Raw genomic sequence first — 54,514 nt, 5'->3', positions numbered from 1 at the left:
TCTTCTCTGCTGTGGAGCATCTCCTCTGATTTTTGAGTCCCCTGCCTTGTTCCTCACTCTTTTTGATTCCTTCTCCTCTTTCCATTCAACATTTTATACTCTTTCTAAAATACATTTCCACAGAGGTGCCACCAGCTTGGCTCCTGGGCTCAGCTGTGTCCTAGTGAGGGTCTGCAGTGCAGCTCTCTCCAGCTGGCTGTGTCCATTGTGGGGTGGCCCCTGACCTCTTCCCACAGGGGCCACCCCTGCAGCCTCTCTCTGCCCTGCTACAAAACCTTGCCACCCATTTACAGTATAAAGTGACTTCATAAATTACACAAAATTAACTTCCACTCATATACTTTTTGTTCCTCGTCCCTTCTCTCTAGAGATGGACTAAGGTTATGCAGTGGAGGAATGACTGCAAGTGAGGTGCTGTGTGACACTTGCTAGAGAAAATGACAAGCAGATAGTGCTAGAAATAGGCTGAAGAAAAAGACAGTCTTATGATTTGTGCAGTTGTCATAAATGGGTCGTTTAGGTTATTCAAAGAATCACCAGCAAATGTGGCAGCAAAAGCAGGTTTAATATTAAAGTGAAAGCACAACAGGGTTCGTTGGCAAGGCCCACTCTACTACTTAAAGGACGCAGAAAAAAATTGGACCGAAACCTAAAAAATCAATCTATCTAAACCTAAAATCAACCAAAAATTATCTATGCAGAGGCTGGGCATGGAAAAGGGTAAGGACAGAAATGCTGAAGGATAAAAGGAGCAAGGGGACCCTCCCAGTGAGTCACAAGTTTGAGGGTAGACCTGCTTGTTAAACTTAGACCTGAACTTGACCAGCGGCTTAAGCCTAAAGGTTTTAACAGCACTTCAACTTAATAGCACTCAACAGAGAGCTCAATTTAAACAACTTAGCAAAATATTCCTAGAAAATTTTCTAGAGCACAAGAGTAAGTCACTTACAGATCTAAAGTACTAAAGAAGCTCTGAATGCAACATTCACAGTCCATTTACTACAGCATATTCTCACCTGCACACACACACAGACCTACAGGAGTATGTACAAGGTATATCCCTGTGAAAATTCCCCTCGAATTCAGCCAAATACTCACATCAGATGCCTCTGCACCTTCTCCAAGGCCACAGGGTTGAGCCACTGGGAGTGGGGGTTTCAGCCCAGGCTCCGTCATGGGCGCTCAGTGGCAGCACTTTAACTACAGCAAATTTGAGAGCTAGCTGGCCCTAAGTGTTGTCCCACTGAGGAGAAGATTGCTGGCTGCAGCCCCCTGCAGTCCAGGAGTGCACAAAGGGTCTCACTCTCAGGACCACTGCTTATAGGGTCCCATGAGAAATGGGTTTAGTCATAGTAATTTTCCATCCTGACCACAGGTCAGGTGGGTAATGTTCTTTGAAGATTTGAGAACAAAAATGGTATTCTATTTGGGTTGTTATTCAGGAAAGAAAAATAAGTTTCCAAGGCTGTTTGTTAAGAAACAGCCGCTCTTTAGCCAGCTCCCGAGTTCCTGGGAGCAGATGATGTTTCTGATAAGCTCCAGAAGAGCTGAGCACAGGTGCTGCTCATCAAGGCCAAGGCATAACGAGCATTTCTGAGATCATGGTGTGGCCTGAGGAGAAGGGTGGGGTGCATTGCACCACCACAGCAGTAAAACTGCACTCTGGAGAAAGAGATTTAATCCCAATCTTTGCCATAAAATTACTAAACAGTACTTAGCAGTTATTTAAAACAACAACCAAGTTCTCTAAGGCAGGGAGATATTTTTCCTCCTACACAGTGACTCACAGCGAACAAATTAACTGAATAAATACACAATCAAATCTTTAGCCACAGAGGTGGGTACCTAGAACAAGCCAGGTATTCTTGGTATGACAGGAGATAATGAGGAGCATGGCATAATCCTGAAAGGATCTACACAAAGTGAGCTCAGACAATTGTCAGCTGAGGTCTACCTGGAGTTTTAAGCACAGATTGAAAATGCACACACTGCTGAGCTGGCCCCTCCACAGCTCTGCACCACACTGCATCAAAGCTGACAGACTCCATAGACCTGAGGTGGCTCTTCACAAGCTCTGAACTAGTGTCTGCATCCTCAGCATCATTAATTTGTGACCCAGATGAATCATCCATACATCATTAACAACTGCACATCCAAGGAAGTCCAGTTTGTTCCCATATCCAGGTCCCTTTCTCCAGAACCTTCATTTTTCTATGCTCTCTCTGCTGCACAAAATCCACATACACACACCCCTCCATGCCCTAACTTGAGGCCAAATTTTCTACTACTACATATAAATTGGCAACTAAAAGCTACTTGTTCAACCTTGTGCACACCTTCTCTCAGACAAGACTGTGAATTTAAAGTTCAGGATTAGGTAGCTCACTCTTGCTGTGGAGAATTTGCTTAAGGTTTCCATTATGTTCTTTAAAAGATGTAACACAATTAAAGCATTCTCCATTTTGCAAGTCAGCAGCCAGGACATCTTCAAAATGTTAAATGATTTGTTTAAATTAAAGCACTTGTTCTATGCTTGAGTTTAATGCTTTATACCAAAATCAGTATCAATACAATGCAAGTCAGGTCAGAGAATTTAAACAACTGGAGAATCTTAGTTCTGCTTTTCAAGACTTCAGACTATTTAGTAATCACTTTCTTCTAAGGAGGAAATAGTATGTTTAGTATCTATATAATCTACACTAGCACCAAGGAAAAACAGATCACTCTCCAATCTCTGCAACTGGAACAAGCCCTGTCTATTTCAAGCAGGAATAGCTTGCTTGAGGATGTTAGGAGGATTTCCCAAATTTTCAATTACTGAAATAAGATCACATATTGCCTCCTAAAGTATGGTGTTATTTACATTACTTTCAAATGCAAATGACAATGCCTCTTCCCGAAAATTGGTTCCAGATCTGAAATCACTTACCACTTTCCAGTGAACAAAAACAAGCATGCTTTTCTGTAAATCTAGTTGTTTGTTCATTCAAATCTAGCTCTGGGTTAATGAGTTCAGGACAGTTTCCCACACACAGATACTAACATTCAGATACTCATACCTGATAAAAGCCGTCATTTTTCAGCAAGTTTCAAACCAATTCCACCAGCCACATTCACAGCAAAACTGCAACGAACACATGGCAGCACTCTATTTCCCCCTGCTGTCTACTTTTTTTCCACCAGGGTAGCCTTGCTTCATGTCACCATGTGCTAACCAGCTTAACCTGCTGGACATGTAGGATGTCCATTATTTTTCTACATGCCAAGATTACTGTACATGTGCTGCAGTAAATTCATAAAGAAACTCAATTTGTACCAGTTTTTGTGTGGCAGACGTGGTGCCTCAGCAACAGTCATGTCTGCTTTTCCCTCTACAGCTGCTTTGCTGACTCACCTGCTTGTGGGTAGAGCAGCTTCATTTGGCTGTGCAGCACCAGTGCACACATATATATATATAGCCTTTACTTCTCCTTCCGTGGAGCACTATGCAACTTCCAGAGGATGAAATATGGGAGGAGGGTTTGCATGTGCTGCTTTGGGCCCAGGAGGCAGAATTAGAGTACAGCAAGTGAATGTGTGCAAACTGTCAAGTCAATAACCTATGAAGAAATTTTTGGTTTTGTTTCACTTCCAGAAGCTGATGTTCTATACTTTTCTCCATAAATAAGCAAAACTCCTATGAATTCTTTAAAGATCAGGCCATGTCAAGCACCAATAACTGTATAAGATGTTATTTGAAAAAGAGTTACTGGCAGTAAAACACTGTAAAATAACCTACATGAATTTTAGTAAAAATGTTGAGATTTTAAGCTGTAAGTTGTGAAAATAAGAGCTGTCTTAAGCTTTTTGAAATACTACTTTTTTTGGAGCAGCTTTTTAAAATTACATCAGTCACTAAAAGGGAAGACACAGCTCTGCCAGATGGATCAGTATTCCACACACAAAACCACAAGAACCATGAAAATTATACAATACAAATGCAAAACAGTAAGTAGCATGTGTATGCTATTTTAATTTTCACTTTTCTTTGAGGTTTCTTTCACCTTTCACTGTTTGTATTACTTCTGCTACTTTAGATCTGCAGTAAAGAACTGCAGTTCTGTACACTGCTTCTTGTAAGCTCAATAATTCTTTTCTTGACTTAATAATCTGTTTAATCAATGGAGACATTATCAAAACAAAAAAACAACAAAAAAACCCCAAAACAAAACAATCCATTGAATCAACTGCAGAACTTTTTTCAGAATACACTGAACTGAAAAAAAAATAGCATATTTACGAGGTTAAATATAACTAATTAAATACCTCCTTATTTTTCAGTTACGTTCATTTGTAAATTTGACCTATTAGGTATATTGCCTTTATTCATCAGATGGCATTTACAAATTCCAATAGCATAACCATTAATATGATACATTCCAATACAGCTGTCAGCTTCTCTCTCTCTGACCTCACCTTCTCTCTCATGTAAAAGGTGATGAAAATACCTGGAATATCTTCTCATCCCCTAAGAAATGTAAGAACTGCCCTCCTAAACAGCAAACTAAACCGCCCAGTGACATCAGTATTTGGATGGGATTGCTCTGGACAGCAAAACCTAGGAAACTGTTGGAGTTCTCATTCCTGTCTTTGTGGGTGTTGCACATAGAGAAACAAAAAAGCAGAAGTATGATATGGATAAAAAAGAAATGAACTTGCAAAAAGGAAATCATAAGAGTGCAACAACAACAACAACAAACTCCTCAAATACTGCAAGGTGCAATTTTGGGGAATTAATTCTTAAAAATAGTGAAGTATACTGAATTGTGGAGTGCAAAACCAGATTTGAGCTGGTGCTGGAGAACACTAACCTGGGGCCAATGTTGGACCAGCTGTGGTAAAAACAGGTATATCCAGTGCTGAATAAATGAGTCACAGATGTAGGGAATGTACTGGATTTATCTGTAGAACCAGGAGAATCAGTTCTTGCATGTCAGTTCTTCATATGCTATTGTTCTAACTTCCTTACGATACTCCTATAAGACCATGAGGCTGAGGGATTTCGACAAATACCTCAGGAGAAGTTGTGTGTAAATGATTGTTACGGAGTGGCTCATAATGAAAATCCTAACCCTCAAAACTGGCAGTAAAAATTTCTGCCATATCATTCTGTAAATACAGTTAATACTTTCTTAAAAGGGCTATGGAGATCCTCACCAAAAAAACCCTTCTCTCCCTGAGTTTAATTTTCTGTGGTGGCTTACATATTTACTATTCTGGGTACAGATGGCAGACCTATGATGAATTTTAGAATTCAGTCAATATTGCAGTATTCTGCCCTTTAAATCTGGCTGTTGTGTGAGACAATTCTCAGAGGCTAACCTTTAAGACTAAGAGAAAAAGAAAGTGCTCCCTGGAGAAAATGGGTATTGGATAGTGTCTCTTCAGTTTTGTCCAAGTGGAGTTTGAGATAGCTGCTCTTCCTCCAAGAATTGATCCATTTCAGACATTGTAGAATCTCTGCAGTAAGATAGGTTCTGTCTCTGGAAAAAGCAGGTGGATCTCATCAACAAAAACCAGTGTATTTCTACATGTTCAGAAGAAGAATACACAACTTTTGTACTTACAGAAAATGTTACAGAGAGAATTTGCTCCCACTGTCATGGAATAAATAATAAGCCAATTAAAAGAAGTGAAATTACGTATTGTGGGGAGCTTGGCAAAATGCCCAGCTCTGCTGGATAGATGTGAGATTCATAAACATCTCTTTCATCAAACCAATATTATCCCCCCAAAATGACAAGAAGAGGCAGCTCATATGTCAATTGAGATGTCAGAAGAAGAGATTTTGATCAAGGATTAAAAAAACCATTAATCTACTCTACAACAGTGCTGATACTCTCTGATGTTTTTGCTGCCAAAATCCCAAAGTGAAGTAATCAATAACTAAATCAAGTAATCAATCTCTCCAAATCATATTATATGGGAAGAAAACTTATTTTCAGTTACTGGACACTACAACAGTCTAGAAGATGAAGTGAAGGGAAAAGGCTGTACTCAACTGAAACTGCTGAAACTGCAGGGGAAATCTAGGTCAGCAAAATTCAATTACAAGAGCTGTGTAAGCAATTGAAAAAAAACACACTAATATTCATTAGAGGAAAAAAAGCCTTACTTTAACTTTCAAAAATAAATTTAAATTTGAAAGCTTAAATAGTCACAAAATATATGTGTGAATGTGATTACTCACACTTTAAATTCTAAATGGGAAATGTGTGGGTAAGCTGCACAAGTGACAATTACAATGCAGAAACCATACTACTTAGGCACTGAATTAATGCTGTAATTTGAACCATGGGTATCCATAACAAATTGTTCATAAAATATGCACACAGGGAAAACGTTACCAAATAAATTTACAAACTCAGGCAATAAAGTTATTGTGAGGATTTTTCTGAGCATTTTGTCAACGGAAGAATGACAATAATGTACTGAATAAATTATCCTCCAGAAATAGCCTCTTATTTTGTGATTACTGAGTAGATTGGCAAGAGTAACAAAAACTTTAATGGAACTGAGTATTAACATTTCATTGTACAATTTATTTAAATGGAAGAATTTAAGGATTTTAAAATTGCTGCAACTTGCAAGTCTATCTCATTTTACATAGTTGATTTGGACATATTATTACCACTGTGGGACAGCCCTACCCTAAATACAGCTCTAGGGAGAGAAGAATTGTATACCCTGTAAGGAAGGGGATGTTTTTTCTGTTTTGAAAACCACTTAAATGCTATTATCACTATTGGAATAGATTTTCTCACAGGTCAGTTGAGGTAAGATATTGTGTGAAATCTGAATGTGGGCCACCCTATCAGCAACTGGCAGAAACAGATAACAGACTTCAGACTAAAGCAAACCAATACATTTAGTTTTGCAAATATATTTACTGGCAGCTCCATTTTAATATGCAGAGCATAACTTGAAATATTTTGGGGTAATACCCCAAGATTTGGGGGGTGCATTTAAGTGGATTGTTACTTTTTTTCATTTACATTATTTTATAAATATTTATTCTCAAACCAAACAATGCTAGGTATCCATTCCCCATCTATCTGATGCATCATGCACATATCCAACACACACAGATTCTAAAAATAAGCATTACTAGCTGTTAGTCTGTGGAACATTTTAAACTGAAGTGTTCTCCATCAGCTGAGATCTTAATATTGCTTGGGTATAAAAAACAACTCTAGATTTCTGCTAGAAATTGCACATATTTGGCTAAAAATAATGTCTTCAGGAACCAATGCAAAGAGGAGTCTGAATCCCACTGTATCAAACACATTGTGCTATATCTGTAAAAATATCTTGCTAAATACCATGGAAAGAGGCAGGATCAAAACTAGAGCAGATTTAACGGGCTATTTATTTTGTTTCTAGAATAGGCCAGTGATTTTACTGCCTGTAAAAACTACAACCAGGTTCCATTCAGAAAGGAATATCTAAAACATTCTTGCACAGCTGCATTCCTATGAACAGCTGTTTCAGTTCCAAGAGATTAAAAGGATTACATTTGGGAGCATGCATTTTCTCCCTTTGGGGCATTCAATGTAGCACTCCTGTGAATGAGTCATGTAGGTTCTAATAATATAGCTCAAGCCTAAGCTGTAACACCTTACATGAGTCAGGTTTTGGGGTCTCATACAGATTTTCCTGTTCCTGTAAGCAGCTTCTCCTTTTACTCCTCTCATGTAATATAACCCTGAGTTTGCAGCTCAAACGCAGTATTGATTGTGGGTTTCCACAAGCCAGGCCCATCAGCTATCTAACTTAATACTTCTATTGCACAGTCCTATGTTCTCATGCCATTTTACTTTAACTGGTAGTTTACAAATGTGATAAATTACATCTAAATATATTAGGAAATCTAATTAGCAACACTCATATATTCATTTGAGGGGTGGATCTATCCAACCTAGTGAAGGCAAGATATAAGACAATGAAGAACCATTGAGATTTAGAAGCTAAGGGCTTTGAGCCAGTTTTGGACTGCTTACTGCTAAAAGAAATTACTTCCGAATCTTCATAATAAGGTGATCATGCCTCTTCCTAAAACACGTAAGATCCTTAACTCCTTTCAGCTAAATCAAATAGAAAATTTTCTCCAAGTTTGCCATGTACAAGAAGAACAATGAAGTATATAACAAATGGAAGCTTAAAAGTCAACTGAAAATAATTATAAACACAGATCTCCTTGTGTGAGTGCTCTCTCTGAGTTTATTTCTTTCAATTTAAATTGATTGTGCACAGACAATACAACTGAATTCAATCATTATAATCCCATAATACAATGATGTAAAAGGTAATAGCTATAGATTAAAAGCATCTGAAAAGATGTTCTAGAAGACAGCTGTGTGATGGAGGTACACATCCTGCAGATACACCAAGACAGAGGACTGGAAAGAAAAGCAAAAGATTCTGCCATCATGTGGCTGGAGGTAAGAGTCAAAACAAGCAAGATTGATACGGGCACAAACTGCCAGCAGGACAAGGAAGCAGCAAGATCATGGAAGAAACAGACACGGCCTATTGATGTTCATATATTAACTCTCAATACAGGTGGAGCACTCAGTTATCATAAAAAAATTACTCCTACTGTACAATTACTGCCTAAAACATGGCCCCACAGCTCTGGTCTGTAATTCAGATGGAGGCCTGAGAAAGATAGAAACCATTATCATGAATCAAACAGCTACCTAAGCATCCTCCTACGATTTACGCGTTTTCATTGTGCAGATGGTTTGACAGTTCCATGTTCATGAGTCTCTGTGGTACTTGCTGTCTGGTTACCTTGGGACCTACTGCAGAACCATCCTAAGCTTGTCCTAAACCACTGGCTACAAAAAGAACAGCAACATTCCCAACACCATTTTATTTCCGGCTCTCAGATCCCTGAGTGCACTGAGACCTTAATTGCCCTGATCAGCCTCAACTAGGAACTCCTTCCAAGCCTTCCACTTATGGGCCTGGGAGCCTCACTGCAGCTCAGACCCACACCTTCAGTCTCTGGTTAAGCTATATGGGAGGTGAGCCCCTCTCCAGGGCTGTCACAGCTGTCCCTCTGCTTGGCCTTGAACTCTATTCATCCTGGCCTGTGGACTGATTCCACAGTTTGACCTCGCATCTGCCTTGTGTGAACTTCCCTGGTGATCACTGGGCTGTATCTGCGTATTCCTTCTCATACTGGCTTTACTATTTTCCTGAAAGAGATATAAAACAGGCAAATTCAGGCAACATCTATTTTGCCCATTAATGCCTATAAAGTGCTTTATTTTCATTTCCATTGTCTGGTCTCTCACCCTTATATATATCACTTCATTTAAAATGACAAGCACTCATTGAACCTGTAGAATAATACTACTGTTTAATGAAAAGTATGTGATTGAATGTGCTTTTGAGTTGTAACTCTTTTCCTAGATTCTCCTGGTCAAGAATGATACCAGTTACTTTGAAGCTTGAATGAGATTCAGAATAGTTGTTATGAATGACTGTATGTGCTACAACTAAAGGGGAAAAGGGAAGGTTGTGGTTGCTGATACTTTTATGTTTATTTTTAACAATTCAAAGTAGTCAAAAAGGCACACTAAAAGTTACTACCTTTCTATAAAGCAAAAAAAAGTTATCCCTCATATAATTGCCCAAGTCTGCATGGTGCCTATTGAAGAAGAATTCAGACCATGAGGGGGAAGCACACTGAAACAAGCATGGGAATTACAGCCTTCTGCTTTCTCATGCAAAAGCCTCACATGTTCAAACAACCTATTTGTCATTGCTGAAAGGATACAGCTTTTTTTCTGCTATGGTAATGGGAAAAAGGAATGGCACACTCAGTAGCTGCAAACTTGCTGGCACGTGAGTGCAGGATTTTCCACTGACAAGTCCTCTGTGCTGCTGCTGAATGGGGTATAGACCCTGTGGTCATGCCATAAACACTGCATTCCTCCATGATCCTCCTGGGTGCTGTGTCATGGGAATTATGTCCTTTGTTATCAATACAGGCTGTTCTTGTAACCCTTGTTTAGCTGCTTCTTCCAGTGATTTCTTGCACGTGCACATTTCCATCCCCACAGCATTCCTGGAAATTTTTGTATTTCATTCCACAGAGACTGGCCTGGCTGGATTGCTATGGATGTAGTTTGGGGGAAGAGATGGTGTCCTAAAAGAGATGTTCTGCTGCATCCCTGGGAGGCTTTGCATGCGTGAAGTTTTCCACATTCCCAAAGTGGTTTTGGTTCAGAAGTCTCAGCTTTACACCTCTTGGGTAGCACCCAGAAATATAAACCTGCAGGGAGCCTCACAATGTGCCTGGTACTCTGTTCTGCCACCATATCCTCCAGACTAGGACTGCCTGAGGGAGATGCCCACTACCGCCGCAGAAGAGGTTGAGCACGTCTGCACATGGGTCCAGGACAATTCCCGTTGTGATGTGGGATGCTGCTCTCCCTGCTGAAGTATTCCCTTGCTCAGCAGGTGTTTTCTTCAGCAAGATGGTGTCTCTGAAGATGATAGTGCTGCATTTCCTGATGTTTCTTCTGGACATAGTCAAGGATGAGGAAGAGGATGAAGGCATAACTGTATATTTGTGTGTGTTTGAAGTGAACTGGGCCCATTCAGCAGTAGCCTTGTGAAACCATCCCCAGGCTGACACTCAGGTAGTGCTGCAGCCCTGTCTGTGGGGTAGTGCATGTCCCTAGAGCTGGACAGAAACCCCCACCTGCATGAGGGAAATGTTACACTTTGCTGTAGGGCAGTAAGTAGAGATGTGATCCCTCTGAACAGGGTGGCTTCTACACTCAGGTTGAAATTGGGGTGAGGGGCATTTATGATGACAGCAAGGGGATGTTAAAGTCCTCACGATAGAAATGGTTTCCAGACACAGGCAGGCTGCCTGGCACTGCTGTCCCTGTACACTCCAGCTCATGGCCAGACACTCAGGTCAGGCAGAATCAGTGGCTGTCCTGGGCTGCTCACCACATCCTGAGCTGCTGGTACCTCCAGAGAGTTGTCCTGGGGCAACTGAGTGGTCACACCCTCAGGCTGAACCTTGGCTCTGTCGCTGTGACCAGCTTTAGCCCTGTCCTGTGCAATAAGAATCAGACCAACTCCACATACACCTGGACTTTGCCTCTTGGTAGGGAAGTGGCTCCTCTTCCAGTGGAATTAAAAGGAGAAACTGCTGGCTCTTAATGTCGACTGGGTCTAATTTTTCCTGGCACAGATTGCATGGTTTCACTACAAAGAAAACCTAACTATTGTAGCAATTTTAACAATACACAAATGATCACACTTTTATTAATTTCTCAGCCATTGCCAACAACATTTCAGAACTCCTACTGAAATCATTATTCCTCCTTCAAGGGGAAGTAAATCACCTGAGACTGCCTTTTCATCATTGTGCAGAACACCTTAATCACACCTGAAATTCCTCTCAATAAACAGTGCTAGGATGTTAGTCCTCACCCATTGGCTTTGCAGTAGTATTTCCTCCATTTTGTTTTGTAAGGGCTTAGGAATCAAAACTGGCAAAAAATTTTTTCTAGAACTGCATTTTTTCAAAAACTACGTTTTTTCTAAAACTGCATTTTTAACAGCATTTTAGAAGGACTACTCCTTTTGTGATAGCAACACTTGATTGCTCAGAGTAACTCAAACAACACATCAGAAGCTGAACCCGTCTTGCAATGTCTGATGAACTGAAGAAATGCCTCTTCTAAAGCAGACTCAAGGTTGCTGTGTTCAGAGGCATTTGCACAGCCACTGTGGATAAGGAAGCAACTTTCAATGGAATTAGAATTTCTCTCAAGAGCTGACTGATTCTTCATCAAATAGTATAAACACAGACAGGCCTTTGAGCAAATTCCTTCAGATGAAGTGTTTTTGGTGGCTCCTTTAACAAAATAAAAGAAATAAATAATTTTTCATTTTCCATGTAAATGTTACTCTGAGATTCAAATTAATTTCCCATTGTTCTTTTCTAGAAATGTATTTTTGTGAGAAAAATCAGTTTCTAATGTTACAGGGTAAGAACAGGAAAAATATTTCCTTTTTTCAGACTTAAAAATACAAGTATTAAATACCCAGGTTAGTCATGTATTTAACTATCTGTCTATGCTACAGATTAAAATAGCAGCCTGTTTTGTTCTCAAATCTCTTACAGGCTTGTCTTGGTCAAGAGCATATAATTTTAAAAGTGTGATTGCAGGCAAGGCTATAAAATGAACACTCCAGGAGTTGTGACACTCTTGCAGCTCTCTTATGAGATCAGAAGAGAAGAGCTTAGCTACTTTCCTGACAAAAAAATTCTTCTCTGAACATGTGCATGAACTCTGGTGCCATTATCTGGTCCTGTGATAGGCTTAGTCATCTCTGTGGAACCAAAAATGGCTTGTGGCTAAACAAGCACCCTTAGCTGTCCCCCGCTGAGGGGTTTCCAGCCACTGGGAGCTGGCAGAAGGGGGTTTTACCCCTCGCATGCCGACACAAAGAAGCCTGGAGGTCAATGCCGAAACCCCTCTGGAAGGCGGCACTCAGTGCCCAGCACACAATGAAAACGGGGCTGAGCTCCTCACCCAAAAGGGGCTGTATCTTCCTGTCGCTGTTAAACAGGCACGCAGGCCAAGGCAAAGAAGAAAGAGAGGGGACTCTCCGTATGTGTTCCACACAGGTTTATTCCGGAAAAATGACAGGGACAAAGAGACCCATTGGTAGGAGGGTCCAGGGGTCTTATAGTGGGTACGGAATAGGTGGGGAAAGGGATCTCAGCCAATGGGATAGAGACAGGTAGGCGGGGTTGACAGGAAGGGAACCAATGGGAACAACACATAGGCGGGACTCAGGGAAGGATCCAATGGGGCGTCGAGGAACAAGGAACTTTCTAGAACTGATACATATTAAAGCTGGGAAATGAATATACATGACTTCATGCATAAAACACAGAGGAGAAAACATTAACCTATCAGGGGAAAACATGCAAATATCAGAACAAAGGAATCATGTGTTCTCGAAGTTACATGCCAAACGTGGGTTGCTGACCACCATGGCTGGTTGTCTGTGTTCTCCTCAGGAGACAGAGCAGCTGGAGCCACTTGCACTGCCAGACCCTGCCTGCCAGAACTGTACAGGGAAAGCTGCAATAGGAAGTACCAGTTCTTTCCTGGAAGCAGATTTGTCTCGTCCACCTTTCTTGTGATTTAAGGCTGTAACGGAAGTCATTTTTGGAAGTGGAAATGTTAGGCTGGGGTACGAGTCCAAGACCTTTTCGTGCTCAAGACTGTGAAGACCATAAAATGATTTTTTAAAGTTTGGAGTTGTTCAGCCAAATAAGTAAAACCCATGATTATGTCAGTGGTATATTTAAGAGACAACCCTATGGCTGAATGAAGGGGGCTAAGGAGTCAGACCACGTTGACAGCGTGTTTGGCTGGAAGTGACTACTGGAAAAGAGAAATGGAAACTTGTTTTTTTAAATGAAGCTTTTTATTCAATTGTTTAATAATAACTTAACTGTGCAGACAAAAGGAGGGACACACCAGATGTCTAGAATTTTTACATTTGTATGGCTTGGGGAATAAACTTTTTCAGGAAGACGAAAACTTTGATTCTTAATAGAATTAAATTTCATACTGATCCAAGCCAGGATAGGAACAAAGTAGGAAACACATAATTGCAATATTCACAGAATAGGTTCTTCTTCATTAAGTCAGTTGTGGATGCTTGATCTTCTTTGTCTCCTCACTGTAAATGAAATGAGAGAATACTTAGCTTTCAGAGGTCTCTGAACAAACCATAGCATCTCTAAAATATGTACATGCTAAATCACATTTTATCTGGCAGCTAAGATTGCTTTATATTTGTGGACACATCAAAGTGGGATGGGGAGTTTTTTACTTTTCTTTCCTTCCATAGCAACAGTGGACAGAAATAGACACTACAAAGACACAATGCAAAATTGCTGGTTTGGTTTGGGTGTACAGTGAAGTTAGTGCATTTCAGTGGGTTCGTGCAAACTCTGTGTGCTTGTTCTTGTTCCATGGCAAATACAAGGCTGCATGGCACAGCTGAGCTTCCTTTCCCACCAACACAAGCTGCACCATTGCTGTAGGCTACACTCACATACAGGCATGCCTTTATTCCAGCTGGTACACACTATCTCTCAAGCCTGTGGTCACTTAATTGTTTTGTTGTGGCCTTAGCTCTTAATTAACTGGGACTGAAGAAAATGTGTTCTAGCTGGATAGGTTCCAGGAATCCTGACCATGGAAATGCTGCCTCTCTTCTTGCCGTGGGGCTGGGTGACCTTGCCCACCATAGATCTGTCTCGCCCTCTGAACTGTGTGATTAAAAACTGCATCTTTTCCAGAGAAATGATATACTGAAATGCTGCATTACAATTTATTCTGTTTCTACTGTGCTAGTAACACTAGCAGTATCTTTAAATTGATTACCCTTTATTGGCATGTGCTTTGGACTGGCACATATCTGAGAGGGAAGGTGAACTGTGAATCACCTGGCTAACACCAGTTTTCCTGAGTGTGGCCCCATCTGCATAAATGAATAAATGTTGTCAGTGTAGAGCTGACCCATTATGTCAAAAGCAAGGAAGGAAGTGATGACCCTCGTGGAGAGCAACTCTTCAGTGTTTCTCCTGAGTGAATAGGAAGGTTGATTTGACACAGACTATTTCCCTTGCCATTCTCCTTGTTCTCAGACTTACCAGCAGTAAAGGTGGCTTGGAAACCAGAAGCTGTATGGGCACCATCTGTGATGAACTCTACGAGCATAAGATTACTAGAAGCAACTATGTCATTGGGTATCTTTGATCCACAGGTCTTGTCCATTAGAACTGGAGAAGACTTGCTGGATCCATCATAAACTTTAACATAGTCACCCTGACAGCCTCTAGTTTTCTGCAGCTGAAAGGCTTGAAAGTGCAGGGAAACCTGGAAGGAAAAAGAAAATCAGCTTTTAATATATAAGTATACTTCTTTCAGGGAATGTCCCTTCAAACAGACAGAATCTAAACTGTAGCCAAGCATGGACTAACAGACTGGAACTGCTTACCCAGCTTTGCCTCTCTTCCCCTGAGGTTGCAGGATTCAGATCTAATCACTGAATGCTCCCATGCTCAGGGTGCTTTGTCATGATTTTGCAAACCTCAAGCCCAACATATGGCAGTTTTTCAAAATCACAACTCTGCATTGTCTTTGCCTATACCTGGCTTAAGCACTTGAGAAGTAGAGACTAGTCTGAAATTTCTCTCATGGAGAAGATCCCATCTGGCAACTGCTGTACAGACAAAGCAAAAGATGCTTAACACAGAAAGAAGTTCAGCCATATTTCAAGATCACTATTAACCTGATTACCTTTCTGGATCGGGTTCGGAGGAGCCAGACACAGTTGGTATTATCTGAATAATTCTTTGGGTGGTTGGCAGATGTCAGTGACCCAGAAGGTCCATCAAGAATAGTGCTACAGCGACCTGGGGAAAAAATGCTTGCTTCAGCATCAGGATTGCAGAAGCTTTCAGTCATTCACAACTACAATCTCTTCAGAATGGACTGATCTCTGTTTTCTGATCTGTCAGCATTCATTTCAGAGTACTGGTACATCTTGACTAATATGAGGAATCATGTTGTCCTAATTTTCACATAATGCATCAAAGAGGAAAGTAAAGTAGTGCTTTGAAAAGTGTGACTTTTATTGATTACATCTGCCATTTAGCAAGAGATCTCTTTCTCCACCTCTATAAAGAGTGTGAGAGGTTTCAGTTCACTGCAGTTGGTGCCACTGTTTTCCACTGAGAAGGGAAAGTTAAGCGATGTCAGAAGAGTCAAGCACAAATATGATGCCTCTGCAATGCTTAAATTCTAAGCTTAGGAGGAGCACTTGCGGTGCAAGAGGTAATACTTTATTCATCAGTTTTTTTCTCTTTGATTGAATAAATTTCTGTGATTGTATACAAAAATTTCTTCTAGCAGAGGTTAAATATAAAGAGTTTAAACATACAAACTTAGAGTTAAACATGCAAACTTAGAATGACAAACTTATGAAAACTGAACAAGGCAACATGAAACTGTTCTAGTTCAAAGGAGCATACAACTGTTTTGGTTTGGCTCAGGTCTTAAATATCAGCTGCCATGAGGAATGGTGATGTCTGGCTCTTTTGGTATTTATAATTGTCTGCTAAACTGCAAGAAACCAAATAATTCCATTGACGTTTACAATGTGGCAAGCAGTTAGCCCAGTTGCACAGCAGCCACTTATGTTAGTAGCAAATGCGCCTGATTTAATTTAGAGGCCATTTCCATTTTCTCACTAATCACAAAGTGCCTCCAGCTTCACCTTTGCATTTCCTCCCAGAGTAACCCTGGTGGGTACCAGGAATTTATGAGAACAGGCTCACAGTCTGATGAAAAACTGCTGTCTCTGCAACGTGCCCAAATCCGAGTTGAAGATAGTGGGGTGCCTTTGAGATACTTACTGCAGTTGTAAAGTTTGTTGATTTTGGCCACATCCAAGTTGCTCATCCCCTGTCTCTGTCCAATATGTACTGATCCATCAGGAATGGGTACAATAGTTGCTTTCCCAGTGGTATTGGTGAATGTGTATCTGTAAAAACCCATGAGAAATTATGTTCTCTAAGCACCATAACTTCTTTCAGGATTCAATGGCATGCTTTGGAGGGAGAACAAGAACTGTACATAAGCTGTTGCTGTGACTAATAGTGCTCTTTAAATAGGTCTCATTGAGATGTCCAGCAGTAAGCAGAGTCAATGTCCAGATGCCCTTCTTTGATCCCAAGCCCAGCAGTGAAGTGGTCCCTAATAGGAAGCTAAGGGATAGTGAGTGTATCCCAGTCCTAGGGAGCAGCTTGTCTGAACTGACTCATGGTGCTTTTCTCAGAAGGTGAACGGGGGAAACCGGTAGTTAGGAGAGAGTTATGATAGAAACTAATTCTAATGTAAGATTTGAGTTCTGAAAATAGTAATGCCATGCTGCTACTTACGGGCCATAGTGCATTACTGAGGAGTAGTCATAGGGAAGACCCAGGTTATTGGAGTTTTCGAATTTCTTGAAGTCTGGTCTGTCAGCTGTAATATATGATATTGTACTTAGAGTATGCTTCCTACCTACTCCCTTCAGGGAAGAAAGGAGAATTGGGAGCAGTAGGACATGTCTACACCACTTCCTACATTGAGGAGTTCAAAGTACTTACCAGGACTGATGTACTCCCACATGATCTTTACATGTTTATCTCTGTCACTTCGAGAGTGTTCATGCAAAAAGCCCAGAGCATGCTCCAGTTCATGCTGAATTACTCCTTTCCACATGCAGCCTCCTTTCATCACAGAGACAGTCTGTCCACCTCCTACTCTCCCATAATTGGACCAGCAGCTGAGAGAGGCATTGGACAACAACAGAAGACTTATGGAATTTTTATTGGTAGGCAGGCAAAGAGGCAGAGCAGAGAATCTTGCTTCACACCTCTTGTGGGAATGGAAGGATTCGTCATTCTCCACTATGATAGTCAGAGTGTACAGAGGCAAAAGTGACCATGGCTTATAAAAGAATGAAGAGTGTGATCATTGCTAAATCTTTCTGGAAGACTTTCATTAGCACAGAGGCTCCCGAATTCTGACTTTACCATTACTTTAACTCCCTTGAAATAACTTTTTTTTTTTCAAAATGCTAAACACTGTATCAGAGATGGAGCTAGGATGAATAACACTTTCAAGCTAACAAATGTTGAACAATTTTCTCATAGGCTCTAATTCTGAGCTTGATGGGCAACAGTGTGATTCAAAGAACTGTTTATTTCATAAGTTAAAATCAGTTTACTTGTGTAAATAGGACCTAGAGTAATCAATGTATGTTGTGCTCAAGTATGCATTATACCACACAGAAAATGTGAGTTTAGATATTCTTTCCACCTTAATGGTGCTTTTCCATGATTTGCATTACAGTGAGCTCCTGATGTACCTGATGAGCCCTTGCACTAATAAGGTATCCAAGGAGGATACCTTGGTGCTGTGATAAAACAAAAGCCTCTCTGAGGTCACACAGAATCAGTGTAGGAAAGGATTGAAAAACAGTGTAGAAATAACTTGTTAATTTATCATTCAACTCACCCATCAGCAGATCTAATACTGAGGTAGTCACGTTCTGCCTTGCGCTTCACAAAATTAATACAAGTAAGTGCTTCAAACTCTGCCATGGCATCATGAATCCCTTTTACATGACTCTCCTCTGGGGAAGAAAGGGTTAATTTAACATTAGCCTAGGTTCTTTCTTGTTTTTTTGCTCAGTACTGAATTTTGTTTAAGATTTTAACAACCTGGCATGAGATCCCCTTTATCCAGGTATTTGTCCAAATGTATTCAGGTGCCTCTTTTTTCAACTTAATTATAGTGGTGATTTTTGATGTATCTCCTTATTAGACACTTCGAGACAACTATAGGAAGCTGTTTTGCTGATGAAAAGCAGACCATTGAAGCCCCACTGTAACAGGCATAACCCTTATAAAGGCAGGTATTCTGACAGACACCATTAGAGGGAATGGTTATTGTAGTCTCCAAGAGACCAGTCCCAAAACATTATGGATGCAAAACTTCTCAATTAAATTTGATCTTTTTCTGGTTCAGGTAACTTAAAATTTATCTGTGCTTGCACAGCACAAGTAAAACCTTAGAATTGATTTATTCAACTGTTTGTGTGCTCACTAGATGTAAGTTTCTCTCTGAAGTGTATTGGATAAAATCCATTTTAAAAAAATTTTGAAATTTAAACCCACCATAAGTAGGATCCAACACATAGGGAATACGAACAATCCCATCACTGGACTGGGGCCAGTTGCAATGGCGACAGTTGATGGCACTGCGACTCCTTCGGGGAACTATGTCACCTTCCTGCAGGAACTGAGAGCTGTCTGGGGAGAGAGAAAGGGTGGAAACATCTGAACCATAGATTGCTGGACACTTGCTAAGCACACTTGGAAAAACAAGCAGTCACAAGAGTAAGAATGATGTTTTACTTTGGTACTATTTAAACATCCATCATGTGACACTGAATGAATGGCATCAAATATCTCCCCAGGAAGGTGCTGGGAAAAAGCAAGAGGTGCCAATAAGGAAACCCAAGAAGGTGGGCAAACCAAAAAGAAGAGTGTTGTCAGAAGAAAACTGTAGGAATATTTGGTGTCTCTTTGTAAAGACTACTTCAAGTAAAGCTACTTGAATGTGTCTCTTTGTAAAGACTACTTCAAGTAAAGCTACTTGAATGACTCTTGGAGGAGAAAATGTGAGAAAGACAAGCTGATAGATCAGGGAATGTTTGGAAGGATGAGGGAAGAGGAAGTCTTGAGCAGGGAGCATGGAACTGACTGCAGTTTATCTAGGAGTCTGTACTGCAAAGCCATATGATGACTGAATGCAAGCGATGGATGCTTCATTCAAGAAAAAGGCAGTTAAATAACAAAGCATCCAAATAGCCACATTTTCTCTTTATGTCCAAAGAATGACAAAGATATTGAAAACTAAAGCTGAAGGCACTGTCTGAATAGTTTTCAGTTGCCTCCACACCTTCAGTACTGACAGAATAGTTTTGAGATGCTATCAGGCAGACCACGCAATAATCCCAGTGGTATCTCTTACACGGTGGTGCCTAAGATGGGAAAACCATTTGCACAGATTGTGGTAAGACATTGTACCTCCCACATCGCCCCCAAAGAGCAACAAAGACAGGCCCCTTATAGACAGGGATTTGGTGGCATTACCTTTGTTAACTTTCAGAATTTTGTCAAAAATATCTTCGTCCTCCTCATCAGTCTCTGTAGGCAAAGGAGATTCTATGCAGAAATACAAGAGTATCACTTTCTCATTCCCAGGGAAAATATGAGTCCTGATTTTTAATCTGATGATGCAGGATTTTTCCAGTGATGCACGTAAAACGTACAGAGCCTATTTAGGGACTGGAGGGATGTTCACTCATGTAGGTGTTTGTTCAGTGACACAATCTTGAGAACCTCCCAGCTGTGGTTATTTTGGCATTAATCTAGTCCCAAGAGCCATTCTCCTTCAATTATTCCATTGTCTCCCCTTTTTTTTTCCCTAGCCATCATAGTTTAAGTCTCAGATGGCAGAGTTTTACTTCCCTATGCACAACTCTCACTCAAATCCCCAACATAAGATACCAGAAGCAAAAATGGATGGAGAGCAGTCCTGCTACTTCTTACTGGACATGATGACCTCTTGAAAAACCCTCGAAACCAATGAAACTGGTATTCCTGTTCCATTGGTCAGACTGATGTCCCCAGCTAAGCCCAGCATCAGTGACTCCTAGGCCTAGCAAGCAAAACCAGCCAACTCTGCGTATTTTGCAACAAGTCTTGACATCAATAAAAAGCAGAAACACAGGACCTCTGTACTTCTTCGAACCTTTGGAAGTGACTTAATTCAGAACATTACTTAAGCAGAGCTATTTTTAGCAAAAGTACCAGCTGAGGCCAAGGCCAAGCAATTAGCAAAAACCAAGAGACTTTGCTTTGCATGAAACACTGTGGTGAGTGCATTCATTTAAAATTCCTCATAAAGGTTAATTTGTGTTAAGCATGTGCTGTTTTCTGGAGTAACTGAGTAGATAACAATTAGTATATCCTCTCAAATGCATACTTGCAGATGGAGTAATACATACCATATATATCCTCTTGTGTAGTAACCTGCAAGAACAATACATTAGTATTATCTCACAATTTATAATATAACATTAAATTAAATAATATAACAAATAAATTATCAACAGCATCCAGGCTACCACTAGAATTATCTTTCACCAATGCAGCTTTTATCTACTTTGCCATGTGTAAAGAAGTACCATGGGGTGGTAGATGTTCTTCTTTGGTACCTTGGCAAATAGGGATATCATAAAGGGAAATGCAATCTCAAGTGTGGAATAAGTTTCAGATACACTCTGAGGCGCTGTTGAGTGAAGAAGACTGTGCTGCACAGATGTGGCTACAGGTGGAGTACAAGAGTCCTGACCTTACTTTCCACAATGATGAACCCACAGTGATCAGAAGAGCTGAATTAGCTTTCCTTACCTCAGTAGGTTCTGTTGCTGCAAAAAAAAAAAAAAAAAAGAGAGACAAGCAAAAGGGACAAATTAGATTCTGAATGCAACTTCACAGTGTTCAGTAGGATGGACCTCCTCAGCTGTGGGAATGCCTTTGGCAGATCCCTTTGCATGGAGGGGAATGGAGCGCACTAGCTGATGCACAGGCAGAGAAATTAAAAAGATACTTAGTCAAACAGCTATGAAAATTCCTAGTAGATTGTGCTGAGAGACAGAATCCTGGTCATTTACCATCTAAGAATCAGCAAAGCATTTTATCAGCTTCAGTGTGGAAAAAGAAACACAAAAGAAACCAGTGACAAAAAAATGCTTTGTCCCCAGACTTCTCTGCAACAGGTGCAGGCTAACCAGTTCAACAATATCCTCTGGTTTCACAGTGTCAAAGAATAAAGTTATAACATGGGGTGGAGGCTATAATTTAGCATGAGGAAAATAATCTCAGCTTCAGTATGTAACTGACAGCAGCTTGGTATCGTTCTGGGTCCTAAGGTGCCTTTCTACTGTGATGCCCTCTGATTTTTACCAAATATTGGATTCTAGACACAAACCAGATGTGAAAATCTGACCTGATGTATAAATTTCTATCTTCACTGTTATAATATCAAAAAACTTTAAAAACTGGAAGGACCTCCAGAGGTCATCAGTTTGTCTGCTTTCCCTAAGGCAGAAAGAGTTTTATCTAAATTATTCCTGCCCATAGTTTGTTTGACCTGTTCTTAAGTATGATGGATATGTTGCAAGCCTATCTGGCAATCTCTTCCAGTTTCCTAATAATTGCAGTCTTCCTTGTCAAGGTATGAAACAATTTTGTTTTTCCTATTCAACACTGAAACAGAGAACACTCATGTAAACAGTTATTATTTCCAAGCCCACCTATGCCCCAATTTTTGACCATATTCTTTTTCAATAAAATACATGCCAAGCTCTATCACACCTTGCAGCACCTTTCCCTTTTCATAGTTATTGCTCAAACACAGACTCTATCTAGCACCTGCAACAGAATTGCTTTTATTGAGCCAAAAATATTTCAGTCTGTGTTTTCAGACTGTTACTTCAGTTATATGGCAGTGGAAGTCCACTGTAATGATGGTGGTTTATTACAGAAAAGTTCAGTCAGTTCCCACCAGCTGCATCAGAGAGATCCATGGCATCTAAACACATTCTGCAGGGAGGCACATTTTTGAGATGGGTTGACCAGATTCAGAATTTATGCACCCAAGAGGCACTAGATTAATTGAGTAGTCAAAGTCAGTGGAAATTAGGCTCCAGATTCCTAGGCACATAAAGCCTGCAACTTCTTTTTAAAACCGAAATGAGACACCAGAGAAGGCATCTGCCATCTCCTTGGTGAAATGAACATCTGGTGTGACAGGGCTTTCAAAATTATACAGCTCATTTTTCCCTTCACTGTAGATGCTGAAGGATGTCTCAAAAGGCACAAAAAGCAGTACCAATGATAAATTAAAACTCATTGTATGCATTTGTCCCAATAAACCTGCAACTTTGAGTCTGAGTACCTCGAACTTGAGCAAGCATGCCCCTTGGTCCCTTCTAAATTTACTGAGCAGTAATTTTACAACATCCCTTTTTTCCATGCCATAAATGACATTTCAATAGAAGAATTTGTCAATTTTCTTTTGTCACTTGCTTTGACTATGTCAAGCAAATTTTTCCAAGGTGTCATCTTCTTACACACATCACACCCAGCGTGTTAGTTTCCTGCTGTAAAGTCTGCCTACAGTTTTCTTTCCATTGACCTCTGAAGATCTGCAATTTTCTCCTCATATTTTGCAAGTTAACAAAAGCTGTTCAGCTGAGCCTGTTCCAAAGCAGAACAAAGCAGAGCTTTCTTTGATGCCTGACATCCCTTTCTCTTACAGCTGCAACGAGGTAGGCAAGGAGGCAAATGATTAGCAGTCTTATTATAACATTCAACTTAATGAAAAGGTATCAAGATGTCTAATTAAAATTTTATTTTCAAGCCTGTGAAAGCACATCTGAATTAACCTAATAAACCATACCCCAAAAGTCTGTGTAAAGCACATCTTTGTGAAAACACATCTGCACTCAGCTCAATAACAAGTTATGAAACATAGCCTTTTTCAAAAGGCCTGTGTCAGTGCTTTCATATGCTCTAAAAACAAGTAAAAACCATCTATGTAATAAACAGTCAAGAAATAACAGTTGTTTTTAAAATACAGTATAAATCCTACTTACTTGCTGTGCTGTTTTCATAGTTCTCCTGCAAAACCAACAGGTAAAAGGCATTATTCTTCCATAGCTAACAAATGCAGCAACAATAGCATCAAAATAAGGATGAAAGGAGGAACTAAATTATTAGATTGCCCTTATTTATTATTATATTACTAATATATTCTTGCACGAAATTTATCAAAGTGGGCCTTCACGGCTTCAGTCCCAGAAGAACAGATCAGCTAGAAGATGGAGCACAGCTGTATGGAGCTGCTCTCACCTGGATAGGGAAGCCCAGAGTAGCGTGAAGCAGAAATGCAGCGAAGACCAGGAACCTCTTGAGATCCATTGTGCAGTGGGGACAGACCACCAGTGCAAGTCCTCACCTCTGCCCGCCCAGGAGCGCTGCCGCTAGATATACCAGCAGAGCCTGCTCTGCCTGGCCTGAGAACTCCTGCCCCAGCCAATGGGAATCTCAGCAGGAAGCGAACTTCTTTTGCTGCCTCAACAGCCAGTTTAGCCTCTGGGCATCTCCCGGTGCTGCGCTATCGCTGTCACCACCATCTGTAGCATCCCCAGGCCTCCCGCGGTCCTTCGGGCTGCTCTCTAGAGCTGGCTCAGCCTCGTGCTTCTGCTGCCATGCACTTCCTCTGCTTCTTGCAGGATCTTTCCTGAAATGTTCAGAGGAAGCCCTTGTTCCTGGATAGCTTTCCAGAGTACTGGATTGTTAGGATTTCAGAGGGTAGGTGACTTTTTCCTTTATGTCACTGAGATTATGGGAGGCCGTGACAGTATTGTGCTGCTTTGAAATGTACAACACATGGTTACTCAGTGAGCTTATGACTGTGTCTTCCCTGAGAGGACACCCTTCGTCTTCTCACCTTATGGTTCTATATATAGAGATTTTTAGTTTTTCCTCTGTGTTTCTTGATGTTTCACCACATCAGGAGCGTCTCCTGTGTTCCATTATTTCTGGCAGGCTGACAGTAATAGGTGTCCCTACGAGTTTTGTGACCAGCAATCAGAGAGGGGGAAAGAGAGCAGCAGCATAAGCAGCACTTACTCATTTTGAGAATGATTAACAGATTTGCTTTGCAGGGGTGCACTTGTCCAGAAATGGATGTAGGAAGCAATGAGCAGATCTAGCTAGGAATGCTTGTAGGAGGCAAACCAAAAACCACTGAGCCTCCTATCACAGCAACCTCTTCTCACAGCAAAGCTCTGCTTAGTGAACCATTTGCTAAAGCTGCTGTAGCTGGGAAAGCGTCTGGTCTCTGATACACTTTTGCTTTGTGTCAGAGCGCGTTTTCCATGCATGGAAAAGGAAACTGAATCATAAAATGCACTGGTTCTGTCTCTAAAACATGCTAGTGCTCAGATACCCTCAGAGTGAGTTTTAAACACACTCACACTGTTATTCCTTATTTCTGTATTGAATAAAATGTTCTAGAAATTCTCCATGTTGGTGAATGAATCAAGAAGCAGCAGGAAGCTTTCCATCTATTTGTCTCGAAATCATACCCAGTCAAGAGTAGGAGTTAGATGGAAATGCGATCTGAATTGTGTTGGAGGGGGTTACTCTTTATTTTAGTGATGGAATATTCGCAGTGCACACTGCTGACTAATTTAAGAAAGTCTGGATTGGCGAAGTCAAGGGATAAACTTTTGTCACCCCCACAGGGAGGCAGCACAGGGGGATATTACTTTTCCTTTTCTATCTCTGCACACTGGCTGGAGGAATGTATGCCCTAGGCATGGGTTAGTACACAGCAGGGTAGCAGATGGACCTTGTGACCATGAAAGAGCATCAAGCAGCCATTGTCCGCATGCTAATCCTGCTGTGTGTCCTTTGTGCACATAAATGTTCTCAATAAGCAGTGCTAAGTGTCTGTTTTTAATATTTATGTTTCAGAGGCATGAAAATCTTCCTTGTGCTGAAGCAAAGCTGTGCAGCTCTGGTCTGCAGTGGGACAATGGTTCTCCATGTTTCTCACTCAACACAAGGACAAAACAAAAGTCCATGATGCCAGATACCGTGGCATGCCAAAACCATACCAAAAACACACTGCAAAATGGGGCTTGCACATAACCTGCTTCCATTAGAGTTATGGGGGGAAAAAAGGAAAAATCAGACCACTCTCAGGGAAAACGAGTCCAGGAGAAAAAGGAAAGATGAGAAGTAGTGAGGGCATAAAATAAACAACTTTAAAAGCAAGTTAGGAAGGTTGGTAACCTTAGCATCTTTGTAGCATGTTTTTGGGAAAATACTACTCCTGGATGACTGATTATCTGCATGTGCTCAGGAAAGAGTGAGGGAACTGGGCTGGCAAAAATGATGCAGCATGTTTTATCCTAAACATGTGACTATGCTGGCATACTAAACAGTCCATGAAATAGACTGCTGCATGCCACGTTTTTCCATAAGCTAACAAGTAGTGCTGATGGTGGAGATGGCTATTTGGGATCAAGGATGTGGCTATAAATGCTGCAGCTGGCAAAGTACACAGAGTAGAGCGAGGGGAAGTGCTGGCACTCACGGCTCCTGCCAGTTCTGAAGATCTTATCACCTTTGGTTTGTGCCTGGTATTTAGATTCAATGTTTGGTTATTTTCCAAAGTGTGGTATTCATGGGGGAGGAATTGTCAGCAGACCTGTTTTCACTAGTCAAAAAACACTCTAATTTATTGAGATATTGCAAAAATAGGACATAGTTTTACTAGCTAAAATAAAGCTTGTACCTCTACTAGAGAAAGTGTCACAGAAATTGTTTTGAACCTTTAGGAACCAAACAAGGACTTCACAAAGAGATGCTCTCTTTGCATGCGTACAAGAAAAGCATGTGGGAAATGTTGTCAGGCCCGAGTTCTCCTGTCAGTATATCCCAGTTTCTGGTGGACAGTAGGGACTCCATAGATTTTGAACATGTGAACAACTCTTAGCAGGTGTCCAAAACTAATAACAAAATGCTAAGAAGTACTTGGACAGTGTCATAGTCTGCAAGAAGTCTTCAGCAAAAATAGCACTTCTCCTAAATGACCACTACAAAACTTGGAGTTATGCCTGAGGACATAGGCTGGTTTGCAGAAATCTGTAGGCATAACCAAGAAAATAATATATCTACACACCAATTAAAAAAAAAAATATTTTCTCTTCTGTTGATGTGGGAATTCACTGCAAATGTACATAGTCAAAATCAAAACAGCAGATGTATAAAAGCTACAACACTTCTGAGGAAATCTTTCAGATTTTGTTCAGTCATATGTCATTTAGTTATATGTGTAATATGGTTATTCTCTTTGGAATCTTTCACTGTAAACAGCTCCCAAAATATAATGTAAACCATGAAGATTTAATTGGGGAAAGAAATTGCACTAATTTCTACTAATTGCTGTATCATAAAATGCAGGAAAAAAATAATTCCAGGAACTAATAGAAACCTTTATGTCAAACAGCTTGTGGAAGTTATGTGATAGTTACCATAACTGATTCATGGTAAGATACTTACTAATCTTGAAAGTTTAAAATCGTCCACCTTTACCAAAACCAACCATTGAAGCAATGGTATGGACCACAACACATAACTGAAATTTCTGTGGATTGGCATCACATGAATAAACACCACACAATTACATATGCAATCTGGGGTTAATGACAAACCTGAACCAGGAATATATTATTTTAGCTAGAATTGCTCAGTATCCTTTCCCAGGAATGTCTGCTTTGTGCAGCATTTCAGTATTTTGGCTCACTTTCATTTGGAAAAGGAATTCTGGCTTCCACTGACTTCTGGGTTCATGAGCTATGAACCCCTGTCCTCTGGCCAGAAGTCTGCTGCAGTGCAGTGCTTTCAGCTCAGTGCTTTTTGTCTCCCCCTCACTAATTCCAAGTGCCCTAATCAGACAGAAATAGCTTCCTTTTCTGTGGTGTCTTTATGATCAGATACTTTTCAGCTACAAATCAGTCCTCACACAAGCTTTCTCTGTGCTGGCTTAAACGACTTTCAGTCCTTTAGTCTAATAATTCCACTCTTCTTGGTTCTAGAATTACATTTCGATTCCTTCCAAGTTGTCTGGACCTTTTTGGAAGTAAAGTGATTAGGAGTGGACAATTTCAGTGGAATTCATGTCAGCTGCTACTGCACTTTGCTGGTGAAGAGTAGTATTATTGAAGTGCTGGCAGCTCCTGAGGATTTCACAAGTAACCAGCACAGACTTCAAGTGCCTATATTGGAGACTGACACGTGTTATGAAAGACAGCTCTAGGCAAGTCAAAGTGGAGTTAGAAGCTGTTTTCCAGTGCCCAAGACCATACCTGTCGCATCCATAGATTTACTTGTCCTTCATGTCCCTCTTCACACTTCTTTGGATCCTACCTCTCAGAGAGGACCTGGAGTTGTTGGGATTCCTGTTACCTTTTCTGTTTTGCTTTCAGTTTTTGAGGGCTTCCATGTCATTGCTAACACCATCTGGACCAATGAATCCACGTGGTCTGCAGGTTCTTTAGCAAAACACTGACACATCCTCCATGATATTATTGACAAGCTCCAGCTGCAGTCCTAGCCCTGACTGTTTATTGAAAGAACCCAAACCTAAAATGATGAATATTGGCTTGCTATTGGTTAGTCACTTTTCTATTCAAAGAGCCAAACCTAGAAACTTTAAACTTCAGTCTGTCATCAGAAGAAGGACAATGAAGAAAAAGATCTTTTTTTTGTGATAGATTCTTCTTTACAAAAGAAAAATATGCAGTTAGAAAAAAAACTAATAAATATGTTGGAATAGTCAAAACACTGTAACTTCTAAAATAAAAGTTGAAAACAAGTTGATTTTAACTTCAAAATCTGATTTCAAGGCCAAATTTAGCAAAGCATAATCTAGCAATTAAACTAGCATTTTTTTTTTTGTAATGATATGTGGTCCAATGGCTATTTGGACTGAGGGATGGGGAATGGAAGTGATGAAACTGGAACTTTAATTTGGACAATTTTAGTAATGAACTTCTGATTGCCTTGAAAAAAACCAACAAATTCCTTTCTTTTATCAGGAGAAGCCATCTGATTTGTCTGCTGCCCTTAGGTGAAGAAAGGATGGATCAAAGGGTTTACATGATGTTTCCAGCCTGCAGAGCAATGTTATGCTGATTGCAAAGGAATCCATGTGATGGGGTAAGGTGCAAGTTGTTTGAGCGGTGCCTGGGGTCATTTTTGGTCTCTTTGCCCTCTGAAGGGAGACACGCCATCACCCAGTGCTGCCCCAGCTCAGGAGATCTCCTTGTGACAGATTATGAAATGCCAGCCAGCTCCCCTGCTTGGTTTGATCTCCTGTGTCCTTTTGCTTACGGGGAAGCTTTTGCTTACAGTAACCGTGCCATGAAAGTTACCCTTGTGAGTGCTTGCTTGGCAATTTAACTAAGGGAGAAGAAATTTCTCATGTCTACCTCTCCGATGAGTGCATGGGAGCTGCCTGTGTGTGCTGTAAGTGGAAAGCACATCTCTGCCTCTGCAGTACACAGATCTGCCTGATAAAGAGTCCATTGGTGATTGGGAATTGTCCCTTGCTCAAATATCACTGCTCTGACTTCTTTTTCCTTTCTCCCTCATCAGAAAGGCTGTCTGTGCTCTCTGACTGTGCTGCTTGTCTCAATACATGTCTCAATACCTTTGCTTGTTATTCACATATTGGCTTCTCAGCTGTCCTCAGCAGGATTTTTTAATATTTCAATGGGAGTCTCGAGAAGGCTGTTTCGCTCTTACTGTTCTTTTCTAATGCCAGTTCCCTGCACAATGGGAATTGCACCCATTCACCAGGTTAGCTTATGGCTTGCTTTGCTTCTGGGACGATGATCTGTAGCTCCTCTCATGTCTCCTGAACAGGTGAGTCTGGACACTCTGCCACTTCTGACTTTACCTGGACGCAAGGAAAGTACTTTAGGAAAAGAAAGCACAGCTCTTACAGCCCCTGTTTTGTTTTACGCAAGCTGCTATCCAAATAGATACTAGTGGCTAAATATTAACGTTGGAAAGATTACCTGATAATAAACTTCAAAGTTATTAAAACAAAGAATCTGCTTTCATGTTCCATGAGTCTTTTGCCAAAGAGAGCATTTGCCTCCAAAGAAGCAACCAGTGATCTCTAAAGCTTCGACCAAAATAATTGATGCAGTGTGGATTCCCGAGCGTGCAGGACAGCCAGCAGTGTGTTTTGCTCAGTGTCTGTTGTGAGCATGTAACCAAAACCTGGTGGGCTTCAGACAGCCACACTGAGGGACATGGTCTGGCCTGGGGGCTGAGGGTCCAGACTGGACCAGCAGGGTCTGCCACCCTGCCAGGTCAGACAGCAGCAGAGCTGGGGATAGCAGGGAGAGTGACTGGACAAGCAGGTTTGATGCAGGGGATGCTGGAGCAGCACCAGCAGAGCTGCAGTGGGTAGGGAAGGAAGGGTGGGAGGCCGAAGGCTTTCCTGCTTTGTGTTGTCAGTCACTGGGGTGGTTTGCACAGCACAGCCTCCGCTGGGGCTAACCACCCTGTCACCTCTCATTGCTGTAGTTTAATTTTTACAAGGAAATAATTCACATTTTAAAATCTACAACTGCAACCCATGATTTAACCATTTAACAGGAAAAACACCCTTCATCCCCTCTCAGTTTCTGAGGGCTACCCATTCCTGCCTCTTTCTCTGTGCCGTGCAAGGACTCCTGTTAAAAGCACATACAAAAAATGCAGCACCATGGATTTGCCCTTCCAGCAATTCCATCTGGAAAGAAAATAATTTTTTCCCCCATTCTGCAGCAGGAGGAGCTGAATGTATACATATGTCTGCCCCTCTCTCCCCCTTCCACTACTTATTTCATTCAGGCCACCAGGAATTTCAGGATTTTTCACCATGGGGTCTAGAGGATCCTGGAGCATGAGGATGCCAGTCTGTTGCTTTCACTGTTTGGGGAAGAGTGGGCCTAACAGAACCCAGAACAGAGGATGGCTGCTACCCAAACCCTGAATTGTCTATCCATGATGCTTCCCAAGGGAGCTATGGCTAAATTAACCTTGGCTTACAGCTGTGATTCCATTAAAGAAAAAGCTTCCACAGGGGCCTTTCTTTCCCACTCATCTGCAGCAACTATCCCATTAGTTATTGAACACATTAAAGGCACACTTACACATTACCTACAACTACAATTTCTCAAGCCGTTACCAGGGTTCCCTCTGTTGCTCGGTGAACACATTCCTCAGAGTACATGCAGTTGAAATAAACTAGAGAGGCTGCCTTGAGATTCTCTGCTAAAGAGAAAAGCCTATCTATGTTTTCATATTTCATTTATTTTAGATTTATCTAGCTAGCTTATAGAAACATGCATGGCCAAACTTTAATCTGAGTGTCTTCGAGTCTAGCCTTTTGGCTTTAGATTCATCTTTGCTAATGATTTCAATTCTCCTCAATGAACTCAGATTTGGCTCTCAGTTCACAGGTTTGTATGCAGGAAAACCATTTATTTGTACTGGAAGATTTGAACTGCAGTTCTGTTTTCTTACAGGGATGATTCTGTTGTAAATCTGCACATGATGCAGCGTGAGTACAGCAACAAATCAAGGTCAAGGCACTCTGAGAAATCTTCTACTTAGAGGTCTGCTTCCATCCTTTGCACGTGTATTTGCCTTCTGTCTCTGATAAGAATATTACAAACAGGTTCTGTGTGGACATTTGTATTCCTCCTTTAAAAAAGTAAATTCTTTTTGTAGGAAATTGAAGTCATGAATGATGTGGAATATTCAAAGTGGTTAGTCTCTGCAAATGAGAGAAGGGTGGAGTATTTATTACTTTCTTTATTCTGATAATCTCTTCTGATCTTGAAGAGAGAGAGGCCCATGTGACACTCATTTTGGACCATCATAAAAAGGAGAAGAGAATGTAGAGCTCGTCTCTCCAAGAATTTATGAGGGCCATAGAGGCAGTCTCTGTGGCCTGCCATTAAATGAATTATGGCTGTAGCCTCGGACCATTGCAATTCTGGTATCTTAAGATCTGTTGAAAGAACAAGGACTAAGGTGCTGGTTTGTGTGATGACATAACTGAAAAGAACAGTAAAATGCGAATAGAAAAAAAAAATACATATACCAAGTGGTCGAGTCAACCTTTTTACCCAATAAACCAGAAAAACTCTCACTTTTTTGCCCAATCATTAAACTAAGTGGGCAGCAGACTCACTGACCTACTGGTCCTTACAGGAGCAGGACCACATGCATCTCTGCTCATGGGTGTACTTGATTAAAGCACTCACAGACTGAAACAAATGGGGATGCTCTTTGCTGTCACTGAAGACACTTGTCCCAAATTAAGAGTTGTTATGAGACAACGATAACTTTTCCATACTCCAGTGTATGGTTACTGCAGCACATGGTTATTCTAGGGTGATTTAATGAAGCCTTTCATTAAGGAGCATTTCCTAAATTGCAATGTGTGCGTATGTGGCACCACATTTGGCAGAGACTGGGGTCTTGTGCCTTGCCTTTTCTCTGGCTGTGACAAAGTGGGTTCTAGAGCTTCCTCACAGATCATTTGTATGACCCAGTAAGCACTGTGCATTCTGCTGTGTCTGGAACAAAGTTACCTAGATTTTCAGGATGTTTAGACCATCTACATAGTTGTTATAAAAAAAGAAGTAAGTATGAATCACAGTGTGGTTTCTGTGCCCCCATCATTTCCTGATCACTGCAGAGCAAGCCAGACTGCGTAAGATGTTGTAGGCAGCCATCTCTCCTACACACCTGCCATGCAACTGCTGAAGATTACACAACTGTCCCTGTTCCAGAGACAGGGGCCGACCTTTCCCTCCTACTCTCTGGTACCAAATGTGTCTCAACTTTGAACAGAAATTTTGACACAAGATTCATGTATTTTGCCACAATTTAGGTGAAATGCAAAATTTAAACTTGGTTGGAACAAAACCTCTTTCTCTCCTAAAGCATAGCTTTGCATGATTTAAACTTCATCACATATTTTTGTCTGATAATGCCAGGAAACACCTTTGGTGGAGCTGGTACTTCAGAGGAGTTAGGCTGTACAGACAAGAAGAGCCTGACAGTGACCAATAAAGTGCAAACTGCTGCTGATGTGATACGTGTCTGTCATGCTGGGGACATCCAAGATGTTACAGGCTTGGGTAATGAGGGCTTTTGATATGTAGTGGTGTGAGAGAAGATGTTGGAAAGTGAAGGCAACTTGCATGGGAAAATCATGAGTTTTAATATGACCCTGTTAGACTTAAGCTCATTTGAAATCTTTTGGAGGAAGACATCAGTGTCAGCCTGAGATTTCACATTGTAAGAAAACAGATCAGTCAGATGTTGGTATGGGATCTGTAATCTGCTTATGAAATATGACAGTGGGAATAGATCAGGAAAAGACTAAGTGGAGATAAGGTACAGAGAAAAGAAGAATCATCTATCCTCTTGATAGATAGTGGATTCTCATATGGTAAGGGAAAGGGAAGACCTACAAAATGAACAGATAAAAGCAGGAAGAGAAAGAGGAGGGAAAGGTTTATGAAAGTAGAGGGAGAATATAACTGAGTTTTGAAAGTCACAAGTGTGTCCAGGAAAAATGGACAGAATGAGGAGGCCAGTGTAAGCAGTGAAGTAGAGACTGTGGCAACCAGAGTGGAAACAACTGAGTCAAGTAAGGGAATTTGCACTAAGGGTTTTACTCTTCACCATAACTGTGTCAGGTTTCGTCCTACTGTACCCAGAGAAGAGCCTCTGACCCACTTTGCAGATTTGCAGTTCGAAGATTATTTACTCTGGAGTTTATTACATGGGATCAGCTAGGGAACAGCTGAGGACACAGGGCTTCAAGTCAGGGAGCCCACTCAGGAGAGGACAGTCTTCTGAAGTATAATTTGGTCAGTTGTGAAAATTAAGGAAACAATTTCCTAGAGCTACTGAAAGGACCACACATGGGAGGGCTCCTTTCAAATTTGGGTGTAACTTTTTGAGTCTTATGTTAGGGGAAGCTTTTGCCCCAATGACTTTGGAGAATGAAAGTTGTGTACAAAGCAAGTACAGCCCTCTGGGGCAATCATAGGCAATGCCCCTGTGATTTCCACCACAGAAGTGCCTAAATCCTGAAGGTGGTGGCTATCTAGAGATCATTTAGATTAGGCCTGACTGCAAAGCACCAATAACAATGCTGGCAGTAGTGTAAAATGTGAAAGACCTACTGCTCTATTTCTCACTGGACAACATCCATTCTGAGCAGCAATTACCTGTCAAATCTGACAAGGATGAGGTCAGATCTCACTGTGATGTCAATCTGAAAGGCTAAACATAGCATATATTTCTGCAAAAGACAAAACCAATTCCCTGTCTGAACTATTTCAAAGGAAGGCATGGAGGCTGGAGAGATCACAGCAGTAGAGGAGTAAGGATACTGTAAGCCCAGACCCAGCCACTCTTGCACTTAACACAGTGTCAGTAAACTCAGTGAAAGGCATCTATCTTGATAGCTGGAGGCTGTTTTCTGAAAAGGCTGTTTTTGTAGAGGGTGTTTTTCTCTCGACAGGAAGGTCTGGCTACATGATCTTATGTGCCAACTCATTTTATCAGAGTGCTCGCTGAAATTTGTATAATAGCAGTGTCATGGAAAAATATTCCAAAGCCAGACAAAATATTGTGGGTCACAAGGAATGGCTAGAGGTGAACACGAACAGAATATAATTTCTAGAGTTTGGAACTAGAAGATGTGAATCTTTCTTATCCTCAGTTATTTCCTCCTCTTTGTTCTCCGTCTCTATGTCAAGGAACAGGATGAAACAACACCATCCCAGGGAAAAATGTTCCTATATTGTCCTTGATATCATAAGGACTAAGAGTGATTCAACATTAGGCACTAAGAATTACCACTGCTAAGGTATTTGCAGCTTCTACTGATGGAGGTACCCAGCAAAAGACCCCAATGCACATAGTGAGCAACTACATGGAGCAGACCAGTTCCCAGTCTGTTCACTGTGCCTTCCTGCCTGTGCCTCTTTGACAGAGGGAGGGGATACATGAAAACTTTCACTGAGACTCAAAGGAAGCATGGAAGGAAACAGTAAGAGACCAACAGCTACTGAGAAACTGCAACTTTACATGAGTCAGTCACTCAAAATAATGTTTCCAAAAACCAAGCTCATTCTCAGGGTTTTACCTAAAAGACATAGGAAATACAATTTGTATGGCATGTGATGTCTGCTAGAATAGCCACAGGCGTCTCTGACCCTGTGTCCTCTGTCTGGCATGGGCCAAAAGTGGCTGCCTAGAAAAGCACATAAGAACAGGGAAAACATATAGGATACTTCCCCTTTGTTTTGAATGTGAGTCCTACCTGACTCTTCCCTGTAGTTCTTATACTGGAATTGGGAAGTTGATCCCTAGACAGTTTCCCCCATACACTCAGGATTTTAGAGACCTCTTCCTTCATCCCTTGCAGTATCTCTTTCCTGGGCTGAGGAGCTGTAATTTGCTCTTTCATTCCTTTACACAGAACCTGTTCTACACCTTGAATAATTTGTTCTGATCCATCTATGTACTTTTGTTTGTTTGGTGTCATCCTATTCTAGACTGGAAAGGCAAGGCCTGCATATAACATTTAAGGGAAAAGCAATCTGCTCCAAAACTGGAATTAACTGACACAGAAGCAGATGCTGCTTTGTCCATTTTGCTGCTAGTTTGACTCTTGAACTTCAGTGAAAAACATGACAGCCTTTTTGGATGGGTCTTCCTGCTCTTTCTCTGGAAGTTTTTCTGCAGTGACAGTGATATCTGCAGTCTGAGAGGCAGTGGGATGAGGAGCCAGGTGTGGAAAATAGAGTCTCCGGGCTCTTCTGCTTGCCTGCTTGGGCTTTGTAACACAGTGGTACCTCCTAAAGACCTGTTGTAGGTTATTTTTTTTCAGAATGCTTAATACCAGTGCTGCACATGCTCCAACACAACTCCCATGGAATTTTGCCATGGAAATGAGCACACAGCTCTAGTGTAAATCTGGCCACAAGTGCCAGGTTGGGTATAAATTAAATGAGAAAAATCCCATGTAATAATTGTGCATATTTCCAGCTGCTTAAACTGTAATATCAGACAGTAATTTGGAGTCATATTTTTCTTTAGCTACTCCTTCTTTGGAGGGAGACACATATAAAAGCCAGATGTGTTCAGTATGTAACCCTGATTCATTACCAGAACAAATCTTATCAGCAACCTATTCACAGTTCATTTGCAAATAAAATGGTGTTGTCCTGTACTTAAAGTACTTTACAACAGTACTTTAAAGTCAAGGCTGACATGAAAGTGGATAGAGCTAAGGCTTTATAGGCAACCAAAATTCTTTAATTTCCTGGCTTTGCAGCCTTAATATAGCTGGAGATATAATTTTAACTGAAAGTTAAAAAAGATCTCAAAGCTTTTCTCTGCAAAGTATCCTTTACAGCAAAAAGTTGAAACTCTGGCATGTTACCAACTCTAAGCAGAAACTGTAAGAAAAATATTGTCACCTCTAGGAGGCAGCAGTTTATCACAAATACACAATGTGCACTCTGGTGTCTGGCACTTCGGAAGGTTTTGAAGTTTCTCAAATCTCCTGTGGTCATAAAAAAAAAAAAATCTAGTGGAAACAAACGTCCACTTGCAGTGGAACTACCTGCCCAGAAATAAGATCTGCTTCTCCAGTCAATCAAGAGCCAGTTCTCAGATTAAAACGAGATAGGCACAAAGTGAGCTCTATTTTCCTGGATTTTCAATAGCAAATCAGCAGAGTTCAATGGAGAAGCAGGATATCTATCTGAGTTGTTATCTGCTCTCAGCAAGATACCCTCCCTCATACAGGAAAGCATCTACTCATTTGCCTAATTGGGCTCACACTTAACCTTTTGTCTGCCACTTTACCGAACAACATTCTCCTTTCAGTTGCATTTCCAGTGATAAATTTTTCTTTCTTTCACCTGGGTCTGTCCTGAGCTGGGGCTGACATTCTCTTTCTGAATCCCCATTACTGAGGTGCTGAGACTTCACACTGAAGCAGTTCACCTGGTAATGCACAGATACTGTTTTTCTGCTGGGCTTTGTGGTATGATGTGACCTTCTAAAGCTGCTTTTCTCTTTGCAGCTGGCCCTTTGATGCTCTCAGAGGAACTGTGATTGTTTGAAAACTTGCCTCACATATTAACACTCTCTTCACATCCCAAGTGGGCCCCATATACACATGGAACAACACAGGACGGCACATCAGTAGTGTCATTGGTGGTTCAACATCAATATAGACCACAACTGAATAAAAATAGTCCCATAAAAACAACCTGCACAATACCAGTCTTGATTTCAAAACTAGCGGTGATGGATGACCCTCTGCAATCCCTCAGAGATGGCTCCCATAGAAATTATGCCCACTGTTGGAAATCTGCAACATGTTTCCACTCTGAGTTTATGGCTTCTAGCCATTAGCTCCAGGTAACTCATTGTTTGCTCAGTAGAAAAGGACCTCTCTCATCAAAGGTTTGTTCCACAACCGGGTCCTTAAGGACTTTGACCATGACACCCCTTAGCTTTTTCATTGATAAATAGACTGACCTTCTTGAGGCACACTCTGATCCACAGCCTCACACCCCTTAATTCATTCATGTGGTGCTTTCCTGAACTCCCTCTAATTTTCCCAATTTTCTAATAGTGTAGCATCCTGCTAACAGCAGTCACACCAATGCCCAATTCTCATGCTACAGGCCCTTCCTATTCCTCCCCAATGTTTTTTTCTCTTACCTTCCTGTAAATCACACTATCATTCCTGACTATCTTTGCTTTTTGGCCCCTTCTCTCTTCTTTCTAGTATTGAGTCTTCTACCCTGTCAGTATTCATCCAATGCTGCTGCAAGGGTTGCAAGAGATGTACCACAGTCAGGTGTACAGTGGTTGCCGATGATAGGGGGTACATGGCAATCTCCTGAAACAGGTAGACAGCCATATTTTTTCCATAGATCTCCTGAGTTCCACAGATCTTGGTCTCAGGACAGTGTAGTGTCCCAGTACAGAATCATTAACCACAAACTCTACACTGTATCCATGCAACTAGCTGGACCCTCCATGGTGCTAAATCCTTATCGTCATCCTGAGGGTAGAAATGTGGCAAATGACTCTACACACAGCTGGCAGGTATTCCTGTAAGTCTGGAGGTTCCAGGAGTTCTATATCCATTATCATCAGATGAAGCACCACACCCTGAAGCTCATTTTGTTGAGGTTGATCATTGTATAGCTCCCTTTTAGAAACCGATTCTTTGTTCTTCCCCTAATTACTTAATTTACTTGATTTATATCTATAGGTCTGTTTCACTGACAGTGATGGAGGGACCAAGCCCACATTCCCCTCACAGATCTTCCTTCTTTATTTTCTTTTTGCATATGAATATGTAGAGACAACTCCTTTGTCTTAATTCTGCTGCAAAGGATTATTTCAGTGGTTTGTTAATACTTCACCATCTGGTGGAGGAATACTTCACCACTTGGAGGAAGACAGAATCTCTTTCTTAAAGCTTTTACTACCTGAGGCAACAGCAAACAAAAGCATAAAGAGTTAGATGCAGTCTTTGCAAGCACAAGCCTTTTACCTTCACTTTTGTTTTCACAATATTTCATTTACTTATTAAACAAAATGCATGACAGCCATATGTGGTCTTCTGTTACTAACTGACTATTTCAGTGCCTGAAGCTGGATGATACAAACACCTTGCAATGATCTGGAAAGTTATTTTGGACCAGCATTCTGTTCATTCTGTCCCATTTCTGTGGCACAGAATCACATAACAAATCAATACAAGTGAAAACAGAAGCTTACACCTTCAGGCTAAATCTGACTGTCAAGGATTTCCCTGAGAAAAAAAAGAAAAGCCCCAACAACTTTCTTTCCCATTTCCATCTGTTAACTCACACTTCTGCCTGGTGAAATGCCTCAGTGAGAAACAGAGTATTTCTGATACCAGCCCCTGATGGAGTGGAGTAGGCTGAGTCAGGGAAAGTAGTGTGCAAACATCTTTCATTCAGATGTATGTCAGCTTTTCCTTCTGGATTCTGGAACTTTAATTTGTGTCTTCAATTGTCAAAATAAAAGTTGAAAATCCCACCTGCTTATTCAAGTGGCTGGCAATTATATTAAAGGGCTTTTTTTTTTTCTGTTAAAGCATGAACTACAGCTAGGCAATGCAAAAGCTCTTGTAATTCTCCATGGGATCTATACTACCTAGTCTTCATTCAGAGTAAGCCTCTTTTATAGAGCCAATGAACAGAAAGGCCCAAAATATCAGCAGAAGAACTCAGAGCAGGAACAAAGAATCAATAGGCTAACTGGTACCTTATATTTTGTCATCACAGAGTATTCCTGTCTGAAATACCAGAAGCTGAAAAGCATGTATATGCTTTTGCCATTATTATACATGTCTTCTATCAGAATACAGAGAAAATATGTGGATAGGATACCAGTAAAATATGTTGTCAGGCCTGAACCTGCCCCTGAAGTCTGGATTGCAAAAACAGGCTTTCATCTTTCTGCCTTGGCAAGTCTCTTTCTAATGGCAGATGTGACAGATAAAAAAGCTATGTGATTCTGGACAGTATCAGTGTAACTGGCCAGTGAGAAAGGTCATTAGCTTGACCCCATTTTATCCCACTACTGCTTTAAAGAAAAATAAGCTATTTAATTATTGCGTGTTGAAACAAGCAAGTGTAAAGATGACTTTGAAACACAGTTATGGCCCGATTATTTTTTGGAGCAGAATGTGCTAAAAATAAGCAACCATGATAGATAGATGCAGTGGCAGTACATGCCAAAGCTACAGTGAAATTATGTATCTGTACATGCATCAGTACACACAAAAATCTGAAATCTTTGGCCTGTCACTTGTAGAAGCTCACTTACTGATAATATTCAGTGTCTGGGGAGAGCTTCTTTGTTTTCCTAGCAATAGCAGCAAAAGGCTGCTGCCTGGCTGTTATTATTAAAATATGATATCTGACAATGATTCTGTACCTATTACATTTCACAGCAAATATGATTTCTGGCAAGGAAAACTTAATCTTCATATATAAGCAGGCAGAAAATATCTCAGAGAGTATGCTATTAAACTATTGTCTTGTGGAGATACTTTGGTGTGACCTTCCTTCCATGGCATGCTGTAAGCAGTCGTTGTATAATTCTGAAAACAGCTTGTAGGAAACACGTCAAGATTGCATCTCATGAATGGGCTGAATGCCTTCTCCACTCCAAATCTCTCTCACTGTGTTCTGCCCTTAACAGGACCTTCTTCCTTTTCATGTGGTTTCCACATCTCAGGGGTCTCTGACCTAGTTGTGTTAGATTTCATTAGCACTTCTAGGAAGGAACCATCCTGTGGAGGAAATCGAAGGCATCTAAAGAATGTGTCCATCTTTTTTGTCATCTTTCCCACTCTCCTCACTTCTGCTTCTCTTGAGTGGTGGTAGGAGTCCATAACAACATGGTTCACTCTTCAAACTCAAGATGAGACCTCATGGCACCATGATTACAATGTTACCTGTTCATCTGTGGGCTGAATTAAGTAGCTGAGTCAGCAAATGTTTGGAACAGTCTACCTGCGGCAGAGAAAATTCAGATCGGAAGAGGCAAGCACAAGGATGCTGCTCAAGGCTTTGGAATCTCCTGAGCCACAGAAAGCAAAAAGCAAAGGGATCATTTAGTCAGATTTCTCAATCTCCTTTGTGTGATGTTCATCCCACTGCTGCACACAGGGAGAGGTGTGCCAGTCATCCAGCCTGGTGTGCCCACCTTTTGTTCTTGTAAAGATAGAAGACAAAGCTCAAGGTTTTCCTTTTATGGGCTGAGCTGAAAGACCAGTTTCCACGGGCTCAGCGCTTTCTTAGGGAACTGTCTCTGCTTAAGGAGTCCATTATGACTTGATTCTTGATGGAGGGTCAGGAGGCTTGGAAGTGAGGAGTGAGACGTCTGACAAGCCTGGTAGGGTGAGGAGAAGGGGAATGTGCACTGCAGCCATTAGGATGCTGCAGTGCTACAGAGGAATCTAACAGTTAAAGTGAGACTCAGATGCGTGAGGGAAGTTTTGTACCAGAGAGGTGAACATGTCACCAAGGAACAAAGGCTGAATGAGTTGTCATGAGTAAGATGTGAAACCTCAAAGAAAAAAAAAAGTCAAGAAAAATCTATGCAAAACCTGAGCTACAGAAAGATCAAAACCCCTGAATTTCTAAAAATTTCTCTGTACATAGTTAATTTGTTTTTCTGATCCATGGGCATCAACTATATTCCAAAACAGAATGACAAACTCCCAGTATAATCAGTAGAACTTGTTATTTTTTGGAATATTTTGCATTTTGCTTACAAGTTTCACTCTGGCCCAGAGATATAGTGACCAGAATTACAATCACCTTCTGCCCACTAGATTCTCCTTGTGAAGTACCCAGAACAGGGCTGTACACGCCATTAGAAACACATCAAATGATGGCATTTATTATCCTCTTCCCCAAGCTGGGCATTCTGAGAACTAAGGCAAAAATGAATGAGTCAGAGAAAGATAATCACACCATCACCTCAACAGAAAACTGGGATGGACATCCAGCTCTTCAAGTCTATTCATGCAGGTTCTTCTCCTGTGCTCAGCAGCCCACTGCCTAACACCAGTGTGGTAAGCACTATGACTAATATCTAGCATATGTTGTTTGCTTTCTCATTCTCTCCAGAGGAAGCAGCATATGCCCAAGTGTGTCTTGTTTGGTAGGATTTTCTGCTCTTTTTTTTAAATAGAGGTGCTGCTCTGCATTTATCCTACAGAAAGCAGCTCCAAAAGGTTCAGACCCTGTGCTTTGAGGGGCAGGTGGTGAGGAATGGGACAGGGCTTAAATCTTGCCTGTGTTTGTTCTGCAGCCTCTGAAGAATGAGAAAGTTTTGCCTGACTTATACAGAGGCTTTACTGTGACTACAGAGCTACCGTGCAGTGCTGTCATAACAGGGCTTCTCAGGCCAGCAGCTTTTGGCAGTCACTGTCTTTGCCTTAAGACAAAAAAATTCAACCTCTTGAGCATATCAGCAAGCCAGCCCCGAGAAATATTGCTGGAGAGATGATCAAACATTTGGATGCACTTTCTGTGAGTTAGCTAGCAAGGCCAGCCCCTTCTGCTGACGTCTTTCCTCTCTATCACACATCAGACTTTTCCCAGTGGAGCTGGAGAACAGGCTTCAATGAAAACTGCCTGTTTGCAGCTCTATGATTGCAGGCACCACAGTTACTATTTCCTCTCCCTGACCTGGAGCAGCAACTCCATCATCAGGATAGAAAGGTAGCTTGTTGCCTAGCAAAGGTGGGATGATTTATCTGTGTGTCTAGATTGGTCCCTTTGCTGCACAAGAGAATTGCTTTCAGACTTCCAAGGAGAATGAAGCCAGACTAGAAATCGGAGTGGATGTGGGAGAGCTGCTCTCCCAGGGAGTAGAAAGAGTCACAGGGTCTCTGTGCTTTCTGTTCCTGTGCAGCGCAGGACAATGGTTTTGTCTGCTCCAGTTATAGCCCTGGGGGCTACCTTAGGGACTGCAACTAGCATCCTTGCCCTCTGCGGTCTCACCTGCTTCTGCAAATGCAAGCAACCTGGGAAAGGACTCTCAGAAAAGGACCAAGAGGAGGAGATGGAAAATACTAAGCCCAGTGTGCTTCAGCCAGTCCAGCAAGTAAGACACGGTCTCTAATTTGCTCTGTGATTTTTCTTTAAATGCAGAGGGTGGGGATGCAACTTCCCTGTTAGGCTACTCAGCATGTGATTTATGCTGCCTGTTTATCTGCTTTCTGTGTTCAGGATATAACAACATGCCAGTGGGAGGAGGAGTGAGGGAAAAACAGAGATGAGCTGGGTACCACAGAATTACTGGAGCAGGAGACAGCTGCCACGGAGCCAAAGAGAAAGCTGCTAATGGCAGAAACAGGAGATGAGGACTGGAAATGCTGCTTAGTTGTTAAGATAGCTCAAAAGAGAAATAATTTCCTAAGAAGAGAAGACTGGATGGTACCAGGTGGCACGCAGCATTGTGAAGAAGAGATGGCTCCTGCTGAGATCTTGTATAGCAGCTATTTAATTCTATCCACAATATCTCATAGTTCCTGCAGGATAGTTCCCTGTCAACAGCTGGTTTCCTGTGAAAACCTTCCCTCCTCCTCCCTCCCTCTGCCCCTCTGAGGGGATTAATTATGTGTGAAGTTAAAACAAGGCATTGAAATCATAATAAAAAGCAAGTGAGAATCTAGACTGTGATGACTGGACAATCTCATCACCCAGTGAATTTCTTTTTCACTTACTGTAACAGGATTGTGGAGTATGGATAGTGTCAGGCATCCCTGTGTGCTTTTTCATTCTTGTTAGAATCCAAACAGCCTGATTTACTCCTGAGCTCAGTGCAAGAGAGAGCTAGGGGAATTATAGAATGTTTCTAATATACTTATTAATGGGAATCTCTTTTTCAAAGCAAAATGTTTGGTGATTTCCTTGGTTGAATATGGTCTTTAGCATGAGCTATAGCACCGGTCAGTCTCTGAAAGTATTACCTGTTGGTTGTTGCTCCTGATATTGGGATGTGCCTGTGTCCTTTCCACTTTCACCTAGCCATTCAACCAAGTGTTATGCCATAGTAGCCAATTCCAAAGGCCTGTGATCCATTGTATAAGAGTCTTTGTTTGCCTTTTAATTTTTTGAGCTGACTATTTTTTTGTATTCTTAAAGAGTGTAGCAGGAGTCCTAATTGAACTTCTCTGTAATGTTTGTAATGAAATACTCAGTCGTTCTCTGGCTTCCACTCTTAGGCTCTTAGTAGAAAAGAACCTCGGCATCTTCATGTTCCTGTTGCAGTTTATTCTGAGGAAAAATGACCAAATCTACAAACAGTATTGTAAGAACTGGTACACAAACATAGAATGGCATTAGCAGATCTTGTGGTTGCTGGAGGCAGGAGGAGAGGTGTGGGAGGATGGCTTCACTGACCATGGATTAACACCTGCACAGAGTTTAGGACTTCTCAAGAGATTGCTGCTAATTCTGACCCTCCCTCCATAAGCATGGTGAAAAACTCCTAGTACCTATTTGCACTTTCCTAGGATGAATTTCACCTGCTATTCTGTTTGATAGCCCAGTCATGTCCCTTTCAGGCTCCTTTCTTGTCTTTTCTACCCCATACAGGGGATTTGCTAACACCTGTATATAAGAATGTACAATGATGCAGAGATTTTCCCAAGTTTACTGTTAATGTGAATGAAAAATATGTAACTTTGACAGCCACATCACTTTGCATAGCAATTTTTCTAGCTGTTGTCTGCAGCAACACAACCCACAGATAACTTTACCATCAGGCTGTTTCCATGAGTTTGATATTGTAACCTCCAAGCTCAGAAACGACTCAAATCTTCATTTTAACTCCATCCTTGGACTGGGCTTTCTTTTTCTTTTATAGAGCCTTTTGGGAAACATCTTGGGAAAGTGTTAGTCCATCCTGGATCTTGTCCACGGGGCTGTTATCCTGTTTGCAGTACTGAAATAAGCACTAAGTCTCCATATTGTTCAGTTAAGCCTCCAGTACCCAGCAGCTACTCAGTTATAGTCCTCACTATATTTCTACACTCATCAAGTTTTGCCATGACTTGATTCAGTATTATATCCCAACAGGGGATCAAATTATTCAACCTGCCCTGAATGTATCACTATTACCTGAGTGATTTCGTTCTTTCTGCATTGTAGACTTTTTAATTTGAAGTATTATTTCCAATGTTACTGGCTTTATGGTTTTTTTTTTAAAGAAATCTGGCCATATTATAGCAACTGAGTGAACATTCTGTCACAGAAAGTGCAAAATGTTCTTGGTTTGCATATTCCATATGTTTAGCAATTCTTTCCAATTAAAATAATTTTCTTGCCAGGGACATGAATTCTATGCTGTCACTGATTCAGAATCAGCCTCTATACCTTCAAGAAATGAATCTCAATTTGAGTTCTGAGCTTGTGAAATTTTATTATCTCTATGTTTGTAAATTGTTCTGTTGGGACTTTTTTTCTGACTACATTAGTGCACAGTATGTCCTAGTCAGTGTTTGACATACTTAATTATTGAAGCCTGTCAGGGCCACTGATTCTGATAAACACAGATGATAAAAGGAAGATGTAGCAAGTCTGCATTTTACTCACTTGGCATGTCTCCCATGAGAATGATGCTTGTATTTGCTATAGACAGAGGCTCCCCATGGACATGCCCTGCATATGTGAGGAGGAAGAGTTCAAACACAAACACACATGGACAGAACAATGAGAAACTGCTATAAATTTGTAGAGTCTTAGCCAAGCCTGTAGAATGAAGATTCCTGAGCACATCCAGCAAGGGCAACAATCTGGTGCTTTGAGTGACACTGGGCAGGCACACAGAAGGGTCAGTTGCAGCCTCCTTGCTCCTTTTGGTTTATTTGCTTTCATGCATTTTTGCAGAACTATATGAACCCTTCTGCTCTTGTCTTTATTTAAGACACAACTGCTGAGTTGCAAAGGGAACTTCCATAGGGCACTGCTATGTAACTGGATTAGCAGACAGCACTTGGGAAAAGAGCTGGCAGCAAAATAATAAACAGAGGCAGATGCAGTTGGAAGAGGGGGTGGGCTAGTCCCACTGTGCTTGCATATGTCTCTCATCTCTAACTCTGCAGAGCAGACAGACAAGAGGAATATTTAGACCCAATGGAGTTCTTAGATGCTGTGTGCTGATGGATTTCCTGACTAAATACCTGGCTTTTAGCAAGAGGAAGAAAAGATTGTACTAAGAATACCTCAAATTTGTGTGGTGTTTTTCATCCCAGAGGATCTTGGAGTGCTTCGTGTGCTGGCAGCACAGAGCAATGCAGGCAGGAGGCTCCAGTGTGATGACCAGTGAGTGGTAGGACAGCAGCCTGACACAGCAGCTCCAGGAGAGAGAACAGCAGAGGCTGACCCCCACGTCAGGCACTGTGTGTGCTGGATGTAATGCCTCTGCACTACAAAGCAACCTGCCTTTCCTAGCTGTTGTCCAGTGACTCCTCACATATTCTGCTTGGTTTGTTTGCTTTAATTTTAGAAGAATGGAAAACTGCATTTAAGGTTTGGATCAGTAACTTCACATTTCCTAGGTATTTTAGGACTGATGAGGCTCACATCTCTGAAAGAGGGAACTCACTTACAGCCCCACACTGTGTAACTTACATAACATCTAAACTCAGCTGAATGCTAGGTGAGGATGGCACACAGTGACGTCTTTCTGTCTCAGCCCACTTCTCTTTCAAAGCCCTTAAAATTAGACAAGACAAAATGCTATGTTGCAAAGTAGACTTCCTAAACACCGGTGCGCTGGCTGCCTTGAGAAGACAGTCACTGACCTAATTAGTTCCCAACCACTGCCAAGTGCATGTAACCTGGATCTCCATAAGCAGAATATGACTAAGCTAACATCCAAGACTGCTCTCTTTCTTCAGCTGTTTCTTGAGAGATTGTTATGCTTCCTCTGGACATACAAGCTGGCACCAGGAAATCCCAACACAGACAAATGTTTCAGGGCATCATCTACATTCATTATTAATAGGAAACAATAAGACTAATGAAAAACTTTAATTAAAGTTATGAACCTTTTCTGTCTCACCCTCAATCTTGACACAAAATAGGTTGGCAGGCAGTAGGCTGGAGATAATCCCACTGCACAATAATCAACCAAAACAGCTATTTTACTTTTTTTTTTCCTCTCATGTTTTGGAAACAATAATAAACTTGTTGCAAGGGTTGGAGTCATTTGGTAATCAGCTTTTGTTCTCCCACATTAATGAATCCAAACATAAATGAATCAGGAATTATTTCAGTTATAAGCAGACAGGATTCTTTCTTGGGACATAAGGAATGTTCTATTCCACTAAAATATTTTTCTTTGTTTTGGGATGCAAAAAAGGCAATGCTTTTTTTGCCAATCTTTGCTTGGACTGCCTGAGCACTGCATCATCTTGCAGGCTCTTCCGCTCATCCCATGTTCATGATTCAGTGAGGAATTGAAGTGTTAAGAACAAAATCAGACACAAATCCAAATTTCAGTCCTGGTGTAATAAGGGGCAGATGTGTGTCTGAGGGTCAGATGGAGCTCTGGTCCACAGAACCAAGAGGCTGAGATGACCACTGAATCAACTACTCTTGGTTTGCCAGTCCAGGGCTCATTTGTTCAACCAGTTCTCCTTAGTCTTATTGCACCATGATCATACTTGCTCCAGGTGACAATATGATTTATATCTTTGCATTCCTCATGCTTTCTGCGTACTCACATAAAATATTCTGGAATCTGTGAGATGGCGGTAGCCTCTTGCTCTTGGATTTGACTTCAAACATTAAGGTAAAAATTGCCATATCTCAATCATAGCAAAATTAACTTCATGGTTAATTTCTTTGCTAAGATGAAAGGATTAACTTATGAAAAGATTAACTGGTACCAGAACAGAGGAAAAATCAAATCATAAGAACATATCTTTTTCTTATTGCAATCAAACATCTGTAGAAGAATAAATCTGAAAAGACACACACCAAGTAGAAGGTATCATCTTTGGCAAGAAAGTCTCCAAACACACAGGCAGGGGTTTCTACAAGCCAAGAAAAAATGATCGTAGGACTCACCAGAGGCACTGCTTTTTTCCTATCTCAGCTCATTTAACATTAAGAGAATTAGAGGAATTAGTGTAATTAGTGCAAAGTAATAAACAAGGTTTTAATTTTCAGTTCAACATCAAGAAAACCGCAGAGCCAGTCCAGCCTCGAGCACTTCTGAAGTTTCCCAACATTTATGGCCCCAAACCAGAAGTAACTTCACCTGAAATTGTTAACTACACACAGTACTCTCTGAAGACCACAGAAGAACCAGCTACCAGAAAACATACTGCTTTGGATGAGAATAGGATGAAGATACAAGTCAATGAAGAGCTGTTTGTTCTCCCTCAAAACGGTAGGAGCTTTTGGTCTTCAGACTAACAATTGCTTCAGACTAACAATTGTAAATCTGTAATACTTCTGAGCATAATGTGATTGTTGTCCAAGAAATAAGTGTGAAAGTGAAGGCATAGGATGCTTTTCACTTTCTTACCATGAGCACTCTGATTTCTGTTTTCAATTCATTTGTTTGATAGAAGGTAGCTGTGGAGCTCATCAGGATATTCTGGTAACAAAGCTGCAGTTGTACCTTGTTGCAATTTTTTTAACCTAAACATCTTTTGTGTTGAAGAATCTGGCTCCCTGGTAGCAGACATTTTGTAGAAAAGCACATTTAGTGGTTTTGCTGAGAGCAGTAGCCAGAATATGTGTGAAATATCTGGCCAAAATTAGGCAGAGTATCTCCTCCAGGTCAAATGCTAGCTGTCCAGCAACTGTCCTTGTCAGGGACAGTGGGGGTCAAAGCTTCTAATTTTCTCTGCTCCATTTTTTCCACTGGTTTGGTGAGATGTTCTTGGCTTATTGTAATGTGCAGTGAAACCAGAGGCTGACACCTCAAAGGTTTCTGCCAAACAGAATTTCTGTTTCCCAGCCAGCCCAAAGGTTACCACTCCAAATCCTGAAACACAAGATTTCTGGAGCCTGAAAGAAAATGCAATCTTAATTACATGCATCTGGCAGCAGGTCTGGGTTTCTTCCATACTGATTTTTAACTTCACCGCTGCCTTTTAACAGAGTAATTTACTCTGATGGTTACCACTTTAATAAAACCTTCCTGAAGATTTGCCAGAGAGAAAATGCCATCTGCCATTATTTTTATTGAGTACTCTTTTTAGTTCTTTTTAATTGTTAGACATAATATTTTTGCCCTTCTAGAAGTTCAATTGCTACATTCACCCCTCCATCCTGAGACTGGTGAGTATGGAAAAGAAAGTACCATGGGAAGCAGATGCATTGGAGGAAGAGACTGTCTGAGCCACATCCTTAGGTGTCAGGGAAAAGATTATAGGGTGGAAAAGATGAAAGATGATGGCTGCATTTAGGCTAAAGCTTTATATAAGTGTTGGTGTAAGAGCCTCTCTGCACTGCTAATGGCACAAGCAAGTTTCCTTCCTGCTGTGCCTGATTTTATAGCTCGAGTGTTGCTAAAATTAAGCAAGAATTGTTGTGTTCTCCTTTTGATGCCACAATGAACTGGTCTGAACTGTCGCTGAGATTTTTATGAGGAAATGTGCTGGTCCCACTATTGTTTTCTGTGTGAATCAGAACTGACCTTGCAGATAACAACTTTGGATGACAAAAATCTCTGGCTTCTCTTTTAGTCTTGCAACTTGCTTTATATCAGTATGAAACACGTACTCAACCCCAAAATCACACACGGAGAAACTGCCTTATGGATTCCAAAGTTCATTGCCTTCAACCTGGTTAGGTGCTATGGAAATAGATGTCTTTTGCATGACAAAGACTTCATTGTTAAAATTTAAAAAGAAAACCCAAAATGTTTAGAGAGGTCTGACCTAATGCAGAGTTGCACAGCAGCTCAAAAGCAGACTCATATTCTCATTGCAGAGAACACGAGGTTTAATTGAATAATGCCAGTTAAAAGAATATAAAACAACATAGCAAGTAATGAGTGTCGTGTAGACACCTTGTCCTAGTCATAAGGTAAAAGGGCAAGTGTGTCAACTATCATAGAGCACAAGGTGGTGGAGAGCAGAAGTCTTGTCCAAATGCTGTAGAAAGAGCTGAAAGTGCAAGTAAACAAGTAAACAGAGCAAAAAGGCTGTATGATGACGGAGGAAGAAGGAAAGTAAATTATAGCCTTGCATACAAAGTGCAGGAATAGTGAGACATTTAGAAAAGTAAAGGCAAGAGAAGGTGGATTTGTTCTCTTGGGAAGGGGAAGAGCTGCTTGCTAAAGGGGCTGTTTCAGTTCCAGGTGTGGTAAAGGACGTGTGTGTCACAGAGCACCTGAAGCCCGAGCGGGCAGCCAGCTGTAACCAGGCCCCCGAGCTGCACTACTCCCTGGTGTACGACCAACAGCAGGCCGAGCTGCGCGTGGCCCTTCTGGAAGGTGAGGCACACATCTCCCGGCCTGAATGGGGCAAGACACCTGCTGATTACGCTTAGACGAAGTTCCCCTCCTATCTTAAGACCAACAGGTGCCCCCAGGACCACTGGATGTTTCACTGGTTCTGGGCTTGCAGAACAGGAATACCTGTCAATGTCACTGCTTGAAGAGGGTGTAGCTTGGGAACAATTGTTTGCACAGCTTTGTCAGGAACCAGGATGGGCTCCTTCAGTCCCAGCCAAAGCAACCTCTTTTTTTCATTTTTTCCTTTGGGGGCAGAAGGAACGAGGTTACTATCTCCTTCCTCTCTATACCTTTCATTCTTCAACCTAATCCACTCCATATTGCCTTTTCCTCAAGTAAAGTCAAAGCCTGAGCTGGAGATACCAGACTTATTTTGAGGAAAGGCCCTCTGGCAGTGCCTGGCCAGGCAGCCAGGCTCCGTGTCACACTCTGACAACTGTAACAGCTTCTCCACTCAGGGCTGGAGCATCATCAGTTCCTCTGGGAGAGTAAAATAAGCTGACTGAATAATTCATGCACAGTCTAGGTCTCTGTGGAAACCTAATCAAATCACACCCTCTGAGGCGAGCACTGAAAGGGTGCTGAATGGCAGCCACTGCTGTGGGCCTCCTGCCAGCAGCCAGCCCACAGTTCCCCTCCAGGATGAACACCCACGCCAGCTGGCTGCCACCCTGGCACCCCAGTGCACAGGACCTGGCTCTGCTCCCCTGAGAAGCCAGGAGAGCCCTGTGACCCATGGGTCTGGCAGTTCAGGAGCAGCTGTCCTTGGACTGGCTGCAGTGAGGATGAGAGTCTTGCCCTCAAAGCCATGATATTCAATGACCCCTTGGAGGAGGGTGTATTCCTCTTGCTGTGGAGAAGGCAGTGCAATTCCGTTACTGAAACTGAAGAGGAGTGTGAAATGCCATTCTCACTCTAGGTTTTTCAACATAAAAGGGACTTAAAATTAGGGATGAATGTCTCTTGACACAAGTCTTTTGGGCTTTGGGATGGCTTCTGATAGATTCATTTACCAGAGGTTGGACCAGCAGAATACAATAACCCTTAGACATCCCACACTGGCCTGCAGGATGGGTGTGTGCCAAGGGAAGCTATATCCATCTCTGATGTCTGTGACTGACCTTCCTGCTTTTAAAGCCATTGTAAGAAGCCTTTTTTGTGTGCAAAGGTAAAAGTAAATGAGAACTGCCAATCCCTGTTTCACGCTGCCTTATTTCAGAGCTGTTCTGCATCTTTCAACAGAATGTGTTTCCTTGAACTCACCTGTTGCTCTCCCAAACACTGGCAGCATCCTTCTGCAGTAGCAGAAGGACAGGGACATTGTGCAGCCTGAGGAAAACACCACAGCGTGGCCTCACAGCTTAATTTGCCCCAATGCAGGCAGGAACAGGGGTCAATGTCTATGCAGCTGTTTTATTTTATGGCTCTCATAAAACCAGCAATGTAGCCACAGATATTTCAGGGTTGTCTTTTGTGAGACGTCCTTACCACCCATCTTTTCCAGCTCTGCATGGCAGAATGAGTGGGGACCAAGATGCTGGCTGCCATTGCTACATACTGGGCACACTGGCGAGCAAGTCTGGTATTGCTGAGGCCCAGACAGAGCTGAAGAAGAAGGTACTTCACACCCTTTGGGAGGAAGCACTGCGATTCCCATTAACAGAGGAGGAGATGCCAGGAGGGACACTGACTCTCACTCTGAGAAACTGCGACAAGTTCTCCAGGCACAGCATTGTGGGGGAACTCAAACTGAACCTTGCTGAAGTGGAGGAATCCTTTGGGAAGGCCCAGTGGGAAAGGCTAAAGAGCCCAGAGAAGGTATGGACTCAGTCTGTGTCAGTAGTTCAGAAACCCTAATGATTAAGAGTTTGGACAAGAGAAACCCTTTTTCTAGATGGCTGCATGTGGGTGGGTGGCTTTATTTGTTTGGAGCAGGTTTAGAGGGGTGATGTGTGACTGCACAGATCACTCAGCACAGCTCTGTGCTGGTCTGTAGCTCATCATATCAGAAGCCCTTCCATCTATTGCTCCCAATAGTTAATGTGTCACAACTCCCTCAACTCCTCCCCAATTATATGACAATCTGACACTGGCATCTGTAATTCAAATGCTGTGTCTAGAAAAAGGTGTGTGAGCTTCTAAGAATTAGCAACACAGGACCAGAGTGGCAAGAGCTGAAATATCAGAGAGTGCCTACAGAGCCCAAGGGAGGGACTCTGCAAAGCTGGGTGTGGGTAGGGCATACAGTGGCACCCCAAGGAGCCTTAAGCTAGGAGTGGAATACATTGTTAGGAATGAAATACTGGGCTGAAGGACACTTATTCTTACTGGAATCAATCCACTGCTATTTGTTCTGGGAGATGTCAAAATATCATTCATTGCATAGTGTTGGTTTCCTTAAACATCAAAACCTTTCTTTCCTCCCTTATCCACATCTTGCCAGCTTCACAGACAGGGAAAATGGAGGGAAGGGTTCCAACAGTTCTTGAAGTGGGTACAGGGGATGCTTCATGTGCACTAATTTCTTGCATGTTTCCTCAGGAGCCTTTTCCCTGCCATGAACTAGATTATTCTTCTAGCAGCAACAATTCACTTAACATGGCAGCAGGATGCTGCTTCTGCTGCTGCTTGTTCATCACAAGTGGTACCTCTTGTAGTCTGCTGTGGTATGGCTGAGCAATGCAAAACAACACCAGCACCATCACTAAGCACGATGAAATAAATTATTGCCTGTCACCATCAGGGGTGAGGGCTCTCCACCGAGCTGGCCATAGACACAGAGTACCGAGTTAGCACTTCTGATTTCCAGTGGTGCTGATTTATCTGATAACCACTTGAATACTAATTGGACTGTCCACACTAAAAAAAATCTGTCAGGGACAGAGGCAGCAGACACAAATGCGTGGTCTGAATGAGTTTAGTAAACTTCACACATGAGACTGAATATTTGTCTAATAGCTGTAGCCCTCTAATAGCTGTAGCTGTAGCCCTCTCCCTCCATCCTGAAGCATCTGGTTTTTTAGCAATACCCAAGAAACAGCCTGTTCACAGCAATGATAAGTTGTTACTCCAGTGCACCTGATGAAATCTGGATATACTGGGAATTCTGCCTTGGTCCAGCTTCACAACCACACACAGAAACAGGACAGCATTCATTTCTTCTCCAGGCTGACAGCACAAGGTTAACACCAGCAGTACTGCTGAACAGTGCCCCAGTTTGAGCTGAGGATGTGCAGTGAAAGCTGAATTTGCGTCATCTGGGACCGGAGAGAGCCAACCATTGCACGGATAGCTTATGTATACAGATCCTGAATCATTCATTGAAAACCAGAGAGGGAGGGAGTGAGGAAGAGCTGATCAAAAAAGAGGAGCTATTTTTGACAGCATTCATCCAGGAACAAAGTTACTGAGCTTTGTCAAAAGTGTGACATTTCCTTGAAATGCCAGGAAAGGCAGAAATTTCGTTCTTACCTTCCCAGTAATTCTCCCACACACAAGGGAAGGAGCTCAGAGCAGAGCTTACAGCTAACCAGGTAGTGCAATTAGCATTCAGGAATTCATTGAGTCCTGTGAGCAATGCAAAGAGTAGATACTGTAGACTGATATCCTTATCTTGTCTTCCTTCCCTCCCACTGCTTTGCTAATGACAGTGATGATAGTGGGTTGATGATAGTGTGTCCTTGCATAGCAACTTCCCTTTTGTGATTTCGTGGTGCCCTGCACGTAATTCATTGGTGACCCCTTGTTGCTTTTTATCCATATCGAATAGAAAGAAATACTGAAGCTCTGATGGTTGTCTGGATTTGCAGGATTGCAGCACAAAATGTAGGTTATGGATTTAATAGGTAAAAGGAAACAAAGAAAACAAAGCCCCGAAGTGGGAAGGAAAAGTACCTCTGGTTTGGTCTGTTCACGCAGAATTCCAGCAGAGACCACCCATTGTAGGTTTTGTTTTCATGTGGATATAGGCTGGCCAAAAATTTGATCAGCACATCAGGAGCTAGAAAGTCATAAGCACAAGATGTGATCTGAGTACAATGTGTGTGTTTGTGCGTGTGTGCACATCTACAGAGCCCCAACCCCTCCCAATCTCCACTGCATCTGTCTGTGCCTGGAGCTACAGGAACCAAATTCTAGCCACGAGCTATAGAATGGGACCTGCTGAGATGTAGTGGGGATAAATAAACAAACACAGTTTATGACATGCCTAAACTCTGGGTTTGCATTGGGGTGGTGTTTGGGCTTGTCCCTCGGTGTACAGTTCTTTTGTAGTGGGCATACAGGCATTTGAAACTGCCTCTTTTTATGTGTGAGCTTTTTAAAGGTCCACCTAAATTTAAGACAGGATTCATGTAAGTGAAATGCATATGAGCCCTTCATTGCTACCTGAGTGCACAAAAAAAGATTCACTTGGGCTGACTTAGGATTGAATTTCAGGCTTCCTTGCTAATGGCTTCCTACCTGATTTGTGCAGGACAAATTAGTCATTTGAACCAGACAGTGATGACAGCCATGTTTCTGGAGAGTCAGTCAGCTCATGGGGAGCATACAGGGGCTTGTCCTTGCCTGTTTCGAATAACTGGTTGAAAACTGAGTTTGAAATATTTATGGCTCACTTAGTAACGACACTGCAGAGCACAGAAATGGCCTGGAGAAGGGCTGTCTGTCCTCGAGGATGTAGAACATGCTAAGGAGCCCAGAATGAATTTGTTGAATTGACATTGGCTTTTTGGGACTCTTCTGGGTCATTAACCTCACACTAAACCAGATTTCTGTCACAAGCTCCCACTCACTGAGAGAATAACTGCTCCCCTTTCGTCCCTTGCCATGGGCTGTCAGCTCTGCACACAACGGTGTGGGACTTCTCTCCTTCCCTGCTGGCTCCCAAAAAGGAAACAGCATTACTCTCCCAAGGGAGAGCAGTGATGGTGTGACTGTGTCCCTAGGCTTCATCAACAAGGGTTGCTTGTCCAGGGCAAGTGGAAGTAAGGGGAAAGGGAAAGGGAAAGGGAAAGGGAAAGGGAAAGGGAAAGGGAAAGGGAAAGGGAAAGG

The 54,514-nt window shown here is 41.7% G+C and overlaps 2 protein-coding genes across 3 annotated transcripts in view; one reads left to right on the top strand and one right to left on the bottom strand.

Annotated features, from left to right (window-relative positions):
- Positions 1-13,499: 13,499 nt before the first annotated feature.
- On the bottom strand, positions 13,500-23,927 carry LOC121669583 (astacin-like metalloendopeptidase). The gene is made up of 13 exons (XM_042038692.1): positions 23,642-23,927; positions 23,386-23,410; positions 21,137-21,153; positions 20,731-20,755; positions 19,814-19,885; positions 18,833-18,967; positions 18,171-18,288; positions 17,258-17,436; positions 17,048-17,132; positions 16,523-16,650; positions 15,405-15,520; positions 14,756-14,981; positions 13,500-13,776 (listed from the first exon to the last, which is right to left on the bottom strand). The coding sequence occupies exons 1-13, from the start codon at positions 23,708-23,710 to the stop codon at positions 13,742-13,744; spliced, it is 1,230 nt and encodes a 409-aa protein (XP_041894626.1). The 5' UTR covers positions 23,711-23,927; the 3' UTR covers positions 13,500-13,741.
- Positions 23,928-41,548: 17,621 nt separating this feature from the next.
- SYT13 (synaptotagmin 13) overlaps positions 41,549-54,514 on the top strand; it is a 20,519-nt gene continuing 7,553 nt past the window's right edge. The window contains exons 1-4 of one of the 2 annotated variants that reach the window (XM_042038641.1): positions 41,549-42,082; positions 47,161-47,383; positions 49,301-49,441; positions 50,967-51,280. In XM_042038641.1, the coding sequence (XP_041894575.1) occupies positions 41,900-42,082; positions 47,161-47,383; positions 49,301-49,441; positions 50,967-51,280 (861 nt within the window). In that variant the 5' untranslated portion in view covers positions 41,549-41,899. The remainder of the gene's footprint in view (positions 42,083-47,160; positions 47,384-49,300; positions 49,442-50,966; positions 51,281-54,514) is intronic. The other variant, XM_042038643.1, reaches the window with a different exon arrangement.

The sequence above is a fragment of the Corvus kubaryi genome, unplaced genomic scaffold, assembly GCF_017639235.1.
Source record: "Corvus kubaryi isolate FWS band 111438036 unplaced genomic scaffold, C.kubaryi_AGA036_p1.0 37392, whole genome shotgun sequence".
NCBI classification, from domain to species: Eukaryota; Metazoa; Chordata; class Aves; order Passeriformes; family Corvidae; genus Corvus; species Corvus kubaryi.
The sequence above is the reverse complement of the archived record's forward strand: the minus strand, read 5'-3'. Positions and strand labels throughout refer to the sequence as shown.

Bases quoted from the DNA above. Each gene is read 5' to 3' on its own strand.
- LOC121669583 (XM_042038692.1), bottom strand. From the start codon at position 23,710: ATGGATCTCAAGAGGTTCCTGGTCTTCGCTGCATTTCTGCTTCACGCT. The intron at 23,411-23,641 runs GTGAGAGCAGCT...TTGGTTTTGCAG, and splicing joins CTCTGGGCTTCCCTATCCAG to GAGAACTATGAAAACAGCAC. The intron at 19,886-20,730 runs GTATGTATTACT...ATTTCTGCATAG, and splicing joins TACACAAGAGGATATATATG to AATCTCCTTTGCCTACAGAG.